Source organism: Monodon monoceros, unplaced genomic scaffold (genome assembly GCF_005190385.1).
Source record: "Monodon monoceros isolate NGI ecotype Baffin Bay Population unplaced genomic scaffold, NGI_Narwhal_1 Super_Scaffold_20, whole genome shotgun sequence".
Classification (NCBI taxonomy): Eukaryota; Metazoa; Chordata; class Mammalia; order Artiodactyla; family Monodontidae; genus Monodon; species Monodon monoceros.
The window spans coordinates 136,942,527-137,012,600 of record NW_021703777.1 but is presented as its reverse complement, the minus strand read 5'-3'; the positions used below and the strand labels follow the sequence as shown (position 1 = coordinate 137,012,600).

Genomic DNA, 70,074 nt, shown 5'->3' with positions numbered 1-70,074 from the left:
GAAGTGGAGTGCTGCTGTAACAAATACCTAAAAACGTGGCGGTGCCTTCGGATTTGGGTAAGAGGTACAGGTTGGAAGAATTTTGAGAAACATGATTTTTAAAAACCCGAATTGCCTTGAAGAGACTGTCGATATGAATGTGGCCATTAAAGGTGACTCTGGGGACAGCCGAGAGGGAAGCACGGAGCGTGGTGGAGAAAGCGCCCGTCACCTTTGAAGGCGCGTGTTGCACAAACAGAGTGTTGGTGGAAATAGGAGCATTAAAGATGCTACTGGCGAGAGCTCAGAAGGGAAAAAGGAGCATAGTATTGGAAATGGGGGAGAAAAGTTGATTCTAGCTACACAGTGGCAGAAAACTGGCTGAGTTGTGTTCTGCGGTGTGTGGAAAACAGAACTTGGAAGTGGTGAACACGGATATTTAGCTGAGGACATTTTCAAGCAAAGTGCTGAAGACGTGGTCTGGTTTCTTCTTGCTGCCTGTAATAAAATGTCAGAGGAGAGAGATGAATTCAGGAAGGAACTGCTAAGCAAAAAGGAACCAGCACTTGATGATTTTGAAAAGTCACAGCCTATCCAGATTGCAAAAAGATGGTAATATTAGGAGTTTGACTGTTAGAAAAACATGCTCCGGAGAGAAGGCCAAGTGTGTAGCTGTTCAGCCTTTTGCTAAAGGGATTAGTTGTTTGACTCATGGTGGCTCAGCCATCTCATGGGCGGAATAGAGAGGAGTTATCCAGGAAAGATCTGCAGAGCCTGGACCTCTGACACACATGGGAGACTCACAAGGTTTCTAAGAATGTGCTGTCAGCAGAAACACCACCAACTCGTACTGAAGGGGACAGAGACAGGAAGAAATGAGAGAAGGCTATCAGACTTCCAAAATTCTGCACGCGGGAAATAGGCTGATGGAGCTGCTCAGCTGCCAAGGTGAGCTACCCCTAAAGAAAAAGGAAGATGACTCCAAGGCAGAGCCTGGGGCCCAGTGGGTGAGGCCATCATGGGCCCAGAGAGCAGAACCTTGACCCACAGTGAGGTGTTCTCAGGCCTTGAAACCTCATGGAATTTACCCTGCTGGATTTCAAACTTTATTGAGACCAGTGATCCCTTATGCCTTCTAATGTGTCTCCCTTTTGGACTAGGAATATCTATCCTGCCCCAGCCTTGTATTTGGAAAGCAGATAATGTGTTTTCTAGTTTCGCAGATCCACAGCTGGAAAGGAATTTGCCCCAGGAGGCATCGTACCCAGAGTCTCACCCATACCTGATTCCTGTGATTTAGAAGATAAGATCTGGGACTTTGAGCTGATGGTGTGTAGATGAGATTTGGGGATTTGGAGTTGATGCTGGAGTAGATTGGGTCTCTTGGAGATGTTGGGGTTCGGTGAATGTGTTTTGCATGTGGGAAGAATGTGGATTTTGTTGGGTCAGAAGGCAGACTGTAGTATGTTAAGTGGTGACGCAGCCAAAAGATATGTCTACTTCTAACCCCCAGAACACGTGAATATGACTTTATTTGAAAAAAAAGATTTTTGCAGACATGTAAAGAATCTTGGGATGAAGAGACCATCGTGTATTATCCAGGTGGGCCCTACATTCAATAACAAGTGTCCTTATAAGAGAAGGGCAGACACAAATTGTCTCAGTAGATTTAAAAAGATAGACATTATACAAAGTATCTTCTCAGACCACAGTGGCATGAAGTTAGAAATCAATAACCAAGGGAAAACTGGAAAATGCACAGAATTGTGGAAATGAAACGACACAGCTTTAAACAACCGATGGATCAAAGATTAGAAAATACTTAGAGAAGAATGAGAACAAAAACACAACGTACCAAAACTAATGGGATACAGTGAAAGCAGTGCTAAGGGGGAGATTTATAGCTATAAACACTTACCTTAAAGACAAGGAAGATCTCAAATCAACAACGTAAATTTACAACTTAAGGAACTAGAAAAAGAAGAGTAAGCTAAACTCAAAGCTAGCGGAAGGAAGAGAATAATAAAGATTAGAACAGAAATAGGCAAAATAGGGAATAGGAAAACGATAGAGAAAATCAATGGTTCTTCAGAAAGGTCAGCAATGTTGACAGACTTGTAGCTGGATGAGCTAAGAGAAGACTCAAATTCTGTAATCTGAAATGGAAGTAGGGACATCACTACTGACTCTTCAGAAATAGGTTATAAGAGATCACTATGAACAATTGTATGCCAACAAATTGGATAACCAAACGAAATGGACAAATTCCTAGAAACACAAAGCTATCAAGACTAAATCACAAAGACGTGGAAAATCTGAATAGACCTATAACTCTTAAGGAGATTGAATCACTAATCAAAAATCTCCCAACAAAGAAAAGCCCTGGACCTGACGGCTTCACTGAATTCTACCAAACATTTAAAGAATTAATACCCATCCTTCTCAAACTTTTCCAAAAGGTCGAAGAGGAGGGAGCGCTTCCCAGCTCATTTCATGAGGCCAGCATAACCCTGATAACGAAGCCAAATAAAGACACTTCAAGAAAAGAAAACTACAGACCGATAGCCCATATGCACATTGATGCAAAAATCCTCAACAAAATGCTAACAAACAGAATTCAGTATGTTAAAAGGTTTTACACACCATGCCCAGGTGGGATTTATTTCTGGAATGCAAGGATGGTTCAGCATATGAAAATTGATTAATATAATTATGCCACATCAACAGAGTGAAGGAAAAACCACACGATCATCTCAGTTGATGCAGAAAAAGCATTTGACAAAATTCAGTACCCTTTCATGATAAACACACTGAACAAACTAGAAAGAGTAGCCATACATGAAAGTAAAATAAAATCCATACATGAAAAAACCGTTATGAATATCACACTCAGTGGTGAAAAAGTAAAAGCTTTTTCTCTAAGATAAGGAACAAGCCAAGGAGGTCCACTTTTACCCTTTCTAGTCAGCATAACACTGGGAATCCTAGCCAGAAAAATTAGACAAGAAAAAGAAATAAAACACATCCAAATTGGAAAAGAAGAATTTACAACATGATCTCTGTTTGCAGGTGATATGATTTTATATGTAGAAAACCCTAAAAACTCCACACACACAGACATGAAAAAGAACCTGTCAGAACTAATAAATTAATTCAGCAAGGTAGCAGAATAGAAAGTCAACGGAAAAATCATATGCATTAGCTCAGTATCAAAAAAACAAACAACCCAATCCAGAAATGGGCAGAAGACCTAAATAGACATTTCTCCAAAGAAGATACACAGATGGCCAACAAACACATGAAAGGATGCTCAGCATCACTAATCATTAGAGAAATGCAAATCAAAACCACAATGAGGTATCACCTCACACCAGTCAGAATGGTCATCATCAAAAAATCTACAAACAATAAATGCTGGAGAGGGTGTGGAGAAAAGGGAACCCTCCTGCACTGTTGGTGGGAATGTAAATTGATACAGCCACTGTGGAGAACAGTATGGAGGGTCCTTATAAAACTAAAAATAGAACTACCATACGACCCAGCAGTCCCACTACTGGGCATCCACGCTGAGAAAACCGTAATTCAAAAAGAGACATGTACCCCAATGTTCACTGCAGCACTATTTACGATAGCCAGGACACGGAAGCAACCTAAGTGTCCATCGACAGATGAACGGATAAAGAAGATGTGGCACATATATACAATGGAATATTACTCAGCCATAAAAAGAAACGAAATTGAGTTATTTGTAGTGAGGTGGATGGACCTAGACGTGTATGTCTATGACCTGTCATACAGAGTGAAGTAAGTCAGAAAGAGAAAAACAAATACCATATGCTAACACATATATATGGAATCTTAGGAAAAAAATGGTTCTGATGAACCTAAGGGCAGGACAGGAATAAAGACACAGACGTGGAGAATGGACTTGCGGACACAGGGAGGGGGAAGGGTAAGCTGGCACAAAGTGAGAGAGTGGCATGGACATATATACACTACCAAATGTAGAATAGATAGCTAGTGGGAAGCAGCCGCATAGCACAGGGAGATCATCTCGGTGCTTTGTGGCCACCTAGAGGGGTGGGGTAGGGAGGGTGGGAGGGAGACGCAAGAGGGAGGAGATATGGGGATATATGTATATGTATAGCTGATTCACTTTGTTATAAAGCAGAAACTAGCACACCACTGTAAAGCAATTATACTCCAATAAAGATGTTTAAAAAATCAGATGCATTTTTTCACATGAGCAATGAACAACCTGAAAAGGAAATTACAGAACTCATTTCATTTATAGTAGCATCATAAAGAATAAAATACTTATGAATTAACCAAGGAGGTGAAAGACTCGTACAATGAAAGTTACGAAAATTGCTGAAAGAAAGACAAGCACGTGGAAACACATCCCACATTCATGGATTGGAAGACTTAAAATTGTTAAAATGTCAGTATTACCCAAGTAATCTACAGATTCAGTGCAATTCCTATCAAAATCCCAAAGATGTTTCTTGCAGAAAAAAAAAATCCATCCTAAATTTTTTATGGACTCTCAAGGGACCCAAATAGCCAAAACAGTCTTGAAAAAGAGCCAAACTGGAGGACTTGAACTTACTCTAAAGGTAACACGAATCAAAACAGTGTGGTGTTGGCATAAAGACAGACAGACTAATGGAGCAGAATAGAGAGCTCAAAAATAAACCCTCACATATGTGGTCAACTGACTTTTGCCAAGGGTGCCAGGACCCTTCAATAGTCTTTTCAACAAATGGTGCTGAGAAAACTGGATATCCACATGCAAAATAATGGAGTTTGGCCCTTACCTAATACGATATACAAAAATTAATTCAAGGGACTTCTCTGGTGGTCCAGTGGTTAAGACTCCGTGTTCCCAATGCAGGGGGCCCGGGTTCAGTCCCTCATCAGGGAACTAGGTCTCACATGCCGCAACTAAAGATCCTTGCGTGCCGCAACGAAGATCCCACATGCCTCAACTAAGACCCAGCGCAGCCAAATGAGTAAATAAATATTTTTTTCAAAAAATGTATCACCTACATTGTAGGTGTAAAACCTAAAACGATAAAACTCTTAAAAGAAAACATAGGACAAAAACTTAATGACATTGGATTTGGCAGTGATTGCTTAGATAGAATACCCAAGGCACAGGCAACAAAAGAAAAAATAGACAATTTGGACTTCCTTGAAATTAAAAAAAAAAAATTGTACAGAATGGAAGAAAGTATTTGCAAGTCATATTTCTGACAAGGAATTACTATCCAGAATATATAGACAGTTCCTAAAATTCAACACAAACTCAAACAACTTGAGTAGACATTTCTCCAAAGAAGATACATGAGTGGCTGACAAGCACATGGAAACATGCTCGGCTTCCCTGGTGGCGCAGTGGTTGAGAGTCCGCCTGCCGATGCAGGGGACACGGGTTCGTGCCCCGGTCCGGGAGGATCCCACATGCCGTGGAGCGGCTGGGCCCGTGAGCCATGGCCGCTGAGCCTGCACATCCGGAGCCTGTGCTCCACAACGGGAGAGGCCACAGCAGTGAGAGGCCCGCGTACCGCAAAAAAAAAAACATGCTCAACATCACTAATCATAGGGGAAATGCAAATCAGAACTGTAATGAGACCCAGCGCATACCCAGTAGGATGGCTACTGTAAAAAAATAAGTAAGCAAGTGCTGGTGAGGAAATGGAGAGGTTGTCACCTTGTGCACTGTTGGTGGATGTAAAATGGTGCAGCCGCTCTGGAAAACAGTACGGGGGTTTCTCAAAAAACTAAACATAGAACTACCATGAACACCAACAATTCCACCTCTGGGTAAAAATACCCAAAAGAATTGAAAACAGGATCCCAAGGAGATATTTGTACCCCCATGTTCATAGCAGCATTATTGACAGTAGGCAAAAGGTGATACATGAACAAAATGTGGTCCGTCCATACAATAGAATATTCAGCCCCAAACAGGAAGGAAATTCTGACACCTGCTACGACGTGGGTGAACCTTGAGGACACGACGCCAGATGAAATGAGCTGGGCACAAAGGGGCAAATACTGTCTGATTCCACTGTACAAGGTCCCTAGAGTCATAAAGACAGAAGGTAGAATCAGGGTTTCCAGGGGCTGGGGACAGGGGGATGGGAAGTTATAATGGGGACAGAGTTACAGTTTTACAAGATGAGAAGTCTGTGGGCGGATGTGGTGACAGTTGCACGTGATGAATGTGTTTTAATACCACTGAGCTGTGCACTTAAAAATGGTTAAGATGGTAAATTTTATGTGTATTTTACCACAATTTTTTTTAACAATATAAAGGAATGAACTATTGATACCTGCAGAGAAAAGAGTAGAGAGAGTTTTGAGACAGAGTGGAAGGGCCACCTGAGGATGGAAGCAGAGGTTGGAGGGATGCAGCCACAGGTCAGGGAACCCTGTAGACTCCAGAGGGTGCGAGCCCGCGGACTCCCAGGCTGAACTCTGAGGCTGCGTTTCTGGAGTTACACGTCCCAAAGTTATGGTGTTTCCATGGCAGCCACAGGAGACACAGGTGCCGGACCCTTCTTCCCTTGCCCTGAGAGAGAAGTTTAGAAGACCATCTGGGGGCTTCCCTGGCAGTCCGGTGGTTAGGACGCAGCAGTTTCACTGAGGTGGCCCGGGTTCAGTCCCTGGTCGGGAACTAAGATCCTGCAAGCCGTGCGGTGCTGCCAAAAAAACCTAGAAAATATAAAAATAAAAGACCATCTGGGTCAACAGCATTTGTCATCAGGGAAATGCAAATCACAACAAGATCCACTCCACACCTGTCAGAGTGGCCGAAATCCAGAGCGCTGGCGACGCCGGATGCTGAGCAGCAGGGACCCTCATCCCCGCCGCTGGGAACGCAGAACGGTGCAGCCGCTCTGAAGGCAGCTGGGTGCTTTCTCACAAAACTAAACCCACTCTCACCATACGGTTCAGCCGTCAAGCCCCTCGGAACTTACCCAGAGGAGCTGAAAACTTACGTCCACACAGAAACCTGCACGCAGATGTTCATAGCAGCTTTAATCGTAGTTGTCAGAACTTGGAAACAGCTAAGGTGTCCTTCAGAAAGTGAATGGATACGTAAACAGTGGCCCATCCAGACAGAAATATTACTCAGCACTAAAAAGAAAGGAGCTATCAAACCATGAAAAGACACGGAGGAGCCTTCAGTGCGTACGACTGAGAGAAAGAAGCCAGCCTAGAAGGCTACCCACTGTGTGCTCCAGTTCTATGACATTCTGGAAAAGGTAGAACTGTGGAGACAGCGAAAGGGTCACTGGTTGCTGGGGGTTAACGGGGAGGGATGAACAGGCAGAGCGAGGATTTTTAGGGCAGGGAAACTACTCTGTGTGATGCTGTCATGGAGGACACACGTCGCCATACGTTTGTCCAGACCCCCAGAAGGCACAACACGGAGCGTGAACCCTCACGTGAACCACAGGCTGTGGGTGGTGTTGGGGGTCATCGGTTGTAACGAACGTTTTCATCAGGGCTGTTGATGGTGGAGGAGGCTGTGAGGTGGGGGCAGGAGATACATGAGAACTCTACCTTCTGTGAAATTTTGCGCAAACCTAAAACCGCTCTAAAAAGTCTTTTAAAACTAAAAAGGGAGAAGCTGTCTGTGGAGCCCATTACCTTTTTCCACTGAGGTGAAGGGGACAAACTTGGCCAAGAGGGGACTGATGTTGGGGGACAGCGTGCTCTCTAGTGAAGGCAGTCTGGGCGCCAGAGCCCCGTGACGGGGGCGCTGCCTTGTTGTGTGCGGACGGAGGCCCCCCGGTGCTCTGGGCCCTCTGTGGGGGGGGGATTGGGCCTTCCAGGCGCTGCTTCCCACCTGTGCTGCCCCAGAAAGAGGGCAGGTGGCCCTTCAGCGACTGGCGTGACTGCTGTGGCACCAGAGACCGTGTGTCCTGAGCGCCGAGCCCTTGGCCCCGCTGACCGAGGTCTTGTTCTCCCGCCAGCTGGACATTTTATGCAACGAGGAGATCCTTGGCAAGGACCACACGCTCAAATTCGTCGTCGTCACGAGGTGGAGATTCAAGGTGAGGCTTCGACGTGATGCGTTGCATGCGATTTTCAGAATCCGCTCGGAACAGCAGCTGCTTTTGTGGGCGCACCTGTTTCCTGGAGTTTAGGGATAACGACCAGACCAGGCACGGGGTTGTCGGGAATGCAGCCGTTCTGAAGCTGCGTCGGCCTCAGAGTTGTGTGGTCGGGGAAGGCATGGTCTCCAGGCCCTGACTCGCCCCACCCCTCCTGGTTGAGGTGACCGACGTCCTGGGAGGGAGTGGCCGCTGCAGTCAGAGGACACGTGCCCTTGAGCCGCAGCGCCTCTCTCTGGAACAGGAGGCAGATGAGTGGAACCCCATCTTCGGGGGCTGCCTGGGAGCAGGGTAGAGACAGCCTGGCCGACACCCCCAGCTGGAGCCGAGGTCTGAGGGCGAGTGGGGCACAGAGAGAAAAGGCAGGAGCAGGTGTGGGGACCGGGCGTGGGGCTCACCCTCGGCAGCTGACGAGCGTGGGACCGTCGCCAGCCTGGCCCGTTGGGGTCACCGGTGCCGTTCCCTCGCCCCCTTGTCTTGCAGAAAGCACCGCTCCTGCTGCACTACAGACCCAAGATGGACCTGCTGTGAGCCGCGGCACAGCAGAGACTCAGCCGCCGGGCGCCCCGCGAGTACGCAGCCAGGCGGGGCCGCCACCGCGTGGGATGCTGCCCTGGGCACCGTTTGGACTGGGTCCCGAACAGAGAATATTTATCACTTTTGTATGAGAATCACACTCGCGAGGCGCTGCAGCACGGGGTTACGGACGCGCCTCGCCTCGCGGCCGGGGCGCCTCTGCCCCAGCGGGAGGGTGCGGCGACGGCCTTCGTCCCGACCCGTGACCTTTGCTTGCTTTCCAGGTCTTGAAAATCTCGGTCACTTCCGTTCAGTTTATGAGTTAGGTTTCACGATAAGCCCCCAAAATACTTGTACGTTTACTGAATCCTTCCTAAGTTATTGACAAAATGTCTTTTCACGTGAATGACGATATTTATGTGGCCTTTAGCTTCCTGAAGATTTAGAAGATATATAAAAATTTAATTTAAAAGCATACCAAAAGAGGCTTCCATGAGTATCGTGAGTTAACCATGGTATTTCATTTTCCACGTCAGGGAACGTGAAGCCGAGGGCCGCCCTGACTCCCGGGGGCCCGCAGCCCAGCTGGGGGGCTGCACCCTGACCCCGACGCGGCTGCCCCGCCCCCCCAGTCAGCAGGGCGGACCGGAAGACGACAGTTCGAAGAACGATTCTTGTTCTCAAACATTGTTTCTCTTAAATAGGGCGCAAGCTGTTCGGCGCCGTCGTTTAACTTCCCGCTTATTCTTTCCCGTTTTTGTTTTGCTGAACAGATTGATGGTGGTGGCGGGGGGCCTTTCCCGAGACGGCGCCCCCGTCCGCGGCGGGGCTGGTGCCCAGGGGGCGTGTCTCCACCAAAGGCCCACGTGTGCAGACCCCGGGTCCCACCATGCCAGCCTTCAGAGGTGGGCGCGTCACCGTGCTCTTCAGAGGTGGGCGCGTCACCGTGCTCTCGTGGAGCAGCTGGCACGCTCCGGCCGCTGTTGGCGGGCACGCTAGAGCCACAGAGGGCAGGCGCGCGGGCCCCTGTGCGGCTGAAGCGGCTTTTCCAGTGACTTAATGACCTACAGCGCGGGCAGACGCAGCACACCCTCTGTTAGCCCTTTCTCCTCCCAAATGTTAGTATTTTTGTGGAATTGGAGAATAAACTCTTTGCCAGCACATATCCATTTTTGTTCCTTTAAGATAGTAACTTGGAATGTGTAAAGACAGGAGCAAGGAGACGGGCCTTCTCCGGGTCCCCGCTCCATGGCCGTCCCTCTCCGCGTCCGGTGGCTTCTGCCTGACCTTTGGGCTCCTCCCCCTCTGTCACCTCCTGCATCACCGGGGCCCTGGGGTCCTGGGGCCGCCTCACTTGGTAGGTGGTCCTGACGGTGGCTTGAGAGCCGGGTTTTCCATGAAGAACTTCACCTTGGTGACTAGAGTTTTTCTCGAACTTGCTTTGGAAGTGGTGGTTGGGCTCATCGACATTCAAGTTTGTTTGTTTTTTTTCTGCTTCCTGTTTCGTACTTACAAATGTCAGAAGCAGCTCCCTTAGTGATGGGAAAAACAAATTAACTCAGTCCAAGTGGTTTTAACATAAGGCCTTTCAGAAATATAAAACCAAGTTTTTCTTAGGAATTGGTCAAAGTTCATCTCTCTCTTTAAGCCCGTTACTCCCGGGACCGTTTGAATGATTCGGTTACCTGCGCTTGCTGTTCATCCCGATCATTTGTTAGGGTCACTATTCAAGGGTTGAGTGAGTAGATGTGTATGACTAAGTATTACCTGTCTACCTCAAATACACATTTCTGCTGAAGCATTCTGTAAAACCGTGTGTTCTCAATGCAGTTGAAGTGTACCGTTAGAATTTAGGTATTTTCCTGTGTGATGAAAGGAAGGAAGGATTAAACAGTGTGAGCGTCCAAATTCAAATAAAATTAATTCACAGGTCAGATTAAAATGAACCTGGCTGTATAATCTCATAGTATATATTTGTAACTTCGCAGCTATCTTTGCAATCACTTGAATTTGCTATGGTGCTAAGTCGACGTACTTAATACACAGAGAGGTGGAGATGAGTCAGAGCTGGCGTCACCGTCCCCACTGGGCCCTGGCCACCTGCTGATCCCGCGTTTGTGTCCGTGTTACCCTGATGAAACCTCAGCAGCAGAAGTACCCATTTTTCTAAGATGTCCTCGTGCAGACCGTCTTCACTGCAGGAGATCCCTGTTCCCGCCACCTCCGGTCTGACCGCAGCCTTACGGGGATGGAGCTGGGGGCCTCGCCGTCAGAGGGAAACTTTCACTTTTCTCTCGTGTCCGTTTAACGTCAACGGCAGAATTTTATCTTTTCCAGCATGAAAGCCAGGATCAGTTAGTGATTGGATCCTATTAAGTTTGTTTTTTGTTTTTAACAGATGGAGTTACTGTGAAGTAGTTTTCACAACTCTTCGTGCTGGTAAAACAAACACTGTCAGTTACCAAACGGCGCCCTCGTCGGCAGCGTGGGCTCGTCAGCAGCACAGGGTCTCACTAGGTACAGGTGTCATGAAAATAGAAGATTCAGATAGAATATATAATATTGAATTTAAGATTTGGGGGGTTAAAAAGAAGAAAACTTAACTTTATAAAATTATTTATTCTATTTTAAGCCTTCTATCATATTTTCCCATCCAGTTGTTTGGTTTCAGTGGTCCAGCTTTATTTACAGGCATATAAGATGAAATTGTGAGGCGTTCTGCAAGCTTCTTCTTTTTGCTTTGAGTAGCTTCTGACTCGTGTGCTTTGTGTTACCTGTATGAGAAGCAGTTGGTGCTTCTGTGCGATAGGCTCCAGCGGGCGGCGCCACACGTACGTGGATTGTCCGTGGCATCTGCTCCACTGAATGGAGGCCGTGTAGGCGGACTCTCAGAACGTGTGCGTTCAGCCCTTTGGTTTTCCTCTTCCGTCGTCGTTCTCATGAAAACGCTGTTGCTGGGAATGTGCGTGGGCCTGTGCAAGGGGCTCGGCCATCGGTGAGAGTGAGTGACCGGCCAGCGGCCGCGAGTTGACGTGTGGCCTAGGCTGGCCTCGTGCCTCAGACCCCGCGCGCTGGTGGCCCAGGACGCGCCCCCGTGTCGACCACAGATGTGACGGTGCTACTTTCCCAGGCTCCTGAGCCCGCCGGCGCGTGCGGCCTAGATGCCTCCTCATGGCATTTGAGGTCTTTAGAAATTCGTTTGATTTTTCTTCAAAGCCCACAGGATGGATTTTACAGTGATTTTGAAGTGTGTCATTGGGTTGGATATCGTAGGAACAAGCCAGCTGGTTTCTACTTTGTACGTGAATATCTGATGTGCTCTCAAAACATTGAAAACACACTTAGTGCAGATAAATCACGAAAAGTTCAGTGTCTCTGTTCCCTCAGGAAATCATTTACACCCCAGCACATCACATGTGACCTTAGCTGATAAACCAACGTGTTTCTCTGCCTTGGTGTTTAAACAAACTAAATAGGTTGGGATAAGTCGGTTAGAAAACAATTCAAGCGACACCACAATCATCACCGAGATTCTGTCCCTTCCTGGGGACCGCCGGGCCCCTCACCAGCTCACGTCGTCTCTGCGTCCGTGGGTGCATCTGAAGGGGACCTGAAGTTTACGTGTCCCCTAGAACGTGTGTAGCATTAGCGTAAATGTCTAGTTCAACAGCTTCATTGGGTGCAAGAAAACCATTTTTCCCGTATGATGCAGTGTTCAGGGGCGGGAGCCCTTGCCGACCCTGGCATCCCGCGTGGAGATCGGGGGCTCTGGGGGATTGTGGAGGTGACGCTGCAGACACATGTTTTTGACTGTTTAGTTTGGAAGTTTACATTTTTTATGCTTTGTGTTGGTGTGTAATTGTTTGTACTCTTGGTGGCTAGTTTTTATCTAAAATCTGTTTAGGAATATTGCTTAACTTTTGATTTTATGATAGTGAAGCTTGTATTCAGTGTTTTGCCAATTGATATTATATGCTTGTAATAAAAGCAAAAGGAAAACCTACCTAGTTCTCTGAGGCTGGACATTTGTTACCTAAGATGTTTGTGAGAGCGTGAGATAGGTGCCCTGTTAGGGTGATACAGTGTAACGAAGAGTGCCGTGGGTATTGGTGAGGGCGCATACACGCCACACCGGGCCCTCCCCTCCCACCCCCAGCCTGGACCCTCCCAGGTTCGTGACTCTGCCCCACATGGCGTTTGTGACTGTGACCGTGGATGCAGCACTTCACGAAGCTGGTCCAGTGTTGGCGCCAGAGGTTCGATGGGAACTCTGGGAGCCCACACGCATCTGTTTGCTTGGAGAGAGAACTGTCTTTGGTTGGCAGCTGTGTGTGCCAGGGAACCTGTGTGAAAGAAAACCTCTGATTCCCCTGAGCGGTGGACCGCAGGTTGGAGTTGCACCCTCTCTTGGCGTGTTGGGACACGTGTGCATACACATTTCTCGTGAGGGTGCCCTCTGCCTCCCTTTTGTTCTGTCCAGGCCCTGGTGGGGGGCGGTGAGTGATGCCCTCCCACACGGGAGGTTCTAAGACTCATCTCTTCCGGGAACACCCTCACACACACACCAGAATAATTTTAATCTCGGCACTGGGCCCCGTCAGGTTGACACATGCAGTCAGCTATCGCAGACAATTTACTATATCCATAACTTTTAATTTTTAAAGGTTAAGTAATTTACAGCAATCTTGAAAATCTGAGGAGACCAGAACTGAAAAAAAGGGAGAATATGTTGACCAAAATTATGCTCTCGTGGGTTTCAGATCATTAAACTTTAAAGATAAATTTAGTCTTAAGAAACTAATTTCACCTATTTTACTTATTTTTGGTAAATCGTTTACTCCGCCTAACGAATGTCAAGGTGCCGAAGCCACGTTTAAATGTCCACGTTCACCGAGGCGCTGGGTGGGCTGCAGGGACGGCAGGAAGCAGGCTTCATCAGGGCCCATGACTCTAGGAAAGAGTGAGAAGGAGATTAGCCAGGCCCAGGTCTCCCCTGCCCCCCAGCCCCTGAGCCTGGGAGGAGGGGCTGCAAGGGACTGAGGGGAGGCTGCGCCCGCCTGTAGCTCGCACAGGAGATTTGCTTCTCCAGCGAGACTCCATTTGCGTGAAACATGCAAGTCCCGCTTTAACCGGCAGCGCTGTTACAGATGTGATCCTGCATGCCCTGCCATGAGACAGAGGCTTTGGAGGCCGCAGGAAAGGAGCACACAGCACGCACAGCCAGGGGCCTCTGCCATACCTGCTGCCTGGCTGAGGATAAATGTCTCCCTTTGACTTTTGGTCCTTACGGATAAAACCCCCAGTGGGGCCAGCAGCCCTCGTTGGGGCAGCTGTGGCCAGGCCCGGGGCATGGGGCCCTCTTGCTAGGTCGGTAACCTCGCGGCGCCCACTCCCAGTTGCGCTGGAGTACAGCCGTGCTCCTGTAAGTAACAGGCCCCTGCAGGGTGCACAGGCAGCCCCTCCGTCCAGGTGGCAGGCAACACCCCATGCATTTGGTGTGTTTTGCCTTTACGTGGCAGGTGGCCGTGGGATGCTTCCCCAGTGCCTGAGGCCTGTCAGTCTCAACCACCAGCAGGCTGACGTGTCCATCAGACTCTTGTTGCAGCCTGATTGTCTCTGGATTTTATTTGAATGTGAAAATATAAATCATTTGACAATGAATCCTGTGGGGTTTTTTGTTTGTTTTTTTTTAATGTGTATTGGGTACTATAATAACAAAGTTGCTTCTTTAGGAACATTTTTAGTCAAAAAATCTTTTGAGGCATAAACAGATCTGGCCCTTATAACAAACAGACCAAGTATGAAAAGGCACCAACTAAGTACGTATTCTTGTTGGTGGGAAATGGCTTTTTCCACTAACATCTCAGGAAGCACAAAGCAGGCATTAATTCCAGCTCGGTCCTGGGAGGCGTTTCTGGTGATTCTACTGTTTACAGGCTGTTGTCTGTAGGACCCCAGGGCTTGGGCGGGGAGGTCCTGCGACCCCAGAGCTCTGGAGAGATATGGGGAATGGTCCCAGGACAGCCAGGGCTCCTGAGGGTCAGGGGTCCCCGGGATCCACACTTCTCTTCCTGGCCCCGCGTGGTGCTTTGGCTGTGCAGGTGTTACTCCCCCTGCCCCTCGGCTGTCTCTGACCCCACACCCAGGGCGGCAGGAGGGGCCCGGAGCCCCATCTCCCGCGAACGCAGCCAACATGGATCGAAATACTGCCTGATGGAGCTGCGGCTGGTCTGGGCCGCCTGCTCCCTCAACGCCCGGGTTGGCCCCTGTGACGGTTCCTTTTGGGGGCTTGCTCAGTGACACTCCCAAGGGTGAAGTGGGGCCCCCGGGGGCCTGCCAGAATCGCAGGGTGTGTGTTATGTTTGTCGTCCAGCGTGGAAGGCGCTTCCTCGCACTGTGTCAGTGTTGCCTTTTCACCCGTGACACTCATGCGCTCAGACCCCCTTCAGGGTCTTGCAAAGGGGCTTCCGGGTTTTCCTCCCACAGGGCTCACGTATTTCTAGTTTGGCTTATTTCTTGTATTTCCTCAGGGAGGCGGGGCACCTGCTTATATGGAATGGAGAAGACACTGGTGTTTGTACCCAATCTGCTGGTTCCGAGAGTGGCGGGGTGGGTGTCCTGGACGCCCACCCAGGCAGCAGTGTCACAGCAAACACACGGACTCCTTTGCTCCTCTGCGGGCTGCATGTGCACGGCTGCATCTCGAAGAATATTGGCGGTGAAGGAAGCTTGCTGTGCGTTCAGACCTGAGTGGGAAGACTCTTGACGTCTCCATTTAAGCACAGTTGTGGAGTTTTGATAAATACCGTTGACTAAGTCGAGAAATTTCCTTCTGTTAAAGCTCACTGGACATTTTAGTCTAGAATGTGTAATTTCCATTTTTTAAATTACAAATTTTAAGTAAAAAAATTTTTTTTAAGTAACCTTTCTGTTTTGTTTTTGGATTTTTAACACATACACAGATTCATGCAGCCACCACTACAATCAGGACACAGAGCAGCTCCATCATCCCAAAGACCTCCTGAGTGCTGGTCCTTTCCTGCCATCACCCCCCATAATTCCTGGCGGCCACTGATCTCCGGCATTGTAATCTTGCCTTTACCAAGGCCAAGGCGGCTCCAGCTCCCACTCAGGTCCCCACAAAGGCTCCCAAGTAGAGACCTTTATCTGCCCACGTGAGGACAGAAGGACTAGTGTGACCCCTGGGCTGCTGTCTGCATGGGGCTGCTGTCCTGTGCTATCTGTATAAATAAACCTGAGGCAGGATCTGTCAAAAGAAAATGTCGTGAAAATACAATTGTACGCGTCACCTTTGAGACTGGATTCCTTGACTCAGCATACTGCCTTTGAGATCCATCCGAGTGGCCAAATGGCTCATACGTCCTGTGACGTGGATGGACCACAGTTTGCCGGTTCACCTGATGAAAGACTTTTGCATTTTCAATTTTTGATGATTGTGAACCTCATGTACAGGTTTGCATGTGGCCGTAAGCTTTGTTTCTCTACAAAGTAGGATTTCTGGGTCGTATGGTGAGTGTATGTTTAAGAAACTGCTGAACAGGACTTCCCTGGTGGTCCAGTGGTTAGAGTCCGCCTTCCAATGCAGCGGGCGCGGGTTCTATCCCTGGTTGGAGAACTAAGATCCCACGTGCCGTGTGTTGTGGCCAAAAAAACAGAAAAAGAGAAAAGAAATCTCCGAGCGACAGTTTCCAGACTGGCTGCCCGACTTTGCATTTCCAACTGCAAGGCCTGAGGCATTCCAGCACCCCACATCCCAAAGTTCCAGTGTTCTCTTTGATTTTAGACGTTTTTGTTGGTGTGTAGTGGTATGTCATTGTGGTTTGAATTTGCATTTCCCTAATGGCTTTGATGTTGATCATCTTTTCACGTGCTTATCTGTCATTACGTCTTTGGTGCAGTGTCTATTCATGTCTCTTGCCTACTTTTTAACTGAGTTATTTTCTTACTGAGTTTTGAGAGTTTTTATATATTCTGGATACAAGTCCTAAGTTTGATATGTGATTTGCAAATATTTCTCCCAGTATTTATCTTGTGTTTTCATTTTCTTTACACTGTCTTTGGCAGAGCAAATGTTTTTAATTTTGATGAAGTCCAATTGATTTCTTCGTTTATGAATTATTTTATGGATTATGCTTTTGATATCATGTCTAAGAACTCTTTGACAAAGGCCAGGTCATGAAGGTATTTTTCTGTTTTCTTCCAAACATTTCATAGCTTTGTGTTTTACACTAACGTGTGATTCATTTTGAATTAATTGTGAGATGTGAGGCTTCGGTTGAGGTTCGATTATTTGCATGTGGACAATCAACCGATCAACTTTTCAGCACTGTTGAAAAGGCTGTCCTTTCTCCACTGGATTCACTTGCGCTGTTGTCAAAGGTCAAATGGCCATATGTATGTGAATCTGTTTCTGGACTCCTTATCATTAATTTCTGATCATTGACTGTGTATTTGTCCTTTGCTGATACCATACTGTTTGGATAGTTGTTGCTTTATGGAAAGCATTCAAATTGGGTAGAGTGATTTATCCAACTTTGTTCTTCTTTGTAAAAATTATTTTAGCTACCCTGGCTCATTTACCCTGCCATACAAATTTTACACTCTTCTTATCTATATCTAAAAAATGTTCTGCTGGGAGTTTTGGAATTGTGTTAATTCTATAGATCACTTTGGGGGAGATTGACATCTCGACTATGTTGGTAACCGAGCAGGACCCTGGGCAGCCTTCCCGGGACAAACATCCCCCACCATGTCCTCTGCCTGCCTCTTGTTTATAGAAAACCTTTAGCCTCCTAGGCCTTCCCTGAGTTCCAAAGAATACATTTAATCAGAGAAGTGAGAAAATGCAGAAACAAAGGAAAACAGCCAAGCAAGACAAAATAATAATAGTTTAGCCATTAAATAGTCAAGGACCTCGAGGGCTATAGATACTATTCTGAGCCATATTCTTGAGCTGTATTGCAGATTCTGAAACCCCCACCAGGTGGAAGAAGTTAACTGCGTGCTGCCCACAAGCACATAGACTCGAGACCGGCTGAAACCAGAAGGTTGATGATGTTGACTCCTAATGACCTCACCACCAACCAATCAGAAGAACGTCCACAAGCTGATCACACACCCCACGACCCCCCTCCCTCACCCTGGCTTTAAAACCCTTGCCCTGAAAGCCATCGGGGAGTTTGGGTCTTTTGAGCACCAGCTGCCCTGGACTCCTTGCTTGATGCCTGCAATAAATGCTGCACTTTCCTTCACCACAACCCAGTGTCAGAAGATTGGCTTTACTGTGTGCTGGTGAGTGGACCCAAGTTTGGTTCAATAACATGTTGAGTCTTTCAGTCTATGAGCATGTTATGTCTCTTCATTTATGTAGGTCTTCTTTCGTGTCTTTTGTCAGGATTTTGTGCATACAGATCCTGTGCATGTTTGGTTAGATTTATACCTAAGTCTCTCTGTCTGCTTTTCTCTCTCTCTCTCTCTTTCTGTCTCTTTCTCTCTCTCCCTCACACATGCATTCTTTCTTTCAAGGCTGCTGTTGTTTTCAATTGCAATTTTCAATATTTTATTGCTTTTTATTGCTTGTACATAGTAATAGGATTGATTTTTGTGTGTTATCCTATGACCATATTGTTTTAGATTAGTCTGGGGTTTTCTACATAGACAGTCATGTAGTCTGTGAATAGGAAAAGTTTTGTATCTCCTTTTCCAATCTATATTACCTTTATTTCCTTTTCTTGCCTTACTGCACTGGCTGGATCCGCCAGCACTGAGTAGGAGTGGTGAGAGAGGACATCTTTACCTTGTTTCTTATCTTAGGGGGAAATCATTCAGTATTTCACCCTTTAGTGTTACACAATTACACAATTCTATACATCACAATTCATAGAATTGTACACTAAAGGAAAAAGGTCTTAGTGTATCATAATTTAAAAAATAAATTTAAAAAACAGCAACTACCATCAGTAAACAATTGAATTTGAAATTAAAAACACAATACCATTTACATTAGTACCAAAAAGAAATACATAGGTATAAATCTAACTAAATATGTATAAGATCTGCATGAGGAACTATAAAGTTCTGATGTAAGAAATCAAAGATCTAAATAGATGGAGACAGATTCCATGTTCATGGGTAGGAAGACTTAATACTGTCAGAATGTCAGTTCTTCCCAAATGGATGTATAGGTTCCATGTAGTCCCAGTTAAAATCCCAGCAAGTTATCTTGCTGATATTGACAAACTCATTCTGGGGTTTATATGGAGAGGCAAAGACCCACAAAAGTCAACACGATATTGAAAGAAAAGAACATAGTTGGAGGATTCACACTACCCTACTTCAAGACTCACTATAAAGCTACAATAACCAAGACAGTGTGGTATCAGTGAAAAAGAGACAAACAGACCAGTGAAACAGAATAGAGAGACCAGAAACAGACCCATGCAAATATAGTCAACTGTTGACAAAGGAGCAAAGGCTCTTCAATGGAGGAAAGGTAGTCTTTCCAACAAATGGTGCTGGAGCAACTGGACACTGATATGCCAAAAAAAAAAAAAAAGCGAGAGAAAGAAAAAAGAAACTAAACACAGAATTTAAGCCCTTCACAGTAATTAACGTGAAATGCATCATAACCCTACATGTAAAATTAAAAACTATAAAATTCCTAAACATACATAGGAGGAGACCTAGATAGTCCTGGGTTTGGCAGCAGCTTAGATACAACACCAAAAGCATGAAAGAAAAAACTCGTAAGTTGGTCTTCATTAAAATTAACAACTCATGCTCTGTGAAAGATACCATTAAAAGAACAAAAAGAGGAGCCTCAGACTGGCAGAAAATCTTTGCAGAGCACAAAACACAACACATCTGATAAAGGACTGTTATCTAAAATATACAAGGAACTCTTAAAACTCAACAATAAGAAAACAACTCAAAAAATTGGCGAAAGTCCTAACAGACACATCACAAAAAAGATATACAAATGGCAAGTAAGCATATGAATAGACACTCAAAATCATATGTCGTTTGAGAATTGCAAATTAAAATAATAATGAGACACCTATTAGAATGGCCACAATCCAGGACACTGACAACACCGAATGCTGGCGAGGGTGTGGAGCAACAAGGAGTCTCGTCACTGCCGGTGGGAACCGAATGGTGCAGCCGCGTTGGCAGATTGGTGGCTTCTCACAAAACTAAACATACTGTCACCATGCGACCCAGCAGTCGTGCTCCTTGGTGTTTACCCAGATGAGCTGAAAACTCATCCACACAAACTCTTCACAAACGTTTATAGCAGCTTTATTCATAGGTACCAAAACACGGAAACAACCAAGGTGTCCTTCAGAAGGTGAATGGATAAATAAAGTGTGGTCCATCCAGACAGTGGAATATTATTCAGTGCTATAAAGAAATGAGCTTTCGGGCTTCCCTGGTGGCGCAGTGGTTGGGAGCCCGCCTGCCGATGCAGGGGACACGGGTTCGTGCCCCGGTCCGGGAGGATCCCACATGCCGCGGAGCGGCTGGGCCCGTGAGCCATGGCCGCTGAGCCTGCCCGTCCGGAGCCTGTGCTCCACAACGGGAGAGGCCACAGCAGTGAGAGGCCCACGTACCGCCAAAAAAAAAAAAAAAAAAGAAAAAAAAGAAATGAGCTTTCAACCCATGAAAAGACATAGAGGAACCTTAAATGCATATGACTGAGTGAAAGAAGCCAATCTGAAAATGCTACCTACTGTATGATTCCAGCTATATGAAACTCTAGAAAAGGCGACACTATGGATGCAGTAAAAAAGATCAGTGACTGGAAGGATTTGGAAGGAGGGATGAATGGGGGGGCACAGAGGAATTTTGGGGCAGTGAAACTATTTTATATGATAATAGTGCATATATGTCATTATGCGTTTGTCAAAACCTGTAGAATGTACAACACAAAGAATGAACCCTAATGTAAACTGTGGACTTTAGTTAATAACAGTGTATCCACATAGGTTCACTGTTGTAACAAATGTACCACACTAATGCAAGATAAAAATAATAGGGGAAACTGGAGGGGACGGGAGGGGATGTATGGAAATTCTCTGTACTTGCCACTCAATTTTTTTGTAACTCTAAAACTGCTCCAAAAAATAAAGTCTATTAAGTTTTTAAATAGACGGCAACTGAATTTTTATTGACATATAGTTAATTTACAATGTTGTGTTAGTTTCAAGGGTACAGCAAAGTGATTCAGATATATAGGTATATCCCTTTTCAGATTCTTTTCCATTACGGATTATTACAAGATATTGAATATAGTTCCCTGTGCTATACAGTAGGTCCTTGCTGGTTGTCTATTTTATCTGTAGTGTGTGTATCCGTGAATCCTAAACTCGTCATCTATCCCTCCCCTCCTTTCCCCTTTGGTAAGCATAAGTTTGTTTTCTATGTCTGGGAGTCTGTTTTGTAAATAAGTTCATTTGTATCAATTTTCTAGATTCCACATATAAGTGATATCATAGGATACTTGTCTCTCTCTGTCTGACTTACCTCACCTAGTATGATAATCTCTAGGTCTATCCATGTTTCTGAAAATGACGTTATTTTATTTTATTTTATGGCTGAGTACACTAGTGTGTGTGTGTGTGTGTGTGTGTGTGAACACGTCTTCCTTATCCACTCCTCTGTCGATGGACACTTAGGTTGCCTCCATGCCTTGGCTATTGTCGATAGTGCTGCAGTGAGCATTAGGGTGCATGAACCTTTCCAATTTTTTTTAATCTTTACTGGAGTATAATTGCTTCACAACGCTGTGTTAGTTTCTGTTGTACACCAAAGCGAATCAGCCATGTGCCTACACATGTCCCCATATCTGCTCCCTCTTTAGCCTCCCTCCCACCCTCCCTACCCCACCCCTCTAGGTGGTCACAAAGCACCGAGCTGATCTCCCTGTGCAATGCGGCTGCTTCCCACTAGCTATCTGTTTTACGTTGTCCATGCCACTCTCTCACTTTGCCCCAGCCTCCCCCTCCCACCCTGTGTCCTCCAGTCCATTCTCTATGTCTGCTTTATTCCTGCCCTGCAACTAGGTCCATCAGTACCATTTTTTTTAGAGAGGCACATGAAAAGATGCTCAACATCACTAATTAGTAGAGAAACGCAAATCAAAACTACAATGAGGTATCCCCTCACGCCAGTCAGAATGGCTATTGTCAAAAAATCTAGAAACAATAAATGCTGGAGAGGGTGTGGAGAAAAGGGAACCCTCTTGCACTGTTGGTGGGAATGTAAATTGATACAGTCACTATGGAGAACAGTATGGAGGTTCCTTACAAAAAACTAAAAATAGAACTACCATATGACCGAATTTTTTTTAATGGACAAAAGATTTGATCAGAGACTTCTCAAAGGAAGACAGACAATGGCCAACAGGCACATGAAGAAGTGTTCACCGTGAGCTTCAGGCAAGCAAGTTAAAGCCAAGATGAGACACCATTACAAACCCACCAAAACGACTAAAACTTTAGACTGTTACAGACTGTTTGTGTGTCCCCCTCAGATTCATGAGTTGAAATCCTAAACACCGGTGTGATGATGTTAGGAGGTGGGGCCTTTCGGAGGCGATTCAATTGTGGATGGGATTAGTGTCCTTTTAGAAGAGCCCCCGAGGGCTCTGTCCACCCTTCTGTCACGTGAGGACACAGCGAGAAGTTGCCCTCACCAGACACCGAATCTGCTGGCACCTTGATCTCGGAATTCCAGCCTCCAGAACAGTGAGAAGTAACTGTGTTGTTAAAGCTCCCGGTCTGCAGTGCTTTTTGAAAGCAGCCCAAACGGATTGAGAGGCTGACAGACCAATTGACGAAGACGTGGGACTGGTTCTCTAGGCATCGCTGGCTCCGCTGACGCCCCCAGAACAGCTCTGGTGTTTCTTCTCAGTTGGGCTGGACCTGCCCACAGCCCAGCACTGCCACTCGTGGGAATTTACCAAAGAGAAGCAGAGGCGGACGTCCTTAAAGGGACTCTGCTGCAGCTCTTTACGACTGAAGTACACACGACCCCATGGTCATCTGTGGGGACACAGCGAGCGTGGGGCCTCCACACGCCCGGCTCCACCAGGTGGGCACTGCCACCTCCAAGACACGCGGAAGTGCTGGGCACAAAAGGGAATCTACCACACGACCCCGCTCATGCCCGGGAGAGGAGCAGACAGACCAGGAGCTGGAGGTGGGAAGAAGCCCAGCAGTTGCTTCTGTCGGGGAGGATTGCGGCTGCGCGGGAAGGGGCGTGGGGGAGCTTTCTGGGGTGACGGGCAGATCCTGCATCTTGACCAGAGGAACAGGTAACCTAGAGTTTGTCAAAAATCATCAAACTGTGCACTTAAGGTCTGTGCGCATTTCAATTCTTCCACGATTTAGAGAAAGAGCACGAAAGGAGACTTTGGTGTCGGCGGCCCCTGGATCTCTGGGGTTTTCTCCACCCTCTCAAGCTTCCGTGCCCCGTTCTGCCCGCCTTGATGCCACGGGCCAGTGGGATGTCCTGCAGGGTGTCCACCAGGAGGAGGGTCCGCACTGAGCGCACACTGCTGCCTGTTGCAGGGAGTGCAGGCTGCCCACCCCGAGACAGTGACCAACGGCTGCGCACCGGGTGCGGGGGCCTCGCTGACCCCTGGGGAGGAGGCGTCCTCCGGCACCTGTGAGGTCACAGGCTTGGTGAGGGTCCAGTGAAGTAAAGGGGCGTTGGGGACCACCGGCCGCATCATTCTGGAATCTGTTCTGGAATCCGCACCCTGCAGCTTGGGGTTGGGAGGGGCCCTTGCGGTGTTTGCTGGGTGCAGCATCTCCATCTCCATCCCATCCACGGAAGGGCACTGGTTTTCTCCACACTTTAGGACCAGCTCCAGAGTCCTTGCCGGGACTCAAATCTCGGAGCCGCAGGAGAGCACCCGCCTTGTGCCCTGCCCACTGCCCGGCCCCCTCGGACCCAGATGGCAGAGCTCAGGGTCCTGTGGCCCTGCCCCTCCGACCCAGCCCAGTCTGGCTGAGGCAGGACCCTACTCTCCGGGCAGCAGCTGCAAGAGGAGGGCGACAGCTTGCAGGGAGGCCGCCCTTCACACTCAGGCCTCCAAGGGAAAGGGGTTCAAGATGGCCCTGAGCTCCCTCCAGGCACTTCCACCCCGTGAGCTTCGTCCCCAGCAAGGCCCAACTCAGTGCAGGAGACGTGGTGGCCTGCCGCCATCACAGCCCTGTCCTGGGCAGCTGTAGCGGGACAAACAGGGTCTCTGGATAGGCTGCCCGAGGCCCCTTGAGTCAGGGTGTCGATGCCCTTTAGGATCCTGGTGGCACCAACAGTGACCAGCTAGCTGCCTTGCAGCCTTGCCGTGGCTGTTATGGCCTTGGTGCTGGGCACATCACCAGGTGACAGGTGTGGTCACTGGGTGTAACCCTCCCCACTGGCCAAAAGCCACCCCTCCGATCTCATCCTGAGGGCCTGCTTTCTCAGTCCACTTTTGGTGTGGACAGTCGCCCAGAATTCACCCCAAAGACAAAGGCTGGTGTCCAACTCCTTCACCTGGAGGTGCGGGATTACCACGTGAGAAGCAGGGATGAGATTCGGGGATGGAAGGCAGCCAGTGTGAAAGAGCAAAGCAGCCCTGACGTCCAGGAGCTGAGCCCTCGCCACCACCCCCCCCCCCCCGGGAGCCGGCCCCCCCCCCCCACCAGGTGCTGGCGTCCCCCTTCGAACAGAAGAAGTTTCACACGACACACCACCAGGCAGAGCCGCCCTGATGGATCCAGACATAAACAAGAGCACGTAGTAACTGCATCCGAACACAGACAAAATGTAAACTCTGACCACAGAAGTGACCCAGCATCCCCGCCCTGGCCGTGTTTAGCAATCACAGTGTTACCCGCTAGCCCTCTCCCCTCCAGATAAGATGTACTGAGAAGCCCCATCACAGAAAGTCCCCCAGTTCCTGACAGCACCTCAGCCAGGAAGAAGCCCGCTTCCTCAAACTCTCCACCCAAATCACCCACCGTCCCCCAAATCCTAGAGGTCCCTTCTCACCGAGATGCCCATCGTGTGTTTTCTCTCTCTAACTTGTTCTGCTGCAGGGCACTGCTGGAGCATTTCGGCTGCAGGACATTGGCATAGAAGAGGCCGCTTCTTGAGCCAGCCTCATGGTGACCAAAGGTTACTCCTGTGGGGGGAGCTTGGGACTTAGGGGACACGTGCCTTGGAGATGTTCCCTGTCTGGTTCCAGGTGGAAGGAGCTGGGGTAGCTCACCCGCATCCCCCCGCCACCCCCCGCCGGTGCTACAGTGTCAGCCCCCTGGGACTTCCAGCTGCACACAAAGGCGGAGCTGCCGTCTGGAAAAAGGTGTCAGACGAAGCAGCGGATGCGGGCAGCCGGGAGGTGACCAGAGTGACCAGCAGAGAGTCCCGGGACACAGGCGGCCACCCCGTCAGCTGCTCTGACGGCTGATGTAACTGGATATATTGGGACTTGGATTTGCCACCTTTTTTATACTTTCTACTTGCTTCTCTTCCCCCCTCGTTTCTATCCCCTATTAGATTAATCAAGGTTTTTTCCATTTATTCTTCTACAAGTTGGTGAGTTAAATATACATATTTATATTCTATTCTTTCAGTTTTTTAACCAGTTTATAATGACATACTAAAAACACAACAATCTATTTTTATGTCTTCTCTGTCCTATGGATAATTTAGAAGTTTAATTTCCAAACATGGGGGTTTCTGAATCTTTCTTTGTTGTTAATCTCTAGACTAGCTGCCCTGAGGCTAGACCGCATGTTTGGTTTTTGGGGTATTTTTTTTTTTCATTTTGCCATGCTGAGCGGCTTGTGGGATCTTAATTGCCCGACCAGAGATTGAACCCGGGCCGCCGGCAGTGACAGCGCGGAGTCCTAACCACTGGACCGCCAGGGAAGTCCCCCATGTGTTGTGCTTTTTGCCAGTTCCATGATTTGTTGGGGCTATAGCTTCATGGCCCGGTCAGCAGTTAATTTTTGTAAATATTCATGGAACTTGAAAAGAATATGTATTTTTCTGTCGTTTTCAGTTGAGTGCAAAGTTCTATGTACGTTCAATAGGCCAGGTTTGCTAATTGCGCTCTGAATCTCTGTATCTCTTCCTGATTTCAGCTGCTCGCTCTGTGTTCTGTTTGTTACTGAAGGGATGTGTGAGATGCTTTCCCACAGAACTTGATGGTGATTGAATTCATGTTCTTACGTTGTGTTTCCTGAGTTATTTTTCTTCCAGGGGGGGCCCGGGTGGCCGCTTGTTTGTAGCCTGGCAGCTCCTGGCCCTGCGGGCTCCCCCGGTTTTGCTCCTGCTGGGCCAGCTCTGTCGGGAATTGGGTTCCAGCTTAGACGCAAGCAAGGTTCTGCTCTCTCCCCATCTCTGAGGCCGGTTTGCTTTTCCATCTGCGTTGGGAAGGAGGGCTGCTGGGCTTTCAAGGACCCTGCACACCTCAGTGGCCTGAGAGGTTGGCAGGGGCCAGGCCGATCAGGCGAACCTGTGCTGGACCAGGACGGTGTCAGGCCACCCGGCCCGGTTCACCCCACGGGGCGGGGCAGGGGGGCGTCATCCAGAGCCGGGAAGGAGCCAGGACTGCGCTGTGGCTTCAGGCTGTGCGGGCGCGTGAGCTGGCTCGGGGCTGAACCCGCACTTCCCTCTCCTGGGTCGGTCTTTCATTCAGGGGCTTGTTTTAATGTTAACCGAGTTGCATTATGCCTTTTTCAGTAAACTTCTAGAACAGTTTTAGATTTCCAGGAAAATATAAAGATAGTGTGGCGTGTTCCCCACACCCCGCCCCCAGTCTCCCCTCCTCTTAACGTCTTGTCACAATGAATGAACCAACACTGATACATTTGTATTAACTAAAGTCCATTCTGTGTTCAGATGCCTTTAGTTGTTTTACTTGATGTCCTTTTCCTGTTCCAGGGTATTATTAAGGAGCCAAACGTGGGTCCACTCGCCTGCACACAGTAAAGCCAGTCTACTGACAGCAGGCTGTGGTGAAGGAATGTGCAGTGCTCGTTGCAGGCGCCAAGCAAGGAGTCCAGGGCAGCTGGTGTTCAGAAGACCCAAACTCCCTGATGGCTTTCAGGGAAGCGTTTTTGAAGACAGGGTGATCGAGGGGGCGTTGTGGGGTTCCTGATCAGCGGGTGGACATTCTTCTGATTGGTTGGTGGTGAGGTAACTGGGAGGCAACACCATCAGCCTCTGGTTCTAACTGACCTGGAGTCTACGTGCTTGTGGGTGGCATACATAGCTTCTCCCACCTGGTGGAGGCTTCGGTATCAGCGAAACAGCTCAAAGACGTGGCTCAGAGTTATCGATAGCCCTTGAGGAGGAGCTACAGGTGCCTGACTTTGTTTAATGGCTAAACTATTATCACTTTGCCTTGCTTGACTATTTTTGTTTGTCTCTGCATTTTCTCACTTCTCTGATTAAATGTATTCTTTGGAACTTAGGGAAGGCCTAGGAGGCTAAAGTTTTTCTACAAACAAGAGGCAGGTGGAGGACATGTCGGGGGGAGGTGTCTGTCCCAGGAAGGCCCCACAGGGTCCTGCTCGTCACAATGTCACATCACATCAGTCGTCATGTCCCCTCAGGTTCCCCTGGGCTGTGACGGTTTCTCAGACATTCTTTGTTTTTGATGACCTTGACAGTTTTGAGGAGCGCTGGTCAGGTGTGTAATGGCCCTCAAATGGGGTCAGTCTGATGTTCTCCTCAGGGTTAGACTGGGGTGACGGGTTTGGGGAGGAGACCCCAGAGGTAGGCTTCCTCTCTCATCTCATCACATCATGGGCACCTGCTACCAACTCGACCTGTCGCTGCTGAAAGTAACCTCAATCCCCTGGGGCCGGGGGCGGCATCAGTCAGCCTTCCCCACTCGCTTTTACCCTGTTAACTCCTGTATCACACCGTGTGCTTTGACAGGAAGTCACCAGGTGGAGCCCACGCTGAAGGGGCGGGGCGTTTGCTCCATCTCCGTACGTGGACCCCTCTGCGTGGCAGATTTGCCTCTTCCCCCCCCACTTACTTACGTGTTTAAACCATGTACCCTAGCGTGGACTCATGGGTTATTCTCCAGCACGACATTGCTCACGTTGGCCAGGTTTGGGAGCTCAGTCAGTGGCTGCTACGTCCCTTTCTCATGCCCCATCATTGTGGGTCCGGTTTGTGATTTAGCATTTCCTTGTTTCCAGGCTCATCTTGTATATTTCCTGCCGCAGCCATGGGTGAATTCCTCCTGATTGGTGAATTTTGCTTACTTATTGAACTTCATTTCCGCTCACTGTATGAGGAATTAACTGCAGGAGAGAGAAGCTGTGCAGAGCGTCGATCTCCCATCTGAGCCTGGGAGTTCTGGCCAGGTGCAGCCCCTACTGTCTGGCCCCAGTCCTGGGCGGGTGAGGGAGGGAGTGCCTGCCCCCCCCTCCTAGGGCCCCGCGGCCCGTGCCTGGTGGACATGTGTGGACAGAGGCTGACTTCTGGCTGACAGACCCTAGAGTCTAGGACTCCTTTGAGAGAATCAGGGGTTTGGCCTCCTGGACACAGAGCCCAGGGCCCTCCTGTGGGCAAGCTCTCTCTGCAGCAGCTCTGCTCAGCTGCCGGTGGAACCCACAGACTGAAGCAAATTAAAGGTCAGCACTTGGGCGGGGCTCGAAAGCCAGTCGACAGCCCATTAACATTCGCCTTTCCAAGAAGCCATCTTTGCACCGGGCACTTGGGAGAGAGCCAGGGACAGGGAACGGCAGGAGCCGTGCGCAGGACCCCCCAGCCCCTGGGTCTCCTGCTGCAGCAGGGCGGCAGCCAGGAGCTTCTGCCGGGGCCTCACCGTGTCCCCTCCCAGCCTCAGGCCTTTCCCCAGCCAGGCCGAGCCCTCCTCTCCTTCCCGCCATCGTCCTTTGCCCTCTCCGCAGCATAAATCTCAATGCGCTCACTCAAGGGTCCAAGAAACATTATTTTGTAGAAATCAAATTAAACGTCACCTCCCATATGCCTCATCTTCGGAGCTGAGAAAAGTCACCCTGGGCACCATTGGGGCCCGGGGGCTGGTGCTCGGCCCTGAGTGGGGACCCTGGGGCACAGCCAGGCCCCACCCTCAGGGACAAGCGATGTGATAGTGCAGGATTCTGGGTGCCCAGGACTCTGGTTCTTCCCCAAGCCTCAGGCAGCAGAGTGAAGACCCACTAACGGCCAACACTGCCGCTGGAGCCTCCTCCACCCCCGAGCCCCCTCCTCAGCTCCAGCTCCCACGGTGCCGCAGGGACCACTGTGTGGTCCCCCCAGCTCTGTCCTTAGACAGACATAAACCTCTGCTGAGCCAGCTTGGGACCACCCGGGCCTCACACCCTCACCGCCTCACCTCGGGGGGCCAGTCTGGGGGCAGGGCCGGTGGGCGGGAGGGATGACCCCACCGGGAGCTGGCTTCAGCTCCCCAGGCGAGGGTGGAGACCCTCTGCTGTCCGTCCCAGGACAAGCTGTGCGCACCAGGCTGGGCGCGTCTCCTCTCCAGCGCTGGGCCTCCTAAGCACTGGGTCAGTGCCCCGCCTGGACCTCGCTGCCCTCCACCCCAGCTGGCGGTCCTCTGGGACACGGGCGTTCCTCTTTTTGCCGCAGCTCAGCCTGGCCCGGGGAGTGCTCGGAGGACGCGCGGGGTGGGGGGTGGGGGGGCAACAGGGACGACACTCGGGTATCGAGCCCGAGGACAGTCCCAGACCTGCCACGAACCACCCCTCCTACTTTGGCGTCTCCCGGGCTCCGATTAAACAGGCTTCTGCCACGTGACCCTCTCGGAGCCGATCGCAGCGGCCTGATGCGGCACGCGCTGATTGGCTCAGGCCGTCCAGGGCGGGGGCGGGGGACGCCAGGGGTCCGCGCGTGGCCCCGGCGCCTCGACTCAGCGCCCAGGTCTAGTGGCACTGGGCTGGGTCCTGCCTTGAGGCCCTTCCATCCTCCGGGCCACGTAGATGTTGACCGACACTGGCAGGCATTGCAGCAGCCCGAGCCAATCCCCAGTCCCGCCTCCAGCTCGGCCTCTCATCCTGGCTTCCCGCATCCCGCCTCCGATCCCGCCCCCAGCCGAGCCCCCCGGCTTGAGCTCCCCCTCAAACCCCGCCTCCAGTCCTGGCCCAGCCCGCCCCCCCAATCCCGTCTCCGATCCCGCCCCAGGTCCCGCCCCCCAGCCTGACTCCCACCCCCGCCCCAGTCCTGTCCAAGCCAAGCTCCCCAGTTCGACTCCCTCAGCCCCGCCCCTCGGCCCGAGCGCGAGCCCGGCTCCAAGAGACCCACCCTTCACCCGAGACGCTCCCCCTCCTTTCGGACCTGACGGGAACCGGCTGAGGCAGGAGTGGAGCAGGCTCTCAGTCGTGTGGACAGGTGGCCCAGACCCAGGGCTCACCGAGCCCCGCTGCCTGCGATTGCGGACGGCAGGGCTGTCTAGCTGCGGGTTAGCACAACTAGACAAGATGCTCCTTTATTGCCAGAGCTTTAAAAACGTGTCCTGACAGCCTTGATGGTTAAGTGGCTGGTGATCGTACAGCTGGGCGAGTGCAGGGGGCCTGAGAAGAGAGACAACAAACCCAAGCAGAGTGCTGCCCCGGGCTGGCTGCCCACAGGGACCAGGGCGAGGACCTGCGGGCCTGTACAGTGCAGGACGTCTCTGGGGGGCCAAGTATCAGAGCGGGCTCTGCTTTGTCAAAATAGAGTTAACTGTTCTGAAAGGAAGGAGACTCTGTGAAGAGGCAGTGTGGTCCTAAAGCCAGCCCAGGGGCAAGGGCACGGTCGGCAGAGCCCCAGTGCCACTCTGAAGTGCCCAGCTGGCTCCTGCCTCAGGGCCCTGGCGCTGCTGTTCCCTGCCTGGAATGCGCTCCCACCAGAGGCCCACGGGGCTCCCTCCTTTCTTCGTTGGGGCCTGTCTGCGCATGTCACCTCCTCGGGGGTGAAACAGCTACCCTACCATCCTCTCTGTCCCCTTATCCTGCTCAGTTTCCTACACGGAAGAAACCACCACCTGACTTATTATGTGTTTATCATCTGGCCACGGGAGCAATCAGTCCCGGGAGGAAGGGACCTCAATTACCCCCGGTGCCTAGAACAGAGCTCTGCACAGCACGGGGGCTCAGCAAGCCTGAAGTGAACGAGTGCCTCTCCCTGGAGTCCTGGGACCTGGCACCCAAGGGGTCTGCCCCACCAGGCACTGAGGAAGGGCTGGCTGGGGTCCCAAGGGAAGGCGATCCAGGTCACCAGCACACCTGGCTCATTGCTCAAGACTGAGATGAGTCCAGGCCAGGCTGGGGGTGGGGGTGGGGGGAGACTGATGATGGGGCCTGCTTGGGGTGCCCTCCTAAGAGGAGCTATGCTGGGGGCGGTAGCTCGCAGATCCCAAAGCCAGAATTGGCTACACAGGCTTCTGTCCAAGTTCCGAGGCAGAGGCAAAGGGGCAATGGGTCCGGGCAGTATTCTGGGCACAGCTCGGTGGGGAGGGGAAGAGGAATGGGGGTGGGGAAGGGGACAAGGGTGTCCTTTCTGTTTGCTGAGACTGGGCAGGTTCTGCCGGAAGGCTCCCGTGCGTTCTCAGCCAGCAGTGTGAGGAAGGTCACAGATACCACTCTCCTGGAGAGAGGCCCCCAGAAATGGAGGTCAAACAAGGTCTTTCTGGGGACACAAGTGGCCGTGGCATCTCGGGGTGGGATCGGGGTACCCCGGGCCAGGCTTCAGAGCCAGCAGGTCCCACGGGCACCTCGTTAGGCCTCAGCCTCGACAGGCAAGTGTGGGACACAGAGGCCTCCCTGAGGAAACAGGGAGGAGGGATGGCACCACCAGACCAACGATGGGCAGGACCCCAGGGCTGAGCCTCAGCTCCCCGCTGGGCCCAAGGTGTGGCCAGCACAGTGGGACCTGGGCCCCAGGGCCCGGTAGAGCTGTGGGGCAGGAAAGGCCAGGGATGGGGCCTGTGCTGCAGGTGGGAGACTTGGGGGGAGGGGGCGCTGAGGAAGGGGCCGGGCTGCATTTCAAGGGGAGATGACTCTGGCCGGGACTTCCTTAGGGAGAAAGGGCAGCGAGGAGCCCCTGCAGCGGAAGGGGAAGGTGTTCCCATCTGGCCGGGTGCAGGGGCTAGTGGGGGTCGTCCAACAGGGCCCAAAGGGTATGCATCCCGGCCCTCCCGCCATGACCCCGGCTGCACCCTCCACCCCCATCGCCTCCCAGGGAAATCAGGGCTCCGGAGGGAATGGCCACACGCATTAAATCGCTGTGGTGTTTATTGGCTGTGATTCCATCCAGAGAGAACACACGCAGCTGCCCCCGACATGCAGGAGGAAGCGCAGGCGCCGGGACAGACGGACAGAGGACATCCACGGTCTACACTAAGCTCGGCTGTTTGGGCGCCCCACGCGCTGGGGACAGGATGCGGGGTTTCTACGAGACGACGCCCTGTCTGCTCAGAGCTGGCTTTTTAAAGTGTGAAAAGAGGCATTTAAAAAAGACGAGGAACCGGGAGGTGTCGGGGCGCAGCGCGGACGGCGGGGGATGGTGGGGGTGGGCGCCAGGGGTCGGTATTGCCGTCTAGTCGTTATGGCTTCTCTAAGGAGCTGGGGAGGGCCGCGCCCCGGGCCCGCAACACTGGACACGATGAACTTTAGATGTGGACAGAAAGGACCCCAGGGACCGAGGTGATGGGCTTTCTGTCGAGATAAAACTCCTCAAACACAGAAGACCTCATTTACCTGAGATTCGACATATTGTGATGCAAATTACACAAGGGCAGAGGCCACGGGGGAGCTGGGAGGTCCGCGGTCGTTTCCATCCAACCGGGCGGGCTCTGCGGCTGGGACGACCCCCTCGAGGGCCTGCAGGGAGTGGGGCCGGCCTTCCGCGCCACACCCTCCTGCCGGTGCACAGCGCTCGGCCCACAGGGCTCTGGGCCTCCTCCCCAGTTCTGGGTGAAGGTGTGGGTGTTCAGAGGGTGAGGGCAGGGCGTCCCCCGAGCAGCCTCGGAGGGGACAGGAGGTGCCAACCAGGGAGGGGAGTGTGCCGGGCTCAGCTGGGCTGCTCACAGACGCCGAAGAGCTTGAGCGACAGGGGTGTGTGAAGGACGGGGGTCTGAGAGTGTCCCCCTAAGCCTATCGCTTTCTCTCCCTTCGTGGAGAGGAGAACGGGCCACAGCAGTCCTAAGAAGCAAAGCCTTCCCGAGGAGGGGGCCGGAGGACAGACACAGGTGGACGAAGAAGGGAAGGGGCGCAGATGGAGAGCGGTGGACGGCAGATTCAGCAACCCGGGCGTCGGTGCGGGGTATGGCTTGGGGTCCAGGCTGATCCCGGGGGTTGAGCCCCAGGCGCCAGCTGCTCGCCCCTCCCAGCCCCCACCCCGGCCTCACGACCGCGCCCCGTACTATGGCTGTGCTTCCGAGTGTGAGCCCGACAGGCGCCCACCAACGCAGGGCCGGCCCTTTTGGTGTCCCTGGCCACGGGCCCTGCTGGGTGGGCGGTGAAGGGAGGAGCGAGAAGGGGCTTCCCAGGCTCTGGGGCAGGTCCAATCCACCCGCTGCCGGAGGAGCCCGTGGGCTAGTCCCCGGGGCCTGCAGCCCGGACCGCGGGGGCCGTGGGGGGGCCGGGCGCCCCTCCCTCGGAGGCGGTGGCGATCGCGGTGCGGGGATGGGGTGAGAGGCGGGCGGAGGCTCCCCAGGCTTGAGGGGGCCAGGCAGGCGGATAGACCTAGGGCTATGGCTTATATTGGCGTTGGGGGGCTGCACTCTGCTCCCGACATCCCTTCAGGCGCCTCCGCGGAGGGCAGGACGGGGGTGGGCGAGGGGGCGGGGCTCCGGGCTCCTGTCCAGCTCCAGGGGCGTTACTTCTTGAAGATGTCCTGCAGCGGCCCGGGCAGGTACTTGATGACCGTGTCCAGGATGCTCTCCTCCTCTGCCTCCGGCTCGTCCCCGCAGCCCGGCGGGATGGCCCTCTTGGGCCGCGTCAGGCTGCCCTCCGCGCTGGCCTCCATGGCGGCCTGGGCCTCGGCCTCGCGTTCCTCCTTCTTCTTGATGCCGTACTGCGGGGGACAGGGCGGGCGGGCTCAGGCGGGCAGGTCCCGGCCCCGGGTCCCAGCCCCGGGAGGGGCGCTCTCGGGACCCGGGCGGGCTAGACCCACCCTGCGCTGGCGGGATCGGCCGAGGGGCCTCTGGAGGCAGCACCTGCGGCTGAGAAAGGCGTGTGCGGGAGCGGACGACCACCAAGACCCCCGGCAGGGGCGGTCCCCACCCCGGGGGCTGCCGGGAGGGGCGGGGGCGACGGCGGGAGCCTGGACGGGGGACCCCGCTGAGGGCGGAACCACGGGAGAGGGAGCGGGGGAGGGGGAGGACGAAAGTCGCGGTTCTCCGTGGGGGCGGGGCGCTGAGGCCGTGGCCCCGCCCACCCCTGGCCCCGCCCCCGCGGTCCCGCCTTCCGGGGAAGTGGGCGCAGTCCTCAGCCCGCCTTGGGCTGCGGTCCCGGAGCGGAGGGAGCCGGGGCAGAACGCCTGCCCACAGCGGTGGAGAAGCCGGTGTTCTGTGGGTGGCGGGCCCCACGCAGCCCAGATCCTCGGTCCAGCGACATGTGGCCACACCCTCCTGCCTGGCCAAGTACCCCCTGATGCCACCAAGACCCCTGGAGGGTCCCTGGAGGGCTGTCTGGAGCCCCTGGAGGGTCACTCTGCATGCTCCGTGTCCGGCGGTCACTTCCAGGTGGATGCCCTGGAACCCCATCTAGGTGTGACCTCAGCAACACCCCTGGGCACTGCGGAGCGCCCCCAATTCTGGTTTCCTGCGTGTGTCTCTGCCCTGAGCCCTCTCCCAAATCTCCCTTCATCAGTGGATTGAATGGTGTCCCCCCAAAATTCATGTCACCTGGAACCTCAGAATGTGAGCTTATTTGGAAATAGGGTCTTTGCAGATATAATTAGGTAAGAATAGAGATGAGCTCTTCCTGGGCCCTAAATCCAAAGAGAGTTTCCCTGTAAGAGAAAGAAAAGGATGAACAGAGTAGAAGGTGAAAACGGAGAAAGGGTTTGGAACGACGTGTCACAAGCCAAGGACACATGCATTGCCGGAAGCCCCCAGAAACTAGAAGAGAGAAGAATTCTCCCCCTCAGGTTTCAGAGGGAGCACAGCCCTGCTGACACCTTGATTTTGGGCTTCTAGCCTCCAGAACTGAGGAAGTAAGTTTCTAGGAGACGAGCCCCCCCTCCGCCAGGCCCATCAGCGTCCTCACCAGCCCTCCCGGATGAACAGAGCACTGATGCGCGTGCGCCTGCGGCCATGCGGCCATGAGACCAGGGAAACGCCTCCTGCCTTAAGGCTGCTGAGAACCTGGTGGGACCAAGCTGGCCTGGTGCATTAGGGGGCAGGTCGCCCATCTGGGGGGCAGAGCTCAGGACCCGCCCAGGCTGGGGAGAGGGGTGCCCCTTGGCCAGGCCTGCGGTCCTGGCTCACACATTAGGGAATGTCTGGGAGCAGAAGCACTGATGAAGTAAAGAGGAAGCACTGGGGAGCACGTGTGGGTGTCAGCGATGGTGGACTATCCGTTACTGACAGGCTGCAGAACCCTCCTGGGGAGCACACAGTGCAGGACTGCTGGCCCTGGGGAGGATCCCCCATGCCCGGCCATCTCTCCTCACCAGCCCCTCCTGGAAGAAGCGGTGGGCTCTGCTTCTGGTGCTTGTGGAGGGTGTGTGGGTGTGTGTGGGGGGAAGGGCACCCTGGCCCTCCAAGAAGACCCTTCCCTCTGTTTCCAGGTTGGGGGGGTGGGGGCTGGCTGTGTCCCACTCCCCAGCTTACTGAGGGAAACCTCTGCACCCACCTCCCGCGAGGCTGCGGATGGTTTCAGGCATGGCGGAGGCAAGCCCCACGTTCAGCAGAGTCTGAAGAGGGAGGCCATGCTCTCGGCCCACCGGTGACCAGAGCGCAGCCTGGGTCCCCTCAGCCAGAGGAGGCAGGGATGACAGGTCTGTCTACCCTCCTTCAGCAGGGGCTCCAGACAGCCTGAAGGCCCCTGTGCACCGTGAACAAGAGCCAGGAGCGGGGAGAGGGTCTCCATGCGGGGTGGGGGGCATAGGGCACCAGAATATATTCTGAGCAGCGGCACGCTACCCAGAGGGCCTCCCCTCTGAGCACCGTCAGGTCAGCTCAGGGCGGACAGTGCGACAAGCCGACCAGACTGCAGCCACTCGGGTGGACTGGCCCTAGGAGCACAGCCCTCCCCTGGGTCACCACACCTGCTGCGACCTCCTCACCACGGGGGGCTGTGGTGGCCGAAGCCCACACACACTCACAGCAAAGGTGCACATGCTCGGGAACACACGGTGCTGGCGGAACGGACAGGTGACAGTGGCACACACGTAAGAGCGGGAACATGCGGTATGTGGTCGAGCAGAGCGGCCTCCCCTCTAGGGTCCAGGAAGGAGACTCCAGGCCCCAACCCAGCTGCTCCAGAGGCTCATTCCGAGGCTAACGCCACTCTGGGCACACCTGAGGGCCACCTTACTCTCTGGGGTGCCGCCAGAGCCTGGCTCTGATGTGGTCTGGCTGAGAGCCGGTTTGGACACCCCCCATCCTCCCCAACCACTGAGACGGCAGGGCCCCACCGCACACCCTGTGGCCGGGAGGGAGCCCAGGGCGGCCGGCACCCTGGGCAATGCGGTACTCCTTACTGGTGGGAATCCGTATGTGCCCACACCTGTTACTCTCAGCACAAACCTGGGATGTGGGGGCCGGACCGACTCGGACCCACCAGCTCGGCGCTGGCTTGAGGGTGGTTGTGGCTCGAGGCTGCGGAACGTGGTCAGCTGGAAGCACCAAACCTGGCAGTGCGTGCGCAAACCAGAAGGTGGGTATGCAAATCAGGAAGAGCGTATGCAAATGACGCAGGTGGGCCAGCCTCCCCTCCAACCTGGACCCGCGCAGCGCTGCGCCTGCCGGCGCGTGAGATGATAAGTCCCGAATGCAGACGAGGTCGCCTGGGGAGCCCGGCGCCCAGACGACGCGTGACCCCGGCCCGGCCCCCCGGCCCCCATCTGATGGAGCCCCCGCCCCGACCCGATGGGGCCCTGTACGGCGCAGCTCGATGGGATCCCGTGCCATGCAGCTCTGCACCCTCTTCTCTGACCAGCCTTGAGGTCTGGGGGTGGGTGGGGAGACACGGCACCAGGAGCCCCGGGGCCAGCGAGGGCCACTGGGGGAGCCACACCTGAAGGCCAGGGTTCCCACCTGTGGGGAGCAGGAGGGCAGCAGGGGGCTGCCTAAGCACGCCGGGTGGAGAAGGGCTCTGAGGACATGGGTGTCCGGCGGACTTCGCGGGGGCAGGGCGAGGGGGAGGGGTCGGTGGGCAGGGGCGCCAGGCGCTGAGCTCCCCTCAGAGTCAGGACAGCCAGGGCTAGGGGTGTGCTCTGGCCTGCACCCTGCATCGCCAGGGGGCACCTGGGGCTCCAGCGTCCAGAATGTGGCAGGCCTGTCCTGAGCTGCCTCTGACCCACGAGTGGGGGCAGCTCACCATCGCCCTCTTCCCTGCACACTCCCAGGCCTGGCCCAGTGGCCACCGCCTTGGTTAGCTCTGCAGTCACCCAGGAAAGGCCCCCACCCAGCGGACTCAGCTCTGTGGTGGTCAGGGGGCCCCAGCAGGCGTCTGTGTGCTCCCCAACACACCCCACACCGTCCCTGCAGGACGCCCTCCAGGAACGGGCCCTGGTGCACTAGTCCCGCCTAAACCCCCGACGGCAGGAGAGCTGCTCTGGCAGGGCCGGTGAGGAAACCTGGGCCCAGCCGGTGCGTGGGGCGGGGGCTAGCTCTGACCCCTGCCCTGGCCACTGGACTCGGCGGACACCACCCCGGCCCCTGGGCGGCCCAGATCAGACCCCGGATGTGCGCAGGAAGCAGGCCTGGGCACGGTGGGATGAGGCCTGCCGCTGCGGCTGGTGGAGCCACGGCGGGTCTGGGGGTTGGCGGGGGTTATGAGAGCAGCCTGGGGCCCTTGCAGGCGGTTCAGAAGCGAAGGCACTCACCCGCCCAACGCGGGCCCCAGATGGCGGGGTGGTCGTCTGGGGAAGCAGAACCCCTGCCCAGGGGACCCACGGGGCACAGGCTGGAGGGCCCTGGGGCTCTGTCAAGGGGTGCAGCCTTCCGTGTGGCCACCCCGGAAGCTGGGGTCCTGAGCACAGGGGAGCACATGATCCATCGCCCGTCCCTGGCTGGGGGGTGGGGGTGGGTGAGGGTCATCCTGCCCCCTGGCCTCACATGGAGCCGCAGGACCTCAGCTGCCCTCAGGGTGGGGCACATCCCCACTTCCACTGGGACTCACTCTGTGACCTTTAAGTCCCACTAGATGTCCCAGAGGACGAAGAGGACCCTGGAGCTGATGCCTATTCACACACTCACACACACACTCACACACTCACTCACACACTCACACACTCATTCACACACTCACTCACACACTCATTCACTCACACACTCACACACTCATTCATTCACACACACTCACACACTGCTAGCTCAGCATCCAAGCGCAGGTGCAGGCCGGCAAAGCTCCCGTCCTCCCCGTGAGGGCAGGACAACGAACAGCTCACACGTAAAAAGCATGAGCGCATCAGGCGAAGGCAGGTGCAAAGCAAAATGAAACAGGCAAGGGGGGGCGGGGAGGAGCCTCAGGGAGCTCCAGAGAGGAGCAGTCAGCCATGCAAAGGCCCTGGGGCAGTGGGAGCCCCGTTGGGGGTGGGGAGAGGTCACCGCACACGTAGGGCTGGGGCCCTGGGAGAAATGGGGACCAGTGGCGGGTGTGGAGAGAGGAGGGACAGAAGGGCCTTTCCTATTAAAGGCAAAACGAGCGGAGTGTGTTATGCACAGAAACCCACACTGTCAGCACCTGCCCCACCCACACCCTGGCTGAGCCGTGGCCCCAACCTACATGCATACCTGAGCCCCTGGACAGTTCCCGAGGCTTGGGGCAGGGGCTCACCAGGCAGCTGGCTCACAAGGGGGGAGGCTGGGGAAGCCGTGCCCACAGCGCCACACCCCCAGGGGGCTCCGACCTGGCCACACACTGTGACCTGTTTTGGGGGCTTGAGGGCTGGGACGAATAAGTTCACCCCCCAGGATTCCCCACTAGGTGTCCACCTGGGGCCAAGCCATGGCTGGCAGGCTGGCTGAACACAGATGGACAGTGGACAGATGGACCTCCCCATCCTTCCCCCCCATCTCTCGGTCTCTGTCCCACTCTCGGGGCTACCCCCCATTACTCCCCTCTCAGAAGATACTCTGCCTGGGCGGCTCTCACTCTGTCTCTGTCTCTCTGTCCCTCTGTTTCTGTCTGTATCTCTGTCTCTGTCTCTCTATCCTCTGACTCCCCCCAGCCCTGTCCTCCATTTCCCGATGGCTACGCTGATGTCCCCCAGCACAGCCTGAGTGGGGTCTGGCCGTCTCTGCTGTCTGATCCATGGTGCGCACTTCCTGGCTCTTCCGCAAACAGCTCAAAAATCTTTGAGTCCTCAACTCAGGACGGCAGCAGGGCTGGTCCTGGGGGTGGGGGGCTCACGAGCTGCCATCCCAGCAAAATCAACTCGAACTTTCTGCAGGTCCCAGGAAAGGTGTCCAGTGACCAGTGGGGGGAACATCAGGGTGAGTGGCCCCCATGCCCCCATCAATGTGGGGGACCCCTTGTGGGCTCAGAGACCTGCAGGCGCCCCGCCTGTGCCCCCACCTCAGCTTCTGCGTCAGGCTGAGGTGCTGAGACACCAAGTAGGTGGGAGGGTTCTGCGGTCCGAGCCGTCCCGCCCCGAAGCCCGGGCACCTTGGCTGGTCCCCCTAGGGCTGGGGACTGTGGAGATGCCCTCAGGAGGCCCCCACCGCCCCCACCTGGCCCCCTACCCACAGATTTCATGCCCAATGTCTGGGAGCGCTTCCCTCGGGCCCAGAGACGGGGGTGTCGGGGTGAGGGGCCAGGACAGAAGCAAGCGAAGTAGCATCCCCCAAACTGAGTTCCCCACCTGGGCCCCAGGACCCAGTGACTGGAATCGAGCACCTTCGACGGAGGGGCCTGGCCTGTGCGGGGCCAAGGGTGGCGGGCGAGCCCCGAGATGGTGTGGACCTTGGGAGGCCACGTGGCTCAGGGACGCCCTGGTCTCCTAGGGAGGGCTCCTGTCCTCCACCTGGCGCCCAGCCCAGCCCACTCCGGACAAGGCCAGAGCTGCTGCCCCACACTTGCCCTCTCCCGGCCTCTCCAGCCCTTCTGACTCAGGCGCTGGATGGGCAACTGAGGCTGGGCGGTGGGCATGCCCCTGGGGCACAGCCCACCTGTGGCCTAGCTGCCGACTCAGCCTCATACGCCCGCCCCTGCTCTGGGCCTCGGTTTCCGCACCTGGAACGATGCTCTCACTGCCCTCACGCACAGGGGAAGGTCGCCCAGATGGTTCTGGAAAAGGTCGTGGCCTCCAGCTTGCAGCCAGCCCCCAACCAGACCTCACAGATCGCAGGTCCGCTCCCCCAACACCCTGCTTGAGGCCCACCCAGGGGTGGTGAGGTGCCTCCCCCAACCATGACGACCCACCCACCCAGGGCCTGCCTGTGGGCCAGCCCCTGACTGCGCTGCGCTGCCCCCACCTCCGGGCGGACCCCCGCCGGGTCCTCTGGGGCAGCCCCGGGGTCGGCAACAGGAAGAGCTGGGCTAGTGTTGACCCCGTGTGAGGAGCCCGGGAGCATGGGAGCGGGTCCCTGCCGTCAGGCCCAGGAAGGACTCGGGGCCGCGCAGAGTGAGCCCCGTCCCGGTGAGCCCGTGTGGCAGGCGTGCACCCTGGGGTGCGGTGACCCCGGCGGCCTGTGCCCCTCCCGCCGGACCACCCCAGGGTCTGCTCTAGAGCTGCAGAGGAGGGGGGCGGGGGGGCGAGGGGGCCCCCGGCGGCAGCACCGCGCCCCCGCCCCGCGCGCGCACCTTGTCGCGGATGCCCTGGCGCATGACCTCGCGCTCGGCCTCCATCTTGGCGTACTTGGCCTTGCGCTCCTCCTCCTCCTGCCGCAGCGCCTCCTGCCGCTCCTCCTCCTTCTTGGCGGCGTCAGGGTCCTTCTCCTCGTCGCCCCCGAGCATCTTGCCCATGTCCTTGGTGGCCCCTGGGCACAGGGAGGCGGCAGTCAGGCCGGGCCCGCCCTCTCCCTGCCCCGCTCCCGTCCAGCAGGGCGGCGGCCTCGGGCCTCTGGGCCGCGGCTGCGTGTGCGTGAGCTCCTGGGGTGGAGCGTGTGTGTCTGCCGGTGTCTGAGGGCAGCTGTGCGTGTGCGTGTGTGTGTGCGCGCGCGCACGCGCGTCTTCTCCAGGCCCGAGTGCAGCAGAGGCTCAGCCTCCCCAGCGTGGCAGCGTGGCTGAGTGCACGGCTGTGTGGGCTGAGGCGCCGGAGACAGGCGACAGGCGTCTGGCGGGCTCTCGGTCACTGTGCAGGGCTGGGGGCCGGCCTTGGCCCAGAACTGCTGGCGGCTGCACGTGGCAGCACCAAGGCCATAATTTCTCTGCCTCGCCAGCTCCACTTTCCTCGTGAGCTCCTGACTCACAGGCGACAACAAACACCTCCTCGGATGCCCTCTCTGGCTCGGCCCCCGGGACAGAGATGCGTAATTACTGTCTCAGAGCGTGGTCCTGGCCCGCGGTGGCCCCAGCCCCACTGCACCCGGATGCACGGGCGTCATGGGGAGGGGAGCGCAGGGGTTAGCGCTGCGGGTCAGCCGACCTCAGCCCCTGCGGCCAGTCCCCCAGAAGCGCCCCGCACTTACCCACACACGGCCTACAGGCGTGAGGCCAGCGCCCCGTCACCCCTGCACTCCCCCTGGGAACCAGCCACGCTCCTGAGTGGACCCCGGGCCAGGTTGCTGCCCTGTGACCGCCGTCCTGTCCCCCGCCTCTCCAGCCACCGGTCTCTGCAGGTCCTGCCTCTGCCCTCTCATCCCGTGATGGTCCCTCCCAAGCGCGGCCCAAGGCTAGCTGAGTCCGCGCCTCGGGAACAAGCCGCGAGGTGGGTGTGTGTCTGCTGACACCACCCCCCCTCTACGCCCATATCCAGGGGTGCCCCCTTCCCCGCCCTGGCTTCGAGGCCCGGCTCTGTCCTGCCCGCTTCTCTCGGAGTCTCCACTGCGCTGTCCTCAGCGCTCCAGGGACTCCTGTTCTGTTCTGAGGCTGCACAGGTCCGTGCAGCACGGAACCTGGAGAGACTCCCTGCCCTGCAGACACCTGCACCAATGATGCATCTGCCGGTTCCTCGGGAGTGACACCCCTGCCCCGTGTGGGCAGAGGGAACCATTTGGTGGGAAGGGGGCAACTTCTGGCTGAGCGCTCTGGGCTGAAAACTAGGCCTCGTCGGGCCGGGCCACGCCTGCGCCACGTGGGCCTTCCTAGCTGCTGAAACTAAACTACCGCAGGGTCACAGGGTAGCTGCCGCCACAGTCACTGCAGGGACGGGGAGCCCGCCTGGACGGGGCTCGGCCGATGGCACAGATACAGACGCTAACAGAAAGCCAAGAGCCTCGCGTCAGTTTCCACCCACATCTGCAGAATTCTGCAAAGGAGATTTCAAGCCAGTGGCTCAAGAAACTGGTCATGAGCAGGGCTGCTGATACACTGTCTCATCGCTCCCTGGATGAGGGGCTGGCATCTCCCCACCTCTGGGGCCACCGTCCCCGGCAGGCAGTGAGGCAAGCAGGGACAAGCCCCAGTCCACGAGCAGCTGCAACCTTCCCAGCCTCCCTGGCCGGCGGGCCAGCTTCTACGCAAATCCCCCCTTGAACAAGCTCGTTCACACTAAAGTGAGAGTGACCGATAGCTCCTGCTGCCCCCTGGAGAGTGCTGGCATCTTAAGGCAGAGGTGGGCGAACCAGTCTCGTCTACGTCTCTCTCCCAAGAGGGAAAGTGGGTGGAGGCTGGGGTGGGGGCTGGAGGGGCCTCCCTGCCTGGGTGGTCTGGGGCCCCAGACCTGCTCCTCCAACGTGCTGTGTGGACTCTGGGCCTAGTGGTCCAACAGGCGTTTACTGAGCACCCGCTGTGTGCTGAGCTCTGCACACCAGGAGCCCCACCTCAGACCAGGGGTCTGGCCCTGCCCCCACTGGAGCGCCGGGCTGGCCCCCCGGAGGCAGAGAGGGCCCGGGGGGGCTACCCCAGCACGCGGAGGGGACTCTGGAGGCCGATGGTCTCTCCACGGCCAGGGCGGGGCACCAACGCTCACTCGACCGCTATGTGGACGCCCCCGGCACCAAGATCGGCACCGACGCTGCGGGCCCTCCCCCGTGGCCCCCGCCCTTCGCCCGACCCCGCCTCCGCACGCGGCCCCCGCACCGTCCCCACACGGTGCCCAAGGCTGGAGCGAGAGCCGCAGCCCAAGCCTCCCGAATCCCAGGCGGGGGTCCAGCAGCCGGCCGTGCCGGCCACGTAGAGGTGTGGGCACAGGGGCCGACCCCACCCCTGCCCTAGCTCTTCTCGGAGCCTCACCTTGCCGGTGACTAGTGGGGAGGGGGGCGCCGGGGCAGGGGCGGCGGGTCCCAGCCCTCCTTGACAGTCAAAGCCCCGGGGACGACCTCAGCGCGGGGTGAGGTGGCGGCACCTCTCTAACCCTGGAGCAGGTCCCACACTTGGGTGCAGGTTACGCAGAAACCCAACAGCTAGGGAGAACTTTCTAGAATAGCGTTTGCGGGGTGCCCGCACAGGAGGAGACGGGGTCTGCCCACACACCGGCCTGTGGATGGTGGACAGGAGCTGGCCCGGGCCTGCCCTGGCCTCCGCCTGCCGCAGCTCTGCGCCGTCCCTCAGTCCACGGCCCCCAGGTTCTCCGCCCTCCCTGACGTAACACCCACCCCGACTCTGTAGGAGATGAAGATGCTAAGACTTCTCTGCAGGCCTGCAGGGGGGAGCGGGGGGGCGACGTGGAGTGAGGGGCTGCGATGTTCCTACCTCAGGGCCTTCGCACCTGCCGTTCTTCCTTGCGCTGAATTCCTGAACCTCCTCCTACTTGCTCCCAACCCAGGGTCTTTCTAGACAGGTTTTCCTGGGACTCCTTGTGTGCACTGGTGGCCCCTGTGGTCAAAACCCTTCTCAGCATTCACCACCTTGGCTGCGTCCAATTACGCTACCTCATGCCTGATGGAAACGATGTCTATTTAAACAGTACGTAAATTAAAGCTGATCCCTAAAACTTCATTTTGAAATAATTTTAGGTTTACAGAAGAGTCACGCAGGTAGTCCAAGGGCTCCTGAACGCCAGTGGCCAGCATCACCCCGTGTTGACCCTGGTACGTTCATCAAAGCGAAAATAACCTACACTGTGCCATCAGCCAAACCACAGGCTGTATTCAGATGCCACCACTTTTTCCACTAATGTCCTTCTTCTGTTCCAGGATCCAATCCAGGGTACCATGTTGCATTTAGACTAAAGTCAATTTTTTAAAAGAGAAAAATACTTTTTAAACTTGAAATAAAACTATGGGAAAAATTATGAAATTTAACGAAAAACTAAAAAACACCTAAATGAAGAAAGATAATTGTCACGCTTATGGATGGGGAGACTCCGTAATGTAATGTCTGTTCTCCACAAACCGAGTCACAGATCTGTGCAATCGCACTCAGACTCTCAAGAGCTAGAAAGGGGGGCTTCCCTGGTGGCGCAGTGGTTGAGAATCTGCCTGCCAATGCAGGGGACACGGGTTCGAGCCCTGGTCTGGGAGGATCCCACATGCCGCGGAGCAACTAGGCCCGTGAGCCACAACTACTGAGCCTCCGCGTCTGGAGCCTGTGCTCCGCAACAAGAGGGCCGCAACAGTGAGAGGCCCGCGCACCACGATGAAGAGTGGCCCCCGCTTGCCACAACTGGAGAAGGCCCTTGCACAGAAACGAAGACCCAACACAGCCAAAAATAAATTAAAAAAAAAAAAAAAAAAAAAAAGAGCTAGACAGGAAATTCTGTGACAATTGGCAAGTGAAGAGTGTTGCATAAAGAAATGCAAAGGCCCCTGGTCAGGAGACACCGCAGGGAGAAGCAGAGGAGGTGAGCCTCCTACCAGGAGGGGCCGCCATGCGTGGGACATAGCATGCAGTTCTGCAGGGGAGGGAGGCAGAGTGACCGAGTGGACAGACTGCCTGTAGACCCACAGACACACAGACACGGGGCTCGGACATGTGGCCAGTGACAGGAGGGGCCTCAGAACCCTGGAGAAGAGAGCCATATTTCCCTGGGGTGACTGAGCTCCTTGTGAGAAGCATGAAACTAGACACTCACATAACGCCACAAATTTTTATTGATTACCGGTCTGAATATGACCCCAAAATAAAGCAGGCCCTGCTCACCACAACTAGAGGAGGCCCGCACACAGCAGCGAAGACCCAATGCAGCCAAAAATAAGTAAATAAATAAATTTATTAAAAAGAAAAGTAATAAAAAATAAAAACAATTCCATTAGCAATGCTGACAAAAACATAAAAATCTATGACTATATTGTTAATAGATGTGCAAGTCTGTTTTACCTAAGACTATAGAATTGTTGAGAGAAATCTGAAACGACCTAAACGAATAGAGAGATACACCATGTTCACGGGCTCAGCACTGCTATGAGATCAGTTTTCCCGAACACTGGATTCAGTGCAATCCCAAACAAAATGCAAATAGGCTTTTTTGAACAAATTTACCAGCTCATTCTAAAGTTTATATGGAAATGGCAAAAGGCCTAGAATAGACAAAACAATTTTGCAAAAGGAGAACAACTTTAGAGGACTTACCCTGCTTGCTTCCAAGGTCTACTATAATCCAGACAGTATGGTACTGACAGGAGAATTGACATGTGGACCCATGGAATGGAATAGACAGTCCAGAAATAGACCCACCCATATATGGTCAAGTGAGTTTTTGACAAGGTTGCAAAGATTATTCAGTGAAGAAAGGATAGCCTTTTCACAAGCGGTACTAAAACAATGAGATATTCCTACGCAAACGCACAAATAAACTCATAAATGTCTTCCCTAACTTCACACCTTATACAAAGCTCAGTAACAGACCTAATGGAAAAGCTAACATTATAAAACTTCTAGAAGAAAGCATAAAAGAAAATCTTGGTGACCTTGACCTAGGCAAAGATTCCTTACACAGGTGACAAAAAGCATGAGCCTTAAAAGAAAAACTGATACATTGGACTTCATCGACAAAAAACTTTTGTTCTTCAAAGGACACTGTTAAAAAAAAAAAGAAAAAGAAAAGGCAAGACTGTGAGAATATATTTGAAGACCATACGTTTGATAAACTCTTATATCCAGAATACATAATGAACTCAAGGACAAGAACACAAACCACCTGATTTTAAAAACAGAAGCTCTGAATAGACATTTTACCAGAGAAGAGACACAGGTGGCAAGTAAGAACCTGAAAAGATGTGCCTGCTCTTACAAAGAGCTGATCAACACGCTCGGTCGTTAGGGTGCAAACTGAACTCACAAAGCGGGACCACCAGGCGCCCACATGACTGTCTACGATGAGAAAGACCAAGCATGTGCTCGGAAGCTGGCGGGGGGACCCAGGACCCTCGCCCATGGCCGGCAGGACGGGGGGGATGTAGCCGCTTGGGACGGCAGTTGGACAGTTTCCTATAATTAAACGTGCACCTCCACCGCAATCCCACTCCTCGGCACCTACCCAGAGAAATGGAGACGCAGTGGGAACGGCATGTGCAGCCCAATCTGTAACAGCCCCAAAAGAGAGGCCCCTCAACGCCCGTCAGGAGGTGAACGGACACACGAAGGCTGGTCCGTCCACCCGAGGGCACTGATGCTCTCGGCAGTGTGGAGGAATCTCAAAACCTTTACGCTGAGTGAAGAAAGCCAGGCACAAATTCTATGACTTCACTTATGTCAACAGAAGTGCAAATCCGTGTATGGTGACCGCAAACACGTCAGGGTTGCCTGGGGCCCAGGGCAGGTGGGGGGCTGCGGGTTGCCAAGGGGCCGTGCAACAGTCAGAACCCAGGGAAACGCACTTTACCCAGGCAGTGCTCACCTGGCGTCAATCACATCACATCCAAACTGATCTAAAGCCCTAACAAACGAGCAATGAGACGTGTGATACAGGCCGTCTCCCCCAGTCGTCACCCGGCCGTCTCCCCCAGTCGTCACCCGGCCGTCTTCCCCGGTTGTCACCCGGCCAGATCCAAGTAATGAAAAGATGACCAAACCCATAACTTTACAAGTTTGAGTTTTAGAAACATGTCCCTGATTAACCCTTAAGTTGAAGGGGAAATAAAACTGAAATTGTAAAAACTCTAGAAAGCAAAGAAAAATAAGCACTTTCTGTCTAAACTGGGATCCATGTGGCTAAACTGGGATCCACGGCTAAACTGGGATCCACGGCTAAAACTGTTTTAAACTGGGATCCACGGCTAAACTGGGATCCACGGCTAAGCTGGGATCCACGGCTAAAACTGTTTCTGGAGGAAAAGTTATACCTTTAATTTTAAAGAAGAAAAAGAGAAAGTTTAGGAACTTCATTATTACCTTTAAAAAATTGTTTTGGAGGGTCTACTGAATTTCATAAGGAGAAAAATTAAGGGGTATTATACTATAAAAGGAGATATCAAATTCTCTCTCCGCACCCACCTCTTTTGCCGGTGACATGATCATATACCTAAAAAACTCATGACACTCCAGTGAAAACCAACCAGAACCAATGATGGAATGTGGCAGAATGACTAAGTGCAATATTTATAGGTAAATAATTTTTAAAATTTGCCTCATACTATCAATAACAAGCTAGAAACATAAATGGGAACAATGGTCCATTTACGATAATTATAAATGTAGAAAATCGGAATACATTTAACAAAGAGACCTATGGCACCTGCATGTAGAAAATATCTCCGTAAATGTGATGGCTTTGCACAGGCTCTTGAGGTTCCTGACGGGCTGGCTCAGTGTCACGAAGATGCCAGTTCCTCCAAAGTTAATATACGATTGTACACAACCTGGGTTACACTTCCAACGGAAACTCCAACAATTCTTTTTTTTTTCTTTTTTGGGGGTTTAGATAAAGTTAGGGTTCACGTGGCAGAATAAATGTCAGAGGAGATCTGATCCAGGTGCCTTACGGATGGGAAATGGCATCCCTGCTGTGTGTCCTGGAAACATCTGGAGAGTAACAGTGAGAAGGTCATTGACTGGAGATGTTGTTTCTTTTAAATTTTTTTTAAAAAATTATTTATTTATTTTTGGCTGTGTTGGGTCTTCGTTGCTGTGCACAGGCTTTCTCTAGTTGCGGCGAGCGGCGGCTACTCTTCGTTGCTGTGCGCGGGCTTCTCATTGCGGTGGCTTCTCTTGTTGCGGAGCACGGGCTCTAGGTGCGTGGGCTTCAATAGTTGTGGCACATGGGCTCAGTAGTTGTGGCCCGCGGGCTCTAGAGCACAGTAGCTGTGGCGCATGGGCTTAGTTGCTCCGCGGCATGTGGGATCTTCCCGGACCAGGGCTTGAACCCGTGTCCCCTGCACTGGCAGGTGGATTCTTAACCACTGCGCCACCGGGGAAGCCCTGGAGATGTTTTAAATGCGACCATGTCTATTGCTGGGGAGCCCAGGAAGGTGCCCCCAGAGTCTGGGCGGGGGTGTGCTCCCAGTGGGTTGGGCCGCAGTCACACTCAAGCCCATTCAGAATCCACTCACCCACCCACCCTGCCGGCCCCTCCCTACATCCATCCCAATGAACCACACCCGTCCCTGGAGAAGCCGGTGCTGAGGCCGCCGACTTGGCCTGTTTGTTTCGGTTGCAGCCTCTGCAAATGGCTGGAGACCAGCTGACCTCTAGGGCACAGGGCCACGCGGCCACGATGCCCCTAGGTCAGGGAGTCCCAGGCGGCCACGGGCGGGAGGCTCCACCATACGCTGCGAGGGCCAAGTGCAGACAAGGAGAAAAAAATCCCTGTGTACGTTTTTATGATTATCTAAAGACAGAAAACAGATTGGCAGGTTACAAACCAGGTTCATGCCAAACCTGGATCCTAAAAAACACAGCCCGTGTTTTTTTCAGACTCATGGAATGTTCACGAAGAGCAATCGAATGTTCCTCCACAGCCTGAAGAGGCTCACCTCACGGTCATCATGATGGCCATCATTTAAAACCCAAACAAACCAAAACCAACCCAGGGAACAAGTGTCGGCCAGGATGTGGAGAAACTGGAGGCCTGTGCGCTGCTGGTGAGAACTTAAAATGCGGCTGCGTGGAAAGCAGTAGGGAGGCTCCTCAAAAAATTAAATATAGAATTACCATAGGATCCAGCAAATCCACTTTTGGGTATAAACTCAAAAGAACTGAAAGCAGGAACACTGAGAGAATTGAAAGTAGATGTATGTACCCCGTGCTCACAGCAGCAGCATCACGATAACCAAATGCCCACCGACAGATGACGGATAAACAAAATGTGGTCCACCCGTACGATGGAATACCATGCAACCTTTAAAAGGAATGCAATTCTGCCGCACGCTACAATGCGTGTGAACTTTAAAAATATCATGCTAAACGAAACAAGCCAGACACAAAAGGACAAATACTGTACGATTCCACTTACATGAGGTCCCTAAAGTAGGCAAAATCAGAGAGGCAGAAAGTAGATGGTGGGAGCCGGCGGGAGTCAGTGCTTCCTGGGGACAGAGCCTCAGTTTGCGAAGATTGAAAAGTTCTGGAAACGGATGTTGACGGCTGCACAGCAACGTGAATGTACTTAATGCCACTGAACTGTACACTTAAGAATAGTTAAGGGACTTCCCTGGTGGCGCAGTGGTTAAGAATCCGCCTGCCAGTGCAGGGGACATGGGTTCGAGCCCTGGTCCGGGAAGATCCCACATGCCGTGGAGCAACTAAGCCCGTGCACCACGACTACCGAGCCTGCGCTCTAGAGCCCATGCTCTGCAACAAGAGAAGCCACCACAATGAGAAGCCCGCGCATGGCAACGAAGAGTCGCCCCTGCTCGCCGCAACTAGAGAAAGCCCGCACGCAGCAACGAAGCCCAATGCAGCCCCACTCCCCCCAAAAATAGTTAAAATGGCAAGTTGTATGTCATGTACGTTTTATCACAATAAGAAAAGAGAAAATTTAAATCAATTTATAATCCCATGTCTCAAAAAAACATGTCAGGCTGCAGAGACAACCTCACCATGTTTTCAAAGTAGGAATGAGACCGAGTGTCTGATGGCGTCAGGAAAGCAGACAGCACGACAAACAGGGAAACTGGGAACAAAAGCCCTCCTCCCAACCCTACAGACGTGAAGTTTCTCTTATGCGTTGGAAAACACGAGTGAAACTACAGTCGCTGCATTTCTGGGAGCTTGAGTACCATGCGATGCAAGATCTAGTGAGATCTTCGGGGCAGCCAGCCTGCAAAACCCCTGGGGCCCGGGCCTCACACCTGGGCTCCGGCCTGTGGGGTGGGGGGGCAGGGGGAGGCGAGCTCAGCCGACAGCAAGGGCACCGCCCTAAAGAGGTGGAGCTTCAAACTCCGTGGACGTGGACAGGCACCTGCTCGGGTCGAGGGGACGGAAAAGGGCACAAAGATATGCGAATTCAGGAAAAAATGAGGGAGAAACAGCTGCATTAGACGTTAGATGTTAGAATGATCAAGTAACACCTTTACTCTCTATCCATACACTTGAAAACCTGCGTGAAGTAGATTTTCTAAAAAATGTTGTCAAAAACTCAGAACTATGCCTAAGAATTCACAGATGCATTCTTTCAAACAGTCAAGAAACAGATAATTCTTACGATATTTAGAATGTTCTTGGAAGGGAGGAAAAGAAGGAAATCCTCCCGGTTATTTCTGTGAAATCAGCACAAGAACGATGCCAAAACTCGGCTGGGGCGGGCCGGGCTCCCACGGAAACAGCAGTGCCAAATGCTAAGCCAGAGATGGGACTGAAGGTTGGCATTTCTTACAGAATTCTACAGAAAAGGTTCATTTTAGGGATGCAAAGGTGGCCCGATCAGAAAGCAGTTATGTGCCGACGCTGTTGGGGGCCCCCAGCCCGCCTGGTGCGGCAGGGACCGTGTGCCTGTTCCCAGCCCCCGCCCAGGGTCCCGCACGGCCTCTCCCTTCCTCTCCTGTGGAGGGTGTTGAGCTGAGGGGGCCGCCCCGCAGGCACGAGGGCAGGGGCTGAAGCTCTAGCTGTCCCCGGCCCGCCTGGAAACCGGCCTCAGGCACCGTGGTCCACACACTTGACCATCCCAACGGCAGGCGTCCTCGGTAACACAACCCATCTTAAAGCCGCTTAATGGAGGCATAGCGGCCATAGTATAAATCACGCAATTAGACAAACGTGCACGTCCATGAAGCCATCACCGCAGTCAGGACACTGGACACATCCGTCCTCCCGAGGTTCCTGGTGGCCCCGTGTAATTCCTCCCACCAAACCACGTGCAGACGACCTCTGACCTCCTTTCTGTGCCTGCAGGTCACTCCCCAGAATCTTATATAAACACAGTCACAGCACAGGCGGCCATCGCGGGAAGGGGCTGGCTGTTCACCGAGGTGGTGCTTTGCTGAGTGCCCACCATTCCTTCCTCTTTAGGGCTGAGAGGGTGGGCACCGAGGGTGTGTCCGGTCACCGGTAACAGACACGGGGTTGCTTCCAGTTTGGTCTTTGTGGATAAAGCCGCACAGACAGTCTTTGTGTGTGTGCCTGCCTCATTTGTCGTGGGGGGATACCCACGAGCGGGCACCGAGTTGTGTGGCAAACCGAGGTTCCACTTTTCAGGAACTGCCAACTGTTTTCCAAAGTAGTTGTGCCGTTTTAAACTCCCCCCAGCGTGTACGGGGCCCCATTGCTCCGCGTTCCCGCCAGCACGTGCTCCTAGGTGCCCCCGAAGTTCTAACCGCCACGGCGGGTGCGAAGCAGCCACTGCCTTTCTCTCCTGAACAGGGATGTGAAGCATCTTTTTATGTGCTTAGTAGCTATTTTTATATCTTTTTTGACAGAATCCCTATTCAAATCGTTTGCACACTTTCAAAAATGCACTTTTTATTTTAGAACAGTCTTAGATTTACAGAAAAATTATGAAGAGAGGCAGTACAGAGTTCCCACGTGCCCCGCAAACACGTAACGTTAGAGTAGCGCAACTGTCACAGTCGAGGAGCCCACGTCAAGAACGTTGTTACTAACCGATTTCCACAGTGTCTGCCTGCGGTTCCCTCTCTGTTCCGGGATCCCATCCAGGGGCCGTATACGTCAGTCGTCACATCTCCTTAGGCGCCTCTGGGCTGCGACAACTTCTCAGACTTTCCTTGTTTGATGGCCTGGCCAGCTTTGACGAGCGCTTTGCGGGAATTTTGTCTCTCAATTAGGATTTGTCTGATGTTTTTCTCTTGATTAGACTGGGTGATGGGTTTGGGGAGGAGGACCCCAGGGGAGGCAGTGCCCTTCCCATCCCTTCCCATCCCATCTAGGTCACACTCTCGTTGTGACGTGCCACCTCGATCTCCCAATTTGAGCTGAGGGCTATGGTCCACCTCCTTGAGCTTCTGCCCATTTCTTTCTTTCTTTTTTCTTTAAAGTCATGTGCATGATACATATATATATATATATATATATATATATTTAATAGATTTTATTTATTTATTTATTGGCTGCATTGGGTCTTCGTTGCTGCACGTGGGCTTCCTCTAGTTGCGGTCAGCAGGGGCTACCCTTCATTGCGGTGCATGGGCTTCTCATTGCAGTGGCTTCTCTCGTTGCAGAGCACGGGCTCTAGGTGCACAGGCTTCAGTAGTTGTGGCATGCGGGCTCAGTAGTTGTGGCTCCAGGGCTCTAGAGCACAGGCTCGGTAGTTGTGGCGCACGGGCTTAGTTGCTCCGTGGCATGTGGGATCTTCCCGGACCGGGGCTTGAACCCGTGTCCCCCACATTGGCAGGCGGATTGTTAACCACTGCACCACTAGGGAAGCCCCTTCTGCCCATTTCTTGATTGGGTTGTTGATCTTATTATTGAATGGTAATTGGTATTCTGGATACAAGTCCAATTTTATTAATCTTCTTAACTAACTTTGTTCATCCTCACCCCCATTTCATTAATTTCTATTTTGATCTTTATTTCCTTTCTTCTACTTATTTTGGGTTTTGTTTGATTTTCTTTTCCTAGTTTCAGATGTTAGAAGTTGAAGTTAAGGGACTTTCCTGGTGGTCCAGTGGCTGGGACTCCGCACTCCTAGTGCAGGGGGCCTGGGTTCAATCCTTGGTCGGGGAACTAGATCCCCCACGCCACAACTAAGACCTGACACAGCCAAATAAAATATAAATAAATAAATATTTTTTAAAAAAGAAGTTGAAGTTAATCATTTGAGACTTTTCTTCATTTCTACTGAGGTGTTTAGTGATATAAATTTCCCTCTAAACATGGCTTTCCTGAATCCCACAAATTACCATTTTTTAATTTCCATTCAGTTTACAATAATTTCTAATTTCCGTCTTAATCCCTTCTTGGCCCCATGGGTTGTTTAGTTTCCAAATATTGGGGGGATTTCCCAAATATCTTTCTGTTGTGTACTTCTTGTTTCATCCCAATGTGGACAGAAAACACATTCTGCATGGCTGGAATCGTCTACGTTTATTGAGACTGGTTTTGTGGCCAAGAAGAAGGTCTATCTGGGTAGGTGCTCTGTGAGTGTCATCTGAAGTGTCTGCAAGAAGAAGGTCTATCTGGGTAGGTGCTCTGTGAGCTGTCATCTGTCATCTGAAGTGTCTGCAAGAAGAAGGTCTATCTGGGTAGGTGCTCTGTGAGTGTCATCTGTCATCTGAAGTGTCTGCAAGAAGAAGGTCTATCTGGGTAGGTGCTCTGTGAGCCGTCATCTGTCATCTGAAGTGTCTGCAAGAAGAAGGTCTATCTGGGTAGGTGCTCTGTGAGTGTCATCTGTCATCTGAAGTGTCTGCAAGAAGAAGGTCTATCTGGGTAGGTGCTCTGTGAGCCGTCATCTGTCATCTTAAGTGTCTGCAAGAAGAAGGTCTATCTGGGTAGGTGCTCTGTGAGTGTCATCTGTCATCTGAAGTGTCTGCAAGAAGAAGGTCTATCTGGGTAGATGCTCTGTGAGCTGTCATCTGAAGTGTCTGTAGAGTCAGTCGGCCAGGCCAGTTGGCAGTTTGCTCAGGTCTGTGCGTCCTTCTGAGTGTCACCACCCGAACCTGCAGGTTGTCTGTTTCTCTTCTAAGTTCTACCGGTTTTGGCTCACACGTCTTGAAGCTCAGTTATTACTTGTAGAAATGGTCGGGACTGTGGTGTCCTCTTGATTAACTGGCTCCTTTCTCACTGGGATAGGGCCGTCTTCACCCTTGGTCACAATCTTTGCTCTGAAATCTCTGTCTGACACTGATGTGGCCCCTCCAGGCTTCTTTTGATTAATATTAACATGGCTTCTCTTTTTCCATCTTTTTATTTTTCCCTTATTTGTGTCTTCATATTTCAGGTGGGTTTCTTATAGGCCTCATAAAGTTGGGTCTTGATTTTCTACCCAATCCAACATCTCCGCCTTTTATGAGAAGGCTCCCAAGAGGAAGAGCTGAAGAAGCCACAGATCACCAGGCATCCCTGAGAATAAGAAGAAGGGACGACCTCGGTTGTGGGGAAAATTATCCTGACTAAACATGGCTCTGATCCCACCTAACAAAGCTTAAAGACAAGAAAGGAAAGAATCAAACTGTCTCTAAATAACCTGATCGCATACTGAGCAAAGTGTGTATATTTAGGAAAACAGAAATACCCAGCAGCGACAGGGTGAACGAACTCGCAATGTGTGGCATCCAGTGAAAATTTTCCAGGCGTGCAGAGAAGCGGGAAAACACAAAGCATAACGAGGAAGGACTGACAGCGCTGACTACATACATACGTACGGTGAGAATATCTAGAACATCACAGAGTTAAATGGCAAATGGCAAGCATGGAACGGTAAGTAACAGGACATTCACCTAAAACGTAGAAATCATAATAATGGCAAATACTGGGTATTCAAAAATTTTGCTGAGTGAATGAAAGATGCTAAATCACACTGTTATCCCCAAAATGTAATTAAAAATGAGATCAACTTTATCCACCCAATCAGCAACAGTTTGACAAAACCCCATGTTGGGGAGCGTGTGTGTGATCTGCACGATGGAGCCTGGCCGTGGCATATTTTAGTGAGATCTACTTAGAGGGCAGTTTGGAAACGTGTGGCAGATTAGCCGTGCACATCCTTCTGCCGTATTGTATTCATGTCAACAAAGATATCGCGTGCTATTAATACCATGTATAAAATAGGTAACTAACGAGGACCTACTGTGTAGCTCAGCGAACTCTACTCAGTGCTCTGCGGTGACCTAAATGGGAAGGAAATCCAAAAAAGAGGGGATAAGGACTTCCCTGCTGGCGCAGTGACTACGAATCCGCCTGCCAGCAGGGGACACGGGTTCGATCCCTGGTCCGGGAAGATCCTACACTCTGCGGAGCAGCTAAGCCCGTGCGCCACGACTACTGATCCTGTGCGCCACAACTACTGAAGTCCGTGCGCCTAGAGCCTGTGCTCCACAACAAGAGAAGCCACCGCAACGAGAAGCCCATGCACCGCAAGGAAGAGTAGCCCCCTCTCGCCACAACTAGGGAAAGCCCGCGCGCAGCAACAAAGACCCAACACAGCCAAAAATAAAGAAATAAAATAAAGAAATTTTTTTAAAAAGAGGGGATATATGTATACGTATGGCTGATTCACTTTGCTGTACGGCAGAAACTAACACAACACTGTAAAGCAACTACACTCCAATAAAAATTAATTAAAAAAACCCAAAACACGAGGATATCGTGGTTTCCTGAAGGCCACCCTCTGCGGCCACAGCACTGCCGCCTGAACACAAGGACACGCCTGAAAGACAAAGCTCCTGCTTGACTTCTCTCCCACGCGGCACCTCTTGAGGCCTCACGTTTAGTGTTTATGTACCTGGGTTTTGTTTATCTGTTTCCGACACTAGAATGTATGCTTCATCAGATGGAGACTCTCCGTCTGTGTGTCTGGCTTATGGTTAAGAACTCAATAAATATATATTGATTGACAGGATGTAAGTGCAGGAACGCCCAGTGCAACATTGTTTATGAGTGCAAACAGGCTGGATGTGTGATGCACGACATTCGGTACTGGTTAAGTCAATGGTAGTGAATTCATTCAAGTGCAATGACAGGCATCTTAATACCAGACGTCCCGATGGCAGGCGTCCTAACACCAGGTGCCCTAACCAGGTGTCCTAATACCAGATGCCGTAATACCACTTGTCCTAATATCGCCGTACCTCGTTTTACTGTGATTTGCTTTATTGTCCTTTACAGATACTGTGTTTTTCACAGACTGAAGGTCTGTGGCAACCCCGCATCAAGCAAGACTGTTGGCGCCATGTTTTCAATAGCATGTACTCACTTCACGTCTCTTGTCACATTCTGGTAATTCTCACAATGTTTCACACCCTCTACCAGCAAAAAAGATTATGACTCACTGAAGGCTCAGATGATGGTTAGCATTTGTTAGCAGTAAAATTTTTTAATCAAGATATGTACACTTGATGTGTCTTTTCTTAGACATAATGCTATTGCCCACTTAACAGACTACACTGTAGTGTAAACACATCTTTTATTTGTACTGGGAGGCCAAAACATTCACATGGCTCACTTTCTTTATTGCGGTGGTCTGCCACCAAACCCGCAATATCTCTGAGGTCTGCCTGCACTGGTCTTCTCGACACCCGGCGGGCTCACTCCAGCTAACCCTGTGCTCCACGTCCTAATTCCAGGAGGTCTAACAGCTGATGGTACCGAGTGCTAGTGAAACATGCTGGATCGAACGCACGTGCTTATCTAAACCGCTTTCCACAACCCCGCTAAAACTGGAGCAAGGAAATGTGAAAGTATAATTCCACGAGGACAAACAGACAGGAGAGGAGAGAACAAGGTGGCCGAGGTATCCAATTTGGGGAAATGGAGAGCAGACGTGCAGGGAGCACCCAAGCAAGAAAAGGGGGAGAGACCGCTGCGCAGCTCATGTGCAGGCAGAACCCAGGCCGACTCTGGTATCAGAGGCGCTAGGTCCTGGGGGAGGGGCTGAGGTCTGCATGAGGGGCACCTGCGCTCCACACCCTGGGGACCCACCACCCAAGCGGCAAGGGGGAATCAAAAACCCGTTTCGCTGGAGAAACTGAACCAGAGCCCCTCCAGGCTCAGACCAGTCTCAGGCACCGTGGGGGCAGAGGTGACGCATCCACCTACAGACAGGGGTCAAGGGGATATCTGTTTCCCGAAATTGGGGACCTCACCAAGCCCCCACCCACTGCCCTGCTCACGAAACCCACCATCCAGCCACGCAGAATCTGTTTCTGGAGAAATGGAGCCACGCCTCCCAACAAGACCGAAAGGTGCTACCATCTGGGGCTCTCCAAACATAAAAGCCAGCTTCCCACATGTTTCTCCCACAGGTAAGCCAGAAGTCCCCCACAGCACGCAGGACCTCAGCCAGGCTTTCAGAACTCACCCAGAGAGCCCCCAGCATAAAGATGGCACCCAGACAGGCAAGGGTGCTCAGAGGAGACAGTACAAGGGCCAGGGGAACCCTTGAAAGGGAGGGCGTTCAGAATGCATGGAAGAGATTTTAGAAGTTAAAAATGTAAATGCAGAAATGAAAAGTTCAGTTGAAGAGTTAGAAAATGAAATTAAGGAAATATCCCAGGAAGTAGAACAAAAGATAAGGAGATGAACAACGGGAAAGAAAACAGAAGGAAACAGAATCAGAGCAGAGCGGCCCAGAGCTGAGAGGGTCAGATGAGGGCTCAGCAAGGAGGCAGCCAGAGCCCTGTCCCCGGGCCGAGTAAGTGCACCCGCAGGGGGTGAAAGAAGACCCACAGCAAGGTCCTGAGAGTTTGAAATTTCAAAATGCCAAGTCAAAGAGGAAACTGTAAAAGCCTCCAGAGAGAAAAGCAAACTGGTCATGTAAAAAGTACTGGAGGTGAGAGCAGCATGTGACTTAAGAGCAACTTCAGAACCTGCAAGACAACTGACAAAAGGCTTCAAAATTCCAAGGAGGAGATTCTTTAAAATCTACAACTTTATACCCAGCCCAACTGGCAGCTATGCCCCAAGGCACAATAGACTCCATGGCCCTCCTGCGCGCCCTCTGTTGGGAAGTTCCCAGCGGCCCAGCAGGAGAGGAGAGAGGAGAGGGGCCTCGTCCGTCAGGCGGGGACAGCGCACAGCGCTCATGGGGCGGAACGTGCCCGAGTCCAGATACGTTAACTCAGGGCAAACCACAGGTTCAGGAGGAAAGAGCGTCGTCAAGGCGCCTGTTGCCGAGGGGACATGGGGGGAGGGGCAGGAGGTCTGTCCCAGCTCAGGGCCCCCACCCATTCCAGGAGACTAGCGGAGTGTCTGAGATGATCCACGAGCGCATTACTGAGGAACAGCGGGGACGCGTCCACAGGACCGCTCCTTGCTGGTACTTTCCGTTCCAACGGGCTCCTTGGGTCTGGATTCAAGTTCACCTCTGCCAGGAGGATGGGAGGAAGGTGGGCAAATATTTACAAACTGTTCCTGGAACTTGGAGTTAAGTCTGTACTGATTCTGTAGCTCAACACCCAAAGGGCGAGTTTCGTCTAGACCTGTCTACACAGCAGACAGAAACTTCCCTGAAACACGCACTGTTCAAAGGGCTGCTGTCAGGAAATGACGCTGTCCCGCGTTTTCTGTCTAAAGCTGTTTTAAACCACAGTCACCGTGGCAGGCTGATCCTTGGCCCCCAGCTTTGGCATAGCCAGCTGAGCCCTGAACTAGTTCTAATAAATGGATAGCGTAAAGAACTTTGCAGAGTCTTTTAAAATTAGAAACAGATCTGAAGGCATTTCTCCTGGAAAAAAATAATATTATTTCACATAAGTAATGAGTGATTCTAGCAGATGAGTTTGAAAGCAATGCGGTGTCTCAATTTTCCATATTGCTTCTTTATGTTTTCTGTATTATTGCAATTCCTTACAGTGAACATTTATTAGTTTCATGGTAGGAAAAAAACCCACTTTCATGTTAAAAAATAAACGTGGATAAATACCTCATCAAATTGAATGCAAAGATAAAAATATGTTTATGGGGGCTTCCCTGGCGGCGCAGTGGTTGAGAGTCCGCCTGCCGATGCAGGGGACACGGGTTCGTGCCCCGGTCCGGGAAGATCCCACATGCCGCGGAGCGGCTGGGCCCGTGAGCCATGACCGCTGAGCCTGCGCGTCCGGAACCTGTGCTCCGCGACGGGAGAGGCCACAACAGTGAGAGGCCCGCGTGCCGCAAAAAAAAAAAAAAAAAAAAAAAAAAAAAAAAGTTTATGTATTAAGAAAACATCGACGGTAATACCAAGCCTCCAGATCGGAATCACAAAGAACAGAGGCGGGTGTGGGTGAAGGCCGGACAGAGGAGCTCACGGAACTGCCGGAAGGACTTGGCGAGAGCTCGAAACACACAGCTTCGCTCATGACGGCAACAATTAAAGCTTGAATAATGTTTTCAAAGGGCGTGCGGGTTCCAAAACACTGCAGAAGGTTTTGAAAAAAGAAAATTGAGTCCATGTATTAAGATTAAATAGTGAAATAGCAAGGAAGCATTTAAAAAAGGTGAAAGTCAAGGTGACACAGGTTAGATCAGATGTTAACTGTGATGATACACATTCAACAGTTAATGTTCTTGCAAAGCGAAACATAAAGCGAAGCCCCTCAAAGACGCCCACCCTGCTGCCCTGTGGAGGGTGCTTGGCCTGAGGGGCCTGTGGCTGGGGTCCGTGGGCACCGCCTGCCTGGCCTGCGTCGGAGTCTCCTCGACACCCCGGGCCAAGAAGTAGACCAGCGTCCAAGGGGCAGCCAAACCTGTCTCGCCACCATCCACTGTCCATCATCCACCGCCCCGGGGCCTGGCTTCCAAACGCCTGTCCAGCCGCACTCCCACCCGCTGGCCAAGCTCCGAAGGAACCGGAGGCGGGTGAGTGGACTTTCTGCCTCATCCTAGCCAGCAGACAGAGCCCACCCCCTCCGGAGCGTCTCTGCCCAGCCCTCGGGGAGGGGAGGCCCAAGGCATGGGCCCTGTCTCACCCTGCTGACCACCATGCTCTGGCCCCAGGCCTGGCAGCCTCGCCTCCTGAAGCCGGCCCAGGGGCACGGCCGGGGGGCTGGCTGGTCACGTGGAAGGCCCCCGCTCTAGTCTTGACGAAATCAGACCCCGGCCCGCGCTGCCCGCATCTTCTGTGACGCTCCTCCTGCTTCTGTGGCCTGGAAAACCTCTTTTGCTGGTCTGGGGCACCGGTCAGATGTTCCACACCCGTCAGGGAGAGGCCCCAGGCCGCCGCTGTCCCTGCCCGCTGAGCCAGGTGCCAGGTGGCACGTCTGGTGTTGGCTTCAGGAGGGGACACGTGGAGACAGAGGCGAGATGAAAATGCCGATTAGCGAGTCCAAACAGAACCAGGATCTGAGACAGGTGGCACGGCCGCCGGCTTCCTCGCGCCTGGACCCCAGCTCCCCTGCGCTCACCCACTGCCCAGTCTGCCGGGGGAGGGCCTGGGCCCTGAGGCCACCTGAGACGGGAGCAGAGGCTCACGAGCTGCTGCCCCCCAGCAGCCCCTCCTAGCCACCTCCACGCAGGCCCGGTGCCAGGCGCACAGACCCCCTTGACCACAGCCCGACACACAGCTGCGGTGGGACAGCGAGGCAGGGGGGCATCGGGGTGCTACTGTGCGGGGCCTCAGGGACCCGGCCGCGTCTGCTCCTGTGCAGGGCGGGCCCCGCCAGCAGGGTGTTGGCAGACAGCAGCCCGTGGACCAGACGCAGAGCAGACCCATTTCCAGAGGCTTCCTTCTGAAGGATGCTAAGTGCAAGGTGGTCCTCGGCCCCAAACACCCTCCGGGGCCCGAGGCTGGCAGCTTGCTGGGGCTCCGCCCTCAGCTTCTGTTAAAACTGTTTCTATCCTCCCTGCTTCCTCCTCCCGCCCGCAGCCCTTGCACTTCTTCCTATCCCAAGAGGCCCAGCACCTGTGGCCTTCCCGCCAGCTCTTGGGCCGCAGGGGCCCAGAGGGTAAAGGCAGAGGCCCGGGGCTGAGGCGGCCTGGGGCGCACGCGGTGGCCAGCAGCCTCCTGGTGAAGCCCACCTCCCAGCCGAGGAAGCAGAGCTCAGCAGGCAGTTCTGATGTTTCCACTCGGACACGGACACGGCTTTCCCAGGGAAATGTTAGGAGCGGCCATTAGCACCAAAAGATGCAGACCCAGGGCTGCTCCGGCCAGCTGCCCGACCCCAGGAGTCCTCGACCTTCTGAGCCTCAGTCTGCACTGGCACCCAGCACCCAGCACTCAACATGCTGCACTCAGCACCCAGAACTAGCAGTCAGAATCCAACCCACAGCACCCTCAGAACTCAGCACCTGGCACTCAGCACCCAGTACCCTAAGCCTTCCACTGGCCCCCAAGGAGGGGCCTGGCCTCAGACACTACAGTTCACGGTCTAGTCCAGGGGACCAAAAGGGACCCACAGGGCCGCCCCCCTAAGAAGCAGCCAGAGGTCCTGACTGACCCCGGCGGGGCGAGAGAAACCACGTTCTACCCTGTCCAGGGGACGAGAAAAGTGCGGGCAAAGCTGGAAAGCTGATCTGCACAGAGCCCAGAGCACAGGCAGAGGCCAGGAGGAGGCTCCGGACGGACCCCAGCCAGAGCCCCCGCCCCCCGCCCAGACAGGATCCGGGGCTCTGAGCAGCCGACAGCCAACGGCAGGAGCCTCGGAAGGACCCCGTTCTCCTCTCCTCTGCCACGAGGGGCAGGAGCCCCGAGGGGGCCGCCTTAGGGAGGGGCCGCTTGCAGCTGCCGGGAGCCCCCTCCCCTGATCCGTCTTGACCTGGGTTTGGGTTCACGAGGCTGAGGTCTCTGAAACTTGTCAGCACTGGGATTTGCCTGGACTTGATGCTGGCTCTGAGGTTTTCATTCAGTCCCTGCCCGCTCTGTAAAATGTCCCAGCATCAAATGCAGGGCGACCCGGGCCAGCCCAGCAGCCTCCCACGTCAGCACGAGATTCCTGAGAGCTCGCCACGCAGGAGATATTCAAACACGCTCTCTAATCCCAACCAGAAGTCCTCGCCAACCAAGGCAAAATGAAATGACTTCATGCGTTGAAGCGCGTTATATGCAGTTTACTCCCTGGTTGGGGCTAAAGCATTTACAACTGAGTGGCAGCTGAACCACCAGGAGTGCCTCTCCTGAGGGAAGGGCTGTCCAGGGCTTCGGGAGAACAGGCAGTTTTCTCTACGAGACAAGGGGTAAGAAGCGCCTTCACTGAGCCCCATGAAGTAAGCCAGCTCTTTCTCGATCCAACATGGCATCTGGGCAGCCCATTCTGAATGAAAATTGGTATTTTATCTTCAAGTATTTGCCAGCCACCTGTGGAGGAGGAGCCCGGCTCTCAAGAGTGAGCAGGGGAAGGAGGAGGCACCTCTGCCCTCTGAGAGCTCGTGGTCTGGGGCTCCTGCACCTGGAAACCCAGGTTTCCCACGCTGATGCAAGCTGCCTTGTTTGGAGGGTGATGTGCCTCCTTGGCCCTCACCTTCCCAGACCTTCTTGCCCATGACACATAAATGGAAACCATCTACGAGATTCCACAGACACACTCGCCAAGCAGACAAAGGGATTGTCTCCTTCTTCCTCCCCTGTGTACGTGACGCCGGAGCAGCAGCAGCCACTTTGTGGCGGCGAGGAGCAAGCGGAACGCTCCACTAGGATGACAGTAGCACAATGAAAGCCAGAGCCAGGTCCCTGATGGCACCGCTGAGCAGCTGAACCACTTCCTGACACCTCATCATGTGAAAAAAACAAACCGATTCAAATCACTCTCTGTCTGGTTCTCTGTAATCTGAGTCAAAAGCATTCTCCCCAATGCAGAATTCTAGAGTTTCCCTCCCAATCTGCTCCTTTCCCTGCAGTACAGCTCAGCTTGCGATGCTCATCCTACCAGATGCCAGAGAACCTGGCCTCCCCCGGCCAGTGTCCCAGCAGAGCAGCCCTGGGCATGTGGGAGGCCCCTGACAAGCAGAGTGAGCCCTGAAACAGACAGATAGGGCAGGGGAGCCTGTGCGACCAGCCCAGGCCTCAGGACCTGGGTCTGGGACAGGATGGGGACGCCCGGCCTCGCCCTTGATGTAGAGTCCCATGGGTGGACACTGGGGGCCGGGACAGGACTGCCTCTGTGGCCCTGACCTGAGGTCCTAGGAGGCGAGGCAAGGGAGGGTCTGGGGCAGAGCCACGTCTGACCGGCAGAGACCTCAGGAGCCCCGGTTCTGGGCCCCCCAAAAGCAGCTGCAGACAGGCCTCAGCTGGGCGCTGTGGAGCTGGCAGCAGGGAAGGGGGGCTCCAGCTGCTGCACAGAAGAGGAAGGAGGCCCCCAACAGCCCAGAGGTGGGGGAGGTGCTGGCCCTGAGGGAGGGGCTCCCCTGCCCAGGGCTTCTGGCTCACAGAGGGCGCTGCCCTCCCTCCTCCTGGATCTGGTCCCTGTGGCCCCTAAACATCTGGGAACTGATCCCCACGAGACCCCCTAGGTGTCCCGGCCGAGAGCACATAGCCCACCGCCAGCAAGGCGTGGAGGCCCCCGGCCCAGCCTCTCCCCGGGGGGTGTCAGTAGAGCACCTTCCCTCCCTCCACGCAGGTCTGGGTGCTAGAGCTCCTGCCGCCCGCACACGCGCAGACGTGCCGGCCTCAGGACAGCGGCTGGTCATTCCCTCGTCCTCCCTACGCACCAGGCACAGGCCCCCTGCCCTCCCGCTTCTGGAGAGAGGGCAGCCTCTCAGCCGAGCCCAGACCAGCCTCCCTGCCCGCAGGACGGGCCCAGGGCCGACTCTCCGCAGGACACCATCCACACTGACCGAGCCCCTGGATGTGGCCAGGCAGACCTGAGCTCGGGGAGAAGACCCCTTAGGCTTGGGCACTGGGCTGCCCTCCAAGCCCGTCCCAGCCCCTACGGCCCCTGGACCTTTGCGTGTACTGGGTCCCAGTCCGTCTACTCCTCCTTGGAGCCCACCTCGGACATGCCCTCCTCCAGGAAACCCTCCCCTCCCCCTCACCAGCCCGGAGGACCTAAGCGTGTTCCAGACACAGAACATGCCACACTGAGCGGAACAATGGGACAGACAGCTACGAACCGGGTCACTTGGGCCAAAATAGACACACTGCTCCTGATTTAGTCTGGTGAGCGTCTACAGGGACCACGCTACCCCGCCAACTGCCCACGCTCTTGTCCACAAGGCAAATATAGCTCCGGGGCCATTCGCCACTTCCTGGTCTTGGGGGAAGACAGTTTCTTCAAATTACACCCTTGAGGACCCTGAGTCCCAGATCTGTGCAGACGCGGCCGGAGCGCCTGGCCCTGGCTCAAGGCCACTTTGCCGCAGACAAGCTCCCAAGCCATCACGTGACTGTGCGTCAATGTTTTCTTCTCTTGGGGACGGAACGCTGGCTCATTTAAACGTCAGGGTGTGTTGATGGACCTCGGGAGGCCCAACACCTGTCAAGTCCTCCAGGACGTTTCTCTCGGGGAGAACAAGTTTGCCAATAGCTGTTCACCTTCCTCGACTACTTGGCCTCAGAAGAATGCTCCCTGGCCAGCCCTGAGTGCCCCCAGCTCCCCGGCCTCAGGGCAGACGCCGGCAGAGCCACCTCCCAGGAATCACGTCTTCTGAGTCTGAAGGAACCCAGGCGTCCCGTCAGTCCACGGAGAACTCAGGCCCTAAGAGCAGACACTCCAGGGGCCCCGCCCGGTCCCATGCGGGCTGCGTCGAGAGAGGGAGAGAGAGAGAGGTGGGCCCTGAGCAGAGCCCTCCAATGTCCACTCCAGGGGCCCAGAGGCCGGGCGTCCGCGCAGACCCTGCCATCTCACCCGTCCCTTCCTCTGTGGCCCACGCCACCCACCTGCCCTCAGAGGAGCAGCTCGAAGCCGGGAGTCTGCGTGAAGTCAGGGTTTGGGGCCGCTGGCCTTGCTGAGACGTGACAGGCAGGACAGCTGATGTGCCAGCCCCTGAGTCCCCCTGTTCACCACCCACAGCCGGGCCGCCGACAGCCCCCGCCCCCGTGCCCGCAGCTTGCAGCCCACCTGCCGGCCCCTCCCAGTGGCCCTCCCCGGCCTGCCCGCACTGCCCCCCGCGGCCCCTCATCACCATGACGTGACACCTCCGCATCAACCCCCACTTCCCTTCCCTCCAGCAGTAGGTGCCCCGAGGTCTGTGCCGGCTCCCACGTGACCTGTGGTCCCCAGAGAGGTGGGCTCTGTGTCAGACCAGACAGGCCAGTGGAGGAGAGGGCCCTCAGCAGGGCCCCGCAGCAGCCACAGCGGCAGAGCCAGAAGCCCGCCGGCAGGGCAGGGGCCCCAGTACAGGCCGGGCCGCAGACAGGTGCCTACAGAGGGTCACGGGCAGGGCTCGCCTGGGACTCACGGCCATCCGAGTGTGAACTGGCTCTCCCTGACCCTGCGCCGTCCCCATCTGGCCCGCAGCACCAGCACACAGCCGGCTTGCCCATGGCCCAGCCCCGCCTCGTGGTGCCCAGATCGTGCAGACAAGCAGGATGGACGGGGCAGAGGCTGCTGGAAGAGCAGAGACCAGATGACTGAGGGAGTGAGAGGCGTGTGTGCCCCGGACAAGCCCCGTCAGCCCTCCCCGGAACGCTCAGCGCTCAAGGGTGCTGGAGGGGGGGGTGAACACGTCAGGGCCAGACAGGTGGGGGCCAGAGGTGTGGAGGGCGTGCACCTGTCCACAGCCCTGCAGGTCCCAGGCAGGTCCCAGACTGGGCTCCTCCTAAGAGCCCCAGAGGGGACAAGGCTGGGCAGACACAGCCATGCGTCTGGGGGGCTGCGGGCGCCCCGTCTGTCTGTGTGATGTGGGACTCCTGAGTCCTGCAGCTGCTCTTCCCACCAGGCAGTCACCTGGAAACCTCTGCCCCAACAAAGGGCCTGCCTGAGAGGCAGGGCCAGGCAGATGGCCCGGCTTAATTAGGCCACACGGAGTCTCGTCCCCAGCGCGGCAAGCAAGGCCTGCCCGGGGCTCCCTCCAGGCCTGTCTCTCCCCTCATTTCCGCTGTGAGCCTTTCTCTGAGTGTGCGTGTGTGTGTGGATGTGTCTCTGCTTCTGGCCCTGACTCTATTTGTCAGCTTGTTTCTAATACATCCCTGTCTCTGTGTGCCTCTCTGTCTGCCTCTCTGTTTGTCTCTGTCTGTCTGTGTATGTCTATGTCTGTCACTGTCTCCCTGTGTCTGTTTCTCTGTCTCTCTGTTTGTCTGTCTCTCTCTGTCTCCCTCTCTGTTTCTCCCTGTCTGTCCCTCTGTCTATGTCTCTCTGTCTGTGTCAATCTGTCTCTGTCTACATCTCTTTGTCTGTCCCTCTGTCTGTCTCTCTGTCCTGCATTTACACTTCCTGACCTGATTCCCCGGGTTCCCCAGTCTCCGTCTCGGCCGCCCCGTCTTTTCCATGTTTTCCTCGGCTGTCCTGTTCTGAGCCTCTAAGCCCCCAGCCGCCTTCCCTGCCTGATCCCCGCGGCCTGGCTCCCGCTGCCCTGCTCCTGCATCCATCTCCCTCCAGTCCCGTTTCCCCACATCTCTGTGACTCCAGTGTCCGAGGCATTTCCCTTCGTCTTTTTCTCAGTCTGTCTCTGGCCGTATCCCCTCTGAGTTAGCCTGTCTCTGGATGGCGTCCGGGGTTCGTCCCGCCTCCGTGTCCGGGGCTCTGGCCTCTCTCGGAATCATCTCCTGGTCTCCGTCTGTCTGTCTCTCACCCACACTTATCCTGAGAGACCAAAATGACGCCCACCAGGGGGAGAGAAAACACGGCAACAGAAAGCAAGGCCTCACCTGGAGCAGCCCCTGCCCCCAGCAGCACTGGGGTGCGAACGGGGTGGGACTTCGGGGGAACGCCAGGTGTGGGGCCCCAGGGAGTAGCTGCTGCCTGAGGGGCCTCCGCTGGCGGCACCCAGGCTCCCACGTCGCTGGTGAAGCCGCCCTGTCACTGCCGCAGGAGAAACTTTGGGCTGACACGGAACAAAGGGAATGCAGGCCGGCAATTACCCAGCTGATTTCAGCCACGCAGACGGCGAAATCAGATACTTCCGTTTTCTTGCGAGCCCACCTCGGGCCCGAATTAGCCACCTGGTTAATTATCTGGAACAGCCTGAGACCGGCTGCGTGGAACCTGGGTCCCTCCTGGTGCCTCCTGCTGCTTTGGTCCCTGAATCACGTGCCAGTGACGTAACCATTATGATTAGACGCGACCCGCAGCCTATCCTTGACCGTGAAGTCTCAGGAAATGTGGCCCCGGGCCAGGCCCAGACGTCTTTCCATTTAATTTGCGCTGAGTGGAAATGCAGTCACTCTCCAGGAGACAAGCCCACCCGTGGGGTTCCTGTCCTGGGCACGGTGGCACTGGCCCCTCTATCCTGCCCCTCGTTCCTAGCACCAGAGCCCCCATGGTGCCCCACCTCTGGTGAAAAGCTCTCCATCACTCCTGCCAAGAGGTAGCCTTGTCATGCATCACCTGACACGTGCCCAGCTGTGAGAGGCGTCAGGTCAGGGTGTGACCCACAGAGGCCACGTACGGTCCCGGGGTGGTCCCGTCACACGAGGAAGACATCTCTAATGGCAGAATCAGGCAGCGGCCGCCGGCTCCCATCACAGGGAGCTCCCAGAGCTGGCGCTGCACCAGGGGAGCCAGGGTGCACAGGGCCGGCCCCGTGGGCCAGGCTGACCAGGATGCAACTGTGCCAGTGCGGACCTCGATCCGCTCCCCCGCCCACCTCCTGGGCCAGGGTCTCAGCTCACTGTCCTACATCACCTTCCTCTCCTGGGCCAGGCTCTCCGGCTGTGCTGATGGCCTTGACCCAAGGAGGCACAGGGTTCCTTTCAAAACCAGCAGCAGGGCTGGAAGGGGGGTCCCCTCGCCCAACACACAAAGAGGCTGCACTGCCTTCACAGGGGCGGGGAGGTGGGGACGCAGGTGGGTACACACAAGCTACCCGGGGCCTCTTCTCTTATGCCTGTGCACGCGGGGGCCCCTCCCTCGTGACATTGCAAAGTCCTCGCTGGAGGCCACAGGTCCAGCTCTGCTCCTTACCCCCACTCTGCCTGCTGTGGCCACTCTGCGGCCTCCTGCACCCCTGCACATCAGAAGCAAAGTCCCCGTGGGGGGGCCACCGGGTCTGACCAGTGGGATTGACCCCTGTGCGCCCTGGGGTGTCCTCCCAAGGCCGACAGAGGTACTGCTGCTCAGGGCCACCTGGGGGGCTCTGCCCGGACACAGTGCACTGGCATGCATCCTCCCCCACCCCCAAAGCTGGCCAGGGGATTCAGGACGCACTGCCTTTGGCCCCTCCCTGTTCGTCCCCCCGCCCCAGCCGCCATCCCCGGTCCAGAGGCAGCCTGCAGGTGTGATTGCGGGGACTGTGTGGTGAAGTCCGACGGTGACCACGTGCTGCGTGAGACCCCATGTGCCTGTGTGCTGCTGGGTGTGCAGGGTGCCCCCCTCTCCCTACCTCCCAGGGCCTGTTTCATCACGAACTCCATGGTGATGGCTTTGAGTTCTCAGCGGCTCCTCGGAGGGTCACAGCTCACATGCGAATGTGGCCAGGAGTTCTCTGCTTGGGGAGAGGAAATGGTCACAGGTCACCAACGGGGCTGGGGGAGGACTTCTTCCTTGTCCCCTCCCAACTTCTCCTAGAAGCAGGTCTGGGGTGTGAGAAAGCATCATTCGTGGTCCCCCCAACACCTGGAGGCTGGACTTCAACATGGGACAGGCACCTGGGTCTGGGAAGGTCCCTGCAAAGTGGTCTCTCTGGGCCCCTGGGGTTTGTGAAGCCGGCGTCCGGCTGCTACTGCAGGGATGGGAGCGTGCAGCTCCGAGGAGAAGCTGCCTTTGAGAAGTGGGGGCAGGCCCAGGGGCGTTTGGAGGTGACTGGCTCTGCTGCCTCCCTGGTGGAGCCCTGGGCCACGGGCACGGAGACCCATCTAACGGATGGGAAAGGTCAGTGTGGGTGGGACCTGGGTGGGAGCTCCCTTTGGCTTCGGATGGAAGTCTTGGGAGACCAGGTTTCTTCCAGGGGAGAGGCCAGCACCCACTGCCCCCTGCACACAGCAGAGACTGGGGTGGAAGGGAGAAACTGCAGGGGCCCCAGCCTTCGGAGAACAAATGAAACGGGGGGCAGACCACCCCTCCACCTGCATCTGCATGGGTGGGGACCTCCAGGGTCCAGGCCAGCTGCAAGTCTGGTGAGGAGGTGCTTCCTGTAAACTGAGCAGCTGCAGTGCCCCCGCCCCCACCCCGTCTGGTGAGGTCTCTCCTGGCAAGGAGACCCAGGTCCCTGGAGATCCACTGTTTTATGGGGGTTTTTCCTTTTCAGATGAAGGAGACCCGCGTGTGTGCAGGCTGGGGAGGGATGGGGGGGCGAGCGTACCCCTGCCTCCCCGCAAAGCGCTGGCGCGCAGGGGCGCCTTTGCCGCAAAGCAGATTCTCTTCCAAACTTCTCCCCTGCCTCCTGGTGGGGAGGGAGTCTCAGGGCCCAGCCCTGAGAGGCCGGGGCGCTGCCGGAGCTCCCCTAGTGCTCCCACCGCCCCACCGCACGGCTCAGGGCTCCCGCGGCCGCCGCACCCCTTGGCTTTGCAGGCGAGCGAGTTGCCCGGCTCTGCCAAGCGGCCCTCAGGCGGGAGAGCGCCAGGAGAAAGAAAGAAAAAGACAGAGGACGAGGGAGGGGAAGGGGAGACGCGAGAGGCAGGAGACTCGGAGAAGGAGTAAGAACGAGGGAGGGCTCGGGCCGCGACCCCTGGGCCGCTTCAGCACAGCGCCGGCGGACAGCGCCCGCCGGGGGCCGACTGAGCGCCCAGCCCGGGCCGGGAAGGGAGGCATCTGGGGCCGAGTGCCCGCCCTGCGGGTCCTGGGAAGGAGCTGCGCGCGGGGGCGCTGGTTACCTTCCTGGGGCTGGGGCCGGGGCGCGGGCGGGCGGTCAGCGGCAGAGCGCGCTCGGGCCGGCCGGGTCCATGTGGCGCCCCTGGAACTGCGGCTGAAGCTGAAGGGCACCGCGAGGAGGGCGCATCACATGGAGGCGCTCCCCGCCCCCCGCCCGCGTCCGAGCGTGACGAGGTGGGCGGGGCCGCGGCGGCTGGGCGGGCGCCCGCGGGAGGCGGGGACCGGAGGGGCGGAGCCGCGCCCCCTTTCCCCCTCCAAAGCGCTGGCCCCGGGCCGGATTCGGGGGGATCCCGGGGCGCGAGCTCCCGAGCCAGCGCGCACGACCCCGGCCCACCCCTCAGTCCAGAGCGCCAGATACTGGACCCAGCCCCCGCCATCCGATCCCCTCTGTGTGGACCGGGCGGGGGCCGCCCCCCCAACGGCGAGACAAGG

The 70,074-nt window shown here is 54.6% G+C and overlaps 2 protein-coding genes across 5 annotated transcripts in view; one reads left to right on the top strand and one right to left on the bottom strand.

The window, feature by feature from the left end:
* The window catches only part of PCGF3 (polycomb group ring finger 3), a 54,841-nt gene extending 42,051 nt beyond the window's left edge, over positions 1-12,790 (top strand). Inside the window, exons 6-7 of one of the 3 annotated variants that reach the window (XM_029234775.1) lie at positions 7,968-8,048; positions 8,592-12,790. In XM_029234775.1, the coding sequence (XP_029090608.1) occupies positions 7,968-8,048; positions 8,592-8,639 (129 nt within the window). In that variant the 3' untranslated portion in view covers positions 8,640-12,790. The remainder of the gene's footprint in view (positions 1-7,967; positions 8,049-8,591) is intronic. The other 2 variants (XM_029234777.1, XM_029234776.1) reach the window with 2 other exon arrangements.
* A 20,665-nt stretch (positions 12,791-33,455) lies between these two features.
* Positions 33,456-69,767, bottom strand: CPLX1 (complexin 1). Of its 2 annotated transcripts, none has more exons than XM_029234610.1 (4): positions 69,645-69,767; positions 68,216-68,320; positions 40,601-40,776; positions 33,456-33,698 (listed from the first exon to the last, which is right to left on the bottom strand). In XM_029234610.1, the coding sequence occupies exons 2-4, from the start codon at positions 68,244-68,246 to the stop codon at positions 33,501-33,503; spliced, it is 405 nt and encodes a 134-aa protein (XP_029090443.1). In that variant the 5' UTR covers positions 68,247-68,320; positions 69,645-69,767; the 3' UTR covers positions 33,456-33,500. The 2 variants fall into 2 exon arrangements, with proteins under 2 accessions (XP_029090443.1, XP_029090444.1); XM_029234611.1 differs by having other exon boundaries at positions 68,216-68,317; positions 69,645-69,721.
* Positions 69,768-70,074: the final 307 nt, after the last annotated feature.

Excerpts from the sequence above, each read along its gene's own strand:
- CPLX1 (XM_029234610.1), bottom strand. The coding sequence starts at position 68,246 with ATGGAGTTCGTGATGAAACAGGCCCTGGGAG. Across the intron at positions 40,777-68,215 it reads GATGAAACAGGCCCTGGGAG|GGGCCACCAAGGACATGGGC; the intron begins GTAGGGAGAGGG and ends CCCTGTGCCCAG. Across the intron at positions 33,699-40,600 it reads GCCAGGGCATCCGCGACAAG|TACGGCATCAAGAAGAAGGA; the intron begins GTGCGCGCGCGG and ends TGTCCCCCGCAG.